The sequence below is a fragment of the Balaenoptera borealis genome (genome assembly GCF_965194805.1).
Source record: "Balaenoptera borealis genome assembly, chromosome: 7".
NCBI classification, from domain to species: Eukaryota; Metazoa; Chordata; class Mammalia; order Artiodactyla; family Balaenopteridae; genus Balaenoptera; species Balaenoptera borealis.
The window spans coordinates 38,664,975-38,737,063 of NC_138864.1; positions in this window are offsets into that span (position 1 = coordinate 38,664,975).

A 72,089-nucleotide genomic window follows, 5' to 3' on the forward strand; every position below is an offset into this window, starting at 1 on the left:
TTAAAGGCGATTCGAATCTACCTCCTGAAATCTGTTTCCTGCAATTCTGCCTTGCTTTCAAATCCTCTTCGTTGCCTTCCCTCAATATATTTGTGGACGAGAGCTATCATTTATAACTCTGCAGGTTTGTGAATTGCAGTGCCCCTGAGCTCCATTTTTCAACTCGCTTTCCTGGGACCTGGTCACAAAAGCGCAGGATTGCTTCAGGCCCTATTCTGGTTCCGGGCGGCAGGCTGAGCCTGTGGTTAATTCTTCTTCCTGATGGGAAAATAGAGTGACCTGTGCCTGTCCCAACACCTAGAGCTAGTGTCTCATTGGTTCCCCCTCTTCCCGTTCATCCTCAGGACAAATTGCAACCTGTACGGAACAGGAGGTTAAAGGTGCTGATTCTCCAAGGAGGGAGATTGCTAGTAAAGCAGCTGGAATGGCGAACCCGAGCCCAAGGAGATGAGAAATGAGGTCCCTTTTAGAAACCTTTCCCGATCACACGGTGTACCATCTTCTGGGTTTCTCATGCATGTTTTCGAAGTGGGAAGATGCCCTTGAACCTGGAGATTTGGGACCCATGGGATGGGAACCACGCAGTATTACTTTAAAGGGTCTACGTTTGCTCACCCAACCTCACGAAACCTCTCAGCCCCAAGAGTGTCCACCCTTATGTCTAAATCAGCTGTGGGTCTATATATGGTCAATCCAGGTGGCATCACAGCCCCTGAACGAATTTAGTAAGAATTTCTTTCTCTTTCCCTGTCTTTGTTTCACGGGTTTTTAAAAGTGATTGATTTTTATAAAGGGGTTTAGCTGCTTTTCACTGCTGTGTTTATGCCGCTTTACACCCACTTGACTCACTTTCAGAGAGATATCAATACATAGCTTTTAAGATGCTTACTAGTCAGATATATTCTTGGGCGGTTAATAGGGGGTGTTGAGTCCAGTTCACTGAGCAAGGAGTAGGTCGTTTCTATTACATATTGGGTTTATGGAACGGTATCTGAGCTAATTTGAAACCCTTCTTTTATGCATCACCCCACCTCACCTTTCCCGTTAAGCAGCCATAGTGTGTTTTCTAAACGTGTGACTCTGTTCTCTTTTGTAATTCAGTTCAAGGGTAGCGGTTTTCACATTCCCTCTATAAGTGATATCTTATGATAAGTGTCTTTTTCTGTGTGACTTATTTCACTTAGAATCGTCGTACCTAAATCCACTCATCATGCTGCTACTAGACTTATGACGTTGATTTCATGGCTGAGTGATATTCTATTATACATAAGGACTAATACTTCTTTATCCATTTTTTTCTTTCCTGGGATATTTACGTTGTAACAAAGTGGAGGTTCTTGTCAACAGAGCAGCCCTAAACTTTGGGGTGCCTGTGTCTTGCTGATTTTTAGTTTTCCCAATTTATACGCCCATGAGTGGAAGTGTCCTATGCTCTCTAAGCTGAGTTTTTTCGATGTTTCAGGACACACCGTACACTTCTACAGAGTGGCTGTTGGCAATTTACATCCCGCCCATCAGCGTAGCAAGGCTCCCGTTTCTCCATGGCCTGTCCTGCATTTCTGGTTTTGACACTTTATTCAGCATGGCCCTTTTGACCGACGGGAAACGAGCCTTCTTTGTAGCGCTGATTTGCCTTTCCAGGTTGCTTGGTTGGCCAAAAAGGGCGTATGCGTTTTTTCCTGAATATATTCAGGAAAAAACGCATACGCCCTTTTTGGCCAAGGGCATCATGGTCGAGGTGTTGCCGCTTTTCCTGTGCTTTAAAGGCGATTCGAATCTACCTCCTGAAATCTGTTTCCTGCAATTCTGCCTTGCTTTCAAATCCTCTTCGTTGCCTTCCCTCAATATATTTGTGGACGAGAGTTATCATTTATAACTCTGCAGGTTTGTGAATTGCAGTGCCCCTGAGCTCCATTTTTCAACTCGCTTTCTTGGGAGCTGCCTGCAAAAGCGCAGGATTGCTTCAGGCTCTATTCTGGTCCCGAGCGGCAGGCTGACCTTTGGTTAATTCTTCTTCCTGATGGGAAAATAGAGTGACCTGTGCCTGTCCCAACACCTAGAGCTAGTCTCTCATTGGTTCCCCCTCTTCCCGTTCATCCTCAGGACAAATTGCAACCTGTACGGAACAGGAGGTTAAAGGTGCTGATTCTCCAAGGAGGGAGATTGCTAGTAAAGCAGCTGGAATGGCGAACCCGAGCCCAAGGAGATGAGAAATGAGGTCCCTTTTAGAAACCTTTCCCGATCACACGGTGCACCATCTTCTGGGTTTCTCATGCATGTTTTCGAAGTGGGAAGATGCCCTTGAACCTGGAGATTTGGGACCCATGGGATGGGAACCACGCAGTATTACTTTAAAGGGTCTGCGTTTGCTCACCCAACCTCACGAAACCTCTCAGGCCCAAGAGTGTCCACCCTTATGTCTCAATCAGCTGTGGGTCTATATATGGTCAATCCAGGTGGCATCACAGCCCCTGAACGAATTTAGTAAGAATTTCTTTCTCTTTCACTGTCTTTGTTTCACGGGTTTTTAAAAGTGATTGATTTTTATAAAGGGGTTTAGCTGCTTTTCACTGCTGTGTTTATGCCGCTTTACACCCACTTGACTCACTTACAGAGAGATATCAATACATAGGTTTTGAGATTCTTACTAGTCAGATATATTCTTGGGCGGTTAATAGGGGGTGTTGAGTCCAGTTCACTGAGCAAGGAGTAGGTCGTGTCTATTACATATTGGGTTTATGGAACGGTATCTGAGCTAATTTGAAACCCTTCTTTTATGCATCACCCCACCTCACCTTTCCCGTTAAGCAGCCATAGTGTGTTTTCTAAACGTGTGCCTCTGTTCTGTTTTGTAATTCAGTTCAAGGTCGCAGTTTTTACATTCCCTCTATAAGTGATATCTTATGATAAGTGTCTTTTTCTGTGTGACTTATTTCACTTAGAATCGTCGTACCTAAATCCACTCATCATGCTGCTACTAGACTTATGACGTTGATTTCATGGCTGAGTGATATTCTATTATATATAAGGACTAATACTTCTTCATCCATTTTTTTCTTTCCTGGGATATTTACGTTGTAACAAAGTAGAGGTTCTTGTCAACAGAGCAGCCCTAAACTTTGGGGTGCCTGTGTCTTGCTGATTTTTAGTTTTCCCAATTTATACGCCCATGAGTGGAAGTGCCCTATGCTCTCTAAGCTGAGTTTTTTAGATGTTTCAGGACACACCGTACACTTCTCCAGAGTGGCTGTTGGCAATTTACATCCCGCCCATCAGCGTAGCAAGGCTCCCGTTTCTCCATGGCCTGTCCTGCATTTCTGGTTTTGACACTTTATTCAGCATGGCTCTTTTGACCGGTGGGAAGCGAGACTTCTTTGTAGCGCTGATTTGCCTTTCCAGGTTGCTTGGTTGGCCAAAAAGGGCGTATGCGTTTTTTTCCTGAATATATTCAGGAAAAAACGCAAACGCCCTTTTTGGCTAAGGGCATCATTGTCGAGGTTTTGCCGCTTTTCCCGTGCTTTAAAGGCGATTCGAATCTACCTCCTGAAATCTGTTTCCTGCAATTCTGCCTTGCTTCCAAATCCTCTTCGTTGCCTTCCCTCAATATATTTGTGGACGAGAGTTATCATTTATAACTCTGCAGGTTTGTGAATTGCAGTGCCCCTGAGCTCCATTTTTCAACTCGCTTTCTTGGGAGCTGCCTGCAAAAGCGCAGGATTGCTTCAGGCTCTATTCTGGTCCCGAGCGGCAGGCTGACCTTTGGTTAATTCTTCTTCCTGATGGGAAAATAGAGTGACCTGTGCCTGTCCCAACACCTAGAGCTAGTCTCTCATTGGTTCCCCCTCTTCCCGTTCATCCTCAGGACAAATTGCAACCTGTACGGAACAGGAGGTTAAAGGTGCTGATTCTCCAAGGAGGGAGATTGCTAGTAAAGCAGCTGGAATGGCGAACCCGAGCCCAAGGAGATGAGAAATGAGGTCCCTTTTAGAAACCTTTCCCGATCACACGGTGCACCATCTTCTGGGTTTCTCATGCATGTTTTCGAAGTGGGAAGATGCCCTTGAACCTGGAGATTTGGGACCCATGGGATGGGAACCACGCAGTATTACTTTAAAGGGTCTACGTTTGCTCACCCAACCTCACCAAACCTCTCAGCCCCAAGAGTGTCCACCCTTATGTCTCAATCAGCTGTGGGTCTATATATGGTCAATCCAGGTGGCATCACAGCCCCTGAACGAATTTAGTAAGAATTTCTTTCTCTTTCCCTGTCTTTGTTTCACGGGTTTTTAAAAGTGATTGATTTTTATAAAGGGGTTTAGCTGCTTTTCACTGCTGTGTTTATGCCGCTTTACACCCACTTGACTCACTTTCAGAGAGATATCAATACATAGGTTTTAAGATGCTTACTAGTCAGATATATTCTTGGGCGGTTAATAGGGGGTGTTGAGTCCAGTTCACTGAGCAAGGAGTAGGTCGTGTCTATTACATATTGGGTTTATGGAACGGTATCTGAGCTAATTTGAAACCCTTCTTTTATGCATCACCCCACCTCACCTTTCCCGTTAAGCAGCCATAGTGTGTTTTCTAAACGTGTGACTCTGTTCTCTTTTGTAATTCAGTTCAAGGGTAGCGGTTTTCACATTCCCTCTATAAGTGATATCTTATGATAAGTGTCTTTTTCTGTGTGACTTATTTCACTTAGAATCGTCGTACCTAAATCCACTCATCATGCTGCTACTAGACTTATGACGTTGATTTCATGGTTGAGTGATATTCTATTATACATAAGGACTAATACTTCTTTATCCATTTTTTTCTTTCCTGGGATATTTACGTTGTAACAAAGTGGAGGTTCTTGTCAACAGAGCAGCCCTAAACTTTGGGGTGCCTGTGTCTTGCTGATTTTTAGTTTTCCCAATTTATACGCCCATGAGTGGAAGTGTCCTATGCTCTCTAAGCTGAGTTTTTTAGATGTTTCAGGACACACCGTACACTTCTACAGAGTGGCTGTTGGCAATTTACATCCCGCCCATCAGCGTAGCAAGGCTCCCATTTCTCCATGGCCTGTCCTGCATTTCTGGTTTTGACACTTTATTCAGCATGGCCCTTTTGACCGACGGGAAACGAGCCTTCTTTGTAGCGCTGATTTGCCTTTCCAGGTTGCTTGGTTGGCCAAAAAGGGCGTATGCGTTTTTTCCTGAATATATTCAGGAAAAAACGCATACGCCCTTTTTGGCCAAGGGCATCATGGTCGAGGTGTTGCCGCTTTTCCTGTGCTTTCAAGGCGATTCGAATCTACCTCCTGAAATCTGTTTCCTGCAATTCTGCCTTGCTTTCAAATCCTCTTCGTTGCCTTCCCTCAATATATTTGTGGACGAGAGCTATCATTTATAACTCTGCAGGTTTGTGAATTGCAGTGCCCCTGAGCTCCATTTTTCAACTCGCTTTCCTGGGACCTGGTCACAAAAGCGCAGGATTGCTTCAGGCCCTATTCTGGTTCCGGGCGGCAGGCTGAGCCTGTGGTTAATTCTTCTTCCTGATGGGAAAATAGAGTGACCTGTGCCTGTCCCAACACCTAGAGCTAGTGTCTCATTGGTTCCCCCTCTTCCCGTTCATCCTCAGGACAAATTGCAACCTGTACGGAACAGGAGGTTAAAGGTGCTGATTCTCCAAGGAGGGAGATTGCTAGTAAAGCAGCTGGAATGGCGAACCCGAGCCCAAGGAGATGAGAAATGAGGTCCCTTTTAGAAACCTTTCCCGATCACACGGTGTACCATCTTCTGGGTTTCTCATGCATGTTTTCGAAGTGGGAAGATGCCCTTGAACCTGGAGATTTGGGACCCATGGGATGGGAACCACGCAGTATTACTTTAAAGGGTCTACGTTTGCTCACCCAACCTCACGAAACCTCTCAGCCCCAAGAGTGTCCACCCTTATGTCTAAATCAGCTGTGGGTCTATATATGGTCAATCCAGGTGGCATCACAGCCCCTGAACGAATTTAGTAAGAATTTCTTTCTCTTTCCCTGTCTTTGTTTCACGGGTTTTTAAAAGTGATTGATTTTTATAAAGGGGTTTAGCTGCTTTTCACTGCTGTGTTTATGCCGCTTTACACCCACTTGACTCACTTTCAGAGAGATATCAATACATAGCTTTTAAGATGCTTACTAGTCAGATATATTCTTGGGCGGTTAATAGGGGGTGTTGAGTCCAGTTCACTGAGCAAGGAGTAGGTCGTTTCTATTACATATTGGGTTTATGGAACGGTATCTGAGCTAATTTGAAACCCTTCTTTTATGCATCACCCCACCTCACCTTTCCCGTTAAGCAGCCATAGTGTGTTTTCTAAACGTGTGACTCTGTTCTCTTTTGTAATTCAGTTCAAGGGTAGCGGTTTTCACATTCCCTCTATAAGTGATATCTTATGATAAGTGTCTTTTTCTGTGTGACTTATTTCACTTAGAATCGTCGTACCTAAATCCACTCATCATGCTGCTACTAGACTTATGACGTTGATTTCATGGCTGAGTGATATTCTATTATACATAAGGACTAATACTTCTTTATCCATTTTTTTCTTTCCTGGGATATTTACGTTGTAACAAAGTGGAGGTTCTTGTCAACAGAGCAGCCCTAAACTTTGGGGTGCCTGTGTCTTGCTGATTTTTAGTTTTCCCAATTTATACGCCCATGAGTGGAAGTGTCCTATGCTCTCTAAGCTGAGTTTTTTCGATGTTTCAGGACACACCGTACACTTCTACAGAGTGGCTGTTGGCAATTTACATCCCGCCCATCAGCGTAGCAAGGCTCCCGTTTCTCCATGGCCTGTCCTGCATTTCTGGTTTTGACACTTTATTCAGCATGGCCCTTTTGACCGACGGGAAACGAGCCTTCTTTGTAGCGCTGATTTGCCTTTCCAGGTTGCTTGGTTGGCCAAAAAGGGCGTATGCGTTTTTTCCTGAATATATTCAGGAAAAAACGCATACGCCCTTTTTGGCCAAGGGCATCATGGTCGAGGTGTTGCCGCTTTTCCTGTGCTTTAAAGGCGATTCGAATCTACCTCCTGAAATCTGTTTCCTGCAATTCTGCCTTGCTTTCAAATCCTCTTCGTTGCCTTCCCTCAATATATTTGTGGACGAGAGTTATCATTTATAACTCTGCAGGTTTGTGAATTGCAGTGCCCCTGAGCTCCATTTTTCAACTCGCTTTCTTGGGAGCTGCCTGCAAAAGCGCAGGATTGCTTCAGGCTCTATTCTGGTCCCGAGCGGCAGGCTGACCTTTGGTTAATTCTTCTTCCTGATGGGAAAATAGAGTGACCTGTGCCTGTCCCAACACCTAGAGCTAGTCTCTCATTGGTTCCCCCTCTTCCCGTTCATCCTCAGGACAAATTGCAACCTGTACGGAACAGGAGGTTAAAGGTGCTGATTCTCCAAGGAGGGAGATTGCTAGTAAAGCAGCTGGAATGGCGAACCCGAGCCCAAGGAGATGAGAAATGAGGTCCCTTTTAGAAACCTTTCCCGATCACACGGTGCACCATCTTCTGGGTTTCTCATGCATGTTTTCGAAGTGGGAAGATGCCCTTGAACCTGGAGATTTGGGACCCATGGGATGGGAACCACGCAGTATTACTTTAAAGGGTCTGCGTTTGCTCACCCAACCTCACGAAACCTCTCAGGCCCAAGAGTGTCCACCCTTATGTCTCAATCAGCTGTGGGTCTATATATGGTCAATCCAGGTGGCATCACAGCCCCTGAACGAATTTAGTAAGAATTTCTTTCTCTTTCACTGTCTTTGTTTCACGGGTTTTTAAAAGTGATTGATTTTTATAAAGGGGTTTAGCTGCTTTTCACTGCTGTGTTTATGCCGCTTTACACCCACTTGACTCACTTACAGAGAGATATCAATACATAGGTTTTGAGATTCTTACTAGTCAGATATATTCTTGGGCGGTTAATAGGGGGTGTTGAGTCCAGTTCACTGAGCAAGGAGTAGGTCGTGTCTATTACATATTGGGTTTATGGAACGGTATCTGAGCTAATTTGAAACCCTTCTTTTATGCATCACCCCACCTCACCTTTCCCGTTAAGCAGCCATAGTGTGTTTTCTAAACGTGTGCCTCTGTTCTGTTTTGTAATTCAGTTCAAGGTCGCAGTTTTTACATTCCCTCTATAAGTGATATCTTATGATAAGTGTCTTTTTCTGTGTGACTTATTTCACTTAGAATCGTCGTACCTAAATCCACTCATCATGCTGCTACTAGACTTATGACGTTGATTTCATGGCTGAGTGATATTCTATTATATATAAGGACTAATACTTCTTCATCCATTTTTTTCTTTCCTGGGATATTTACGTTGTAACAAAGTAGAGGTTCTTGTCAACAGAGCAGCCCTAAACTTTGGGGTGCCTGTGTCTTGCTGATTTTTAGTTTTCCCAATTTATACGCCCATGAGTGGAAGTGCCCTATGCTCTCTAAGCTGAGTTTTTTAGATGTTTCAGGACACACCGTACACTTCTCCAGAGTGGCTGTTGGCAATTTACATCCCGCCCATCAGCGTAGCAAGGCTCCCGTTTCTCCATGGCCTGTCCTGCATTTCTGGTTTTGACACTTTATTCAGCATGGCTCTTTTGACCGGTGGGAAGCGAGACTTCTTTGTAGCGCTGATTTGCCTTTCCAGGTTGCTTGGTTGGCCAAAAAGGGCGTATGCGTTTTTTTCCTGAATATATTCAGGAAAAAACGCAAACGCCCTTTTTGGCTAAGGGCATCATTGTCGAGGTTTTGCCGCTTTTCCCGTGCTTTAAAGGCGATTCGAATCTACCTCCTGAAATCTGTTTCCTGCAATTCTGCCTTGCTTCCAAATCCTCTTCGTTGCCTTCCCTCAATATATTTGTGGACGAGAGTTATCATTTATAACTCTGCAGGTTTGTGAATTGCAGTGCCCCTGAGCTCCATTTTTCAACTCGCTTTCTTGGGAGCTGCCTGCAAAAGCGCAGGATTGCTTCAGGCTCTATTCTGGTCCCGAGCGGCAGGCTGACCTTTGGTTAATTCTTCTTCCTGATGGGAAAATAGAGTGACCTGTGCCTGTCCCAACACCTAGAGCTAGTCTCTCATTGGTTCCCCCTCTTCCCGTTCATCCTCAGGACAAATTGCAACCTGTACGGAACAGGAGGTTAAAGGTGCTGATTCTCCAAGGAGGGAGATTGCTAGTAAAGCAGCTGGAATGGCGAACCCGAGCCCAAGGAGATGAGAAATGAGGTCCCTTTTAGAAACCTTTCCCGATCACACGGTGCACCATCTTCTGGGTTTCTCATGCATGTTTTCGAAGTGGGAAGATGCCCTTGAACCTGGAGATTTGGGACCCATGGGATGGGAACCACGCAGTATTACTTTAAAGGGTCTACGTTTGCTCACCCAACCTCACCAAACCTCTCAGCCCCAAGAGTGTCCACCCTTATGTCTCAATCAGCTGTGGGTCTATATATGGTCAATCCAGGTGGCATCACAGCCCCTGAACGAATTTAGTAAGAATTTCTTTCTCTTTCCCTGTCTTTGTTTCACGGGTTTTTAAAAGTGATTGATTTTTATAAAGGGGTTTAGCTGCTTTTCACTGCTGTGTTTATGCCGCTTTACACCCACTTGACTCACTTTCAGAGAGATATCAATACATAGGTTTTAAGATGCTTACTAGTCAGATATATTCTTGGGCGGTTAATAGGGGGTGTTGAGTCCAGTTCACTGAGCAAGGAGTAGGTCGTGTCTATTACATATTGGGTTTATGGAACGGTATCTGAGCTAATTTGAAACCCTTCTTTTATGCATCACCCCACCTCACCTTTCCCGTTAAGCAGCCATAGTGTGTTTTCTAAACGTGTGACTCTGTTCTCTTTTGTAATTCAGTTCAAGGGTAGCGGTTTTCAGATTCCCTCTATAAGTGATATCTTATGATAAGTGTCTTTTTCTGTGTGACTTATTTCACTTAGAATCGTCGTACCTAAATCCACTCATCATGCTGCTACTAGACTTATGACGTTGATTTCATGGTTGAGTGATATTCTATTATACATAAGGACTAATACTTCTTTATCCATTTTTTTCTTTCCTGGGATATTTACGTTGTAACAAAGTGGAGGTTCTTGTCAACAGAGCAGCCCTAAACTTTGGGGTGCCTGTGTCTTGCTGATTTTTAGTTTTCCCAATTTATACGCCCATGAGTGGAAATGTCCTATGCTCTCTAAGCTGAGTTTTTTCGATGTTTCAGGACACACCGTACACTTCTACAGAGTGGCTGTTGGCAATTTACATCCCGCCCATCAGCGTAGCAAGGCTCCCATTTCTCCATGGCCTGTCCTGCATTTCTGGTTTTGACACTTTATTCAGCATGGCCCTTTTGACCGACGGGAAACGAGCCTTCTTTGTAGCGCTGATTTGCCTTTCCAGGTTGCTTGGTTGGCCAAAAAGGGCGTATGCGTTTTTTCCTGAATATATTCAGGAAAAAACGCATACGCCCTTTTTGGCCAAGGGCATCATGGTCGAGGTGTTGCCGCTTTTCCTGTGCTTTAAAGGCGATTCGAATCTACCTCCTGAAATCTGTTTCCTGCAATTCTGCCTTGCTTTCAAATCCTCTTCGTTGCCTTCCCTCAATATATTTGTGGACGAGAGCTATCATTTATAACTCTGCAGGTTTGTGAATTGCAGTGCCCCTGAGCTCCATTTTTCAACTCGCTTTCCTGGGACCTGGTCACAAAAGCGCAGGATTGCTTCAGGCCCTATTCTGGTTCCGGGCGGCAGGCTGAGCCTGTGGTTAATTCTTCTTCCTGATGGGAAAATAGAGTGACCTGTGCCTGTCCCAACACCTAGAGCTAGTGTCTCATTGGTTCCCCCTCTTCCCGTTCATCCTCAGGACAAATTGCAACCTGTACGGAACAGGAGGTTAAAGGTGCTGATTCTCCAAGGAGGGAGATTGCTAGTAAAGCAGCTGGAATGGCGAACCCGAGCCCAAGGAGATGAGAAATGAGGTCCCTTTTAGAAACCTTTCCCGATCACACGGTGTACCATCTTCTGGGTTTCTCATGCATGTTTTCGAAGTGGGAAGATGCCCTTGAACCTGGAGATTTGGGACCCATGGGATGGGAACCACGCAGTATTACTTTAAAGGGTCTACGTTTGCTCACCCAACCTCACGAAACCTCTCAGCCCCAAGAGTGTCCACCCTTATGTCTAAATCAGCTGTGGGTCTATATATGGTCAATCCAGGTGGCATCACAGCCCCTGAACGAATTTAGTAAGAATTTCTTTCTCTTTCCCTGTCTTTGTTTCACGGGTTTTTAAAAGTGATTGATTTTTATAAAGGGGTTTAGCTGCTTTTCACTGCTGTGTTTATGCCGCTTTACACCCACTTGACTCACTTTCAGAGAGATATCAATACATAGCTTTTAAGATGCTTACTAGTCAGATATATTCTTGGGCGGTTAATAGGGGGTGTTGAGTCCAGTTCACTGAGCAAGGAGTAGGTCGTTTCTATTACATATTGGGTTTATGGAACGGTATCTGAGCTAATTTGAAACCCTTCTTTTATGCATCACCCCACCTCACCTTTCCCGTTAAGCAGCCATAGTGTGTTTTCTAAACGTGTGACTCTGTTCTCTTTTGTAATTCAGTTCAAGGGTAGCGGTTTTCACATTCCCTCTATAAGTGATATCTTATGATAAGTGTCTTTTTCTGTGTGACTTATTTCACTTAGAATCGTCGTACCTAAATCCACTCATCATGCTGCTACTAGACTTATGACGTTGATTTCATGGCTGAGTGATATTCTATTATACATAAGGACTAATACTTCTTTATCCATTTTTTTCTTTCCTGGGATATTTACGTTGTAACAAAGTGGAGGTTCTTGTCAACAGAGCAGCCCTAAACTTTGGGGTGCCTGTGTCTTGCTGATTTTTAGTTTTCCCAATTTATACGCCCATGAGTGGAAGTGTCCTATGCTCTCTAAGCTGAGTTTTTTCGATGTTTCAGGACACACCGTACACTTCTACAGAGTGGCTGTTGGCAATTTACATCCCGCCCATCAGCGTAGCAAGGCTCCCGTTTCTCCATGGCCTGTCCTGCATTTCTGGTTTTGACACTTTATTCAGCATGGCCCTTTTGACCGACGGGAAACGAGCCTTCTTTGTAGCGCTGATTTGCCTTTCCAGGTTGCTTGGTTGGCCAAAAAGGGCGTATGCGTTTTTTCCTGAATATATTCAGGAAAAAACGCATACGCCCTTTTTGGCCAAGGGCATCATGGTCGAGGTGTTGCCGCTTTTCCTGTGCTTTAAAGGCGATTCGAATCTACCTCCTGAAATCTGTTTCCTGCAATTCTGCCTTGCTTTCAAATCCTCTTCGTTGCCTTCCCTCAATATATTTGTGGACGAGAGTTATCATTTATAACTCTGCAGGTTTGTGAATTGCAGTGCCCCTGAGCTCCATTTTTCAACTCGCTTTCTTGGGAGCTGCCTGCAAAAGCGCAGGATTGCTTCAGGCTCTATTCTGGTCCCGAGCGGCAGGCTGACCTTTGGTTAATTCTTCTTCCTGATGGGAAAATAGAGTGACCTGTGCCTGTCCCAACACCTAGAGCTAGTCTCTCATTGGTTCCCCCTCTTCCCGTTCATCCTCAGGACAAATTGCAACCTGTACGGAACAGGAGGTTAAAGGTGCTGATTCTCCAAGGAGGGAGATTGCTAGTAAAGCAGCTGGAATGGCGAACCCGAGCCCAAGGAGATGAGAAATGAGGTCCCTTTTAGAAACCTTTCCCGATCACACGGTGCACCATCTTCTGGGTTTCTCATGCATGTTTTCGAAGTGGGAAGATGCCCTTGAACCTGGAGATTTGGGACCCATGGGATGGGAACCACGCAGTATTACTTTAAAGGGTCTGCGTTTGCTCACCCAACCTCACGAAACCTCTCAGGCCCAAGAGTGTCCACCCTTATGTCTCAATCAGCTGTGGGTCTATATATGGTCAATCCAGGTGGCATCACAGCCCCTGAACGAATTTAGTAAGAATTTCTTTCTCTTTCACTGTCTTTGTTTCACGGGTTTTTAAAAGTGATTGATTTTTATAAAGGGGTTTAGCTGCTTTTCACTGCTGTGTTTATGCCGCTTTACACCCACTTGACTCACTTACAGAGAGATATCAATACATAGGTTTTGAGATTCTTACTAGTCAGATATATTCTTGGGCGGTTAATAGGGGGTGTTGAGTCCAGTTCACTGAGCAAGGAGTAGGTCGTGTCTATTACATATTGGGTTTATGGAACGGTATCTGAGCTAATTTGAAACCCTTCTTTTATGCATCACCCCACCTCACCTTTCCCGTTAAGCAGCCATAGTGTGTTTTCTAAACGTGTGCCTCTGTTCTGTTTTGTAATTCAGTTCAAGGTCGCAGTTTTTACATTCCCTCTATAAGTGATATCTTATGATAAGTGTCTTTTTCTGTGTGACTTATTTCACTTAGAATCGTCGTACCTAAATCCACTCATCATGCTGCTACTAGACTTATGACGTTGATTTCATGGCTGAGTGATATTCTATTATATATAAGGACTAATACTTCTTCATCCATTTTTTTCTTTCCTGGGATATTTACGTTGTAACAAAGTAGAGGTTCTTGTCAACAGAGCAGCCCTAAACTTTGGGGTGCCTGTGTCTTGCTGATTTTTAGTTTTCCCAATTTATACGCCCATGAGTGGAAGTGCCCTATGCTCTCTAAGCTGAGTTTTTTAGATGTTTCAGGACACACCGTACACTTCTCCAGAGTGGCTGTTGGCAATTTACATCCCGCCCATCAGCGTAGCAAGGCTCCCGTTTCTCCATGGCCTGTCCTGCATTTCTGGTTTTGACACTTTATTCAGCATGGCTCTTTTGACCGGTGGGAAGCGAGACTTCTTTGTAGCGCTGATTTGCCTTTCCAGGTTGCTTGGTTGGCCAAAAAGGGCGTATGCGTTTTTTTCCTGAATATATTCAGGAAAAAACGCAAACGCCCTTTTTGGCTAAGGGCATCATTGTCGAGGTTTTGCCGCTTTTCCCGTGCTTTAAAGGCGATTCGAATCTACCTCCTGAAATCTGTTTCCTGCAATTCTGCCTTGCTTCCAAATCCTCTTCGTTGCCTTCCCTCAATATATTTGTGGACGAGAGTTATCATTTATAACTCTGCAGGTTTGTGAATTGCAGTGCCCCTGAGCTCCATTTTTCAACTCGCTTTCTTGGGAGCTGCCTGCAAAAGCGCAGGATTGCTTCAGGCTCTATTCTGGTCCCGAGCGGCAGGCTGACCTTTGGTTAATTCTTCTTCCTGATGGGAAAATAGAGTGACCTGTGCCTGTCCCAACACCTAGAGCTAGTCTCTCATTGGTTCCCCCTCTTCCCGTTCATCCTCAGGACAAATTGCAACCTGTACGGAACAGGAGGTTAAAGGTGCTGATTCTCCAAGGAGGGAGATTGCTAGTAAAGCAGCTGGAATGGCGAACCCGAGCCCAAGGAGATGAGAAATGAGGTCCCTTTTAGAAACCTTTCCCGATCACACGGTGCACCATCTTCTGGGTTTCTCATGCATGTTTTCGAAGTGGGAAGATGCCCTTGAACCTGGAGATTTGGGACCCATGGGATGGGAACCACGCAGTATTACTTTAAAGGGTCTACGTTTGCTCACCCAACCTCACCAAACCTCTCAGCCCCAAGAGTGTCCACCCTTATGTCTCAATCAGCTGTGGGTCTATATATGGTCAATCCAGGTGGCATCACAGCCCCTGAACGAATTTAGTAAGAATTTCTTTCTCTTTCCCTGTCTTTGTTTCACGGGTTTTTAAAAGTGATTGATTTTTATAAAGGGGTTTAGCTGCTTTTCACTGCTGTGTTTATGCCGCTTTACACCCACTTGACTCACTTTCAGAGAGATATCAATACATAGGTTTTAAGATGCTTACTAGTCAGATATATTCTTGGGCGGTTAATAGGGGGTGTTGAGTCCAGTTCACTGAGCAAGGAGTAGGTCGTGTCTATTACATATTGGGTTTATGGAACGGTATCTGAGCTAATTTGAAACCCTTCTTTTATGCATCACCCCACCTCACCTTTCCCGTTAAGCAGCCATAGTGTGTTTTCTAAACGTGTGACTCTGTTCTCTTTTGTAATTCAGTTCAAGGGTAGCGGTTTTCAGATTCCCTCTATAAGTGATATCTTATGATAAGTGTCTTTTTCTGTGTGACTTATTTCACTTAGAATCGTCGTACCTAAATCCACTCATCATGCTGCTACTAGACTTATGACGTTGATTTCATGGTTGAGTGATATTCTATTATACATAAGGACTAATACTTCTTTATCCATTTTTTTCTTTCCTGGGATATTTACGTTGTAACAAAGTGGAGGTTCTTGTCAACAGAGCAGCCCTAAACTTTGGGGTGCCTGTGTCTTGCTGATTTTTAGTTTTCCCAATTTATACGCCCATGAGTGGAAGTGTCCTATGCTCTCTAAGCTGAGTTTTTTAGATGTTTCAGGACACACCGTACACTTCTACAGAGTGGCTGTTGGCAATTTACATCCCGCCCATCAGCGTAGCAAGGCTCCCATTTCTCCATGGCCTGTCCTGCATTTCTGGTTTTGACACTTTATTCAGCATGGCCCTTTTGACCGACGGGAAACGAGCCTTCTTTGTAGCGCTGATTTGCCTTTCCAGGTTGCTTGGTTGGCCAAAAAGGGCGTATGCGTTTTTTCCTGAATATATTCAGGAAAAAACGCATACGCCCTTTTTGGCCAAGGGCATCATGGTCGAGGTGTTGCCGCTTTTCCTGTGCTTTAAAGGCGATTCGAATCTACCTCCTGAAATCTGTTTCCTGCAATTCTGCCTTGCTTTCAAATCCTCTTCGTTGCCTTCCCTCAATATATTTGTGGACGAGAGCTATCATTTATAACTCTGCAGGTTTGTGAATTGCAGTGCCCCTGAGCTCCATTTTTCAACTCGCTTTCCTGGGACCTGGTCACAAAAGCGCAGGATTGCTTCAGGCCCTATTCTGGTTCCGGGCGGCAGGCTGAGCCTGTGGTTAATTCTTCTTCCTGATGGGAAAATAGAGTGACCTGTGCCTGTCCCAACACCTAGAGCTAGTGTCTCATTGGTTCCCCCTCTTCCCGTTCATCCTCAGGACAAATTGCAACCTGTACGGAACAGGAGGTTAAAGGTGCTGATTCTCCAAGGAGGGAGATTGCTAGTAAAGCAGCTGGAATGGCGAACCCGAGCCCAAGGAGATGAGAAATGAGGTCCCTTTTAGAAACCTTTCCCGATCACACGGTGTACCATCTTCTGGGTTTCTCATGCATGTTTTCGAAGTGGGAAGATGCCCTTGAACCTGGAGATTTGGGACCCATGGGATGGGAACCACGCAGTATTACTTTAAAGGGTCTACGTTTGCTCACCCAACCTCACGAAACCTCTCAGCCCCAAGAGTGTCCACCCTTATGTCTAAATCAGCTGTGGGTCTATATATGGTCAATCCAGGTGGCATCACAGCCCCTGAACGAATTTAGTAAGAATTTCTTTCTCTTTCCCTGTCTTTGTTTCACGGGTTTTTAAAAGTGATTGATTTTTATAAAGGGGTTTAGCTGCTTTTCACTGCTGTGTTTATGCCGCTTTACACCCACTTGACTCACTTTCAGAGAGATATCAATACATAGCTTTTAAGATGCTTACTAGTCAGATATATTCTTGGGCGGTTAATAGGGGGTGTTGAGTCCAGTTCACTGAGCAAGGAGTAGGTCGTTTCTATTACATATTGGGTTTATGGAACGGTATCTGAGCTAATTTGAAACCCTTCTTTTATGCATCACCCCACCTCACCTTTCCCGTTAAGCAGCCATAGTGTGTTTTCTAAACGTGTGACTCTGTTCTCTTTTGTAATTCAGTTCAAGGGTAGCGGTTTTCACATTCCCTCTATAAGTGATATCTTATGATAAGTGTCTTTTTCTGTGTGACTTATTTCACTTAGAATCGTCGTACCTAAATCCACTCATCATGCTGCTACTAGACTTATGACGTTGATTTCATGGCTGAGTGATATTCTATTATACATAAGGACTAATACTTCTTTATCCATTTTTTTCTTTCCTGGGATATTTACGTTGTAACAAAGTGGAGGTTCTTGTCAACAGAGCAGCCCTAAACTTTGGGGTGCCTGTGTCTTGCTGATTTTTAGTTTTCCCAATTTATACGCCCATGAGTGGAAGTGTCCTATGCTCTCTAAGCTGAGTTTTTTCGATGTTTCAGGACACACCGTACACTTCTACAGAGTGGCTGTTGGCAATTTACATCCCGCCCATCAGCGTAGCAAGGCTCCCGTTTCTCCATGGCCTGTCCTGCATTTCTGGTTTTGACACTTTATTCAGCATGGCCCTTTTGACCGACGGGAAACGAGCCTTCTTTGTAGCGCTGATTTGCCTTTCCAGGTTGCTTGGTTGGCCAAAAAGGGCGTATGCGTTTTTTCCTGAATATATTCAGGAAAAAACGCATACGCCCTTTTTGGCCAAGGGCATCATGGTCGAGGTGTTGCCGCTTTTCCTGTGCTTTAAAGGCGATTCGAATCTACCTCCTGAAATCTGTTTCCTGCAATTCTGCCTTGCTTTCAAATCCTCTTCGTTGCCTTCCCTCAATATATTTGTGGACGAGAGTTATCATTTATAACTCTGCAGGTTTGTGAATTGCAGTGCCCCTGAGCTCCATTTTTCAACTCGCTTTCTTGGGAGCTGCCTGCAAAAGCGCAGGATTGCTTCAGGCTCTATTCTGGTCCCGAGCGGCAGGCTGACCTTTGGTTAATTCTTCTTCCTGATGGGAAAATAGAGTGACCTGTGCCTGTCCCAACACCTAGAGCTAGTCTCTCATTGGTTCCCCCTCTTCCCGTTCATCCTCAGGACAAATTGCAACCTGTACGGAACAGGAGGTTAAAGGTGCTGATTCTCCAAGGAGGGAGATTGCTAGTAAAGCAGCTGGAATGGCGAACCCGAGCCCAAGGAGATGAGAAATGAGGTCCCTTTTAGAAACCTTTCCCGATCACACGGTGCACCATCTTCTGGGTTTCTCATGCATGTTTTCGAAGTGGGAAGATGCCCTTGAACCTGGAGATTTGGGACCCATGGGATGGGAACCACGCAGTATTACTTTAAAGGGTCTGCGTTTGCTCACCCAACCTCACGAAACCTCTCAGGCCCAAGAGTGTCCACCCTTATGTCTCAATCAGCTGTGGGTCTATATATGGTCAATCCAGGTGGCATCACAGCCCCTGAACGAATTTAGTAAGAATTTCTTTCTCTTTCACTGTCTTTGTTTCACGGGTTTTTAAAAGTGATTGATTTTTATAAAGGGGTTTAGCTGCTTTTCACTGCTGTGTTTATGCCGCTTTACACCCACTTGACTCACTTACAGAGAGATATCAATACATAGGTTTTGAGATTCTTACTAGTCAGATATATTCTTGGGCGGTTAATAGGGGGTGTTGAGTCCAGTTCACTGAGCAAGGAGTAGGTCGTGTCTATTACATATTGGGTTTATGGAACGGTATCTGAGCTAATTTGAAACCCTTCTTTTATGCATCACCCCACCTCACCTTTCCCGTTAAGCAGCCATAGTGTGTTTTCTAAACGTGTGCCTCTGTTCTGTTTTGTAATTCAGTTCAAGGTCGCAGTTTTTACATTCCCTCTATAAGTGATATCTTATGATAAGTGTCTTTTTCTGTGTGACTTATTTCACTTAGAATCGTCGTACCTAAATCCACTCATCATGCTGCTACTAGACTTATGACGTTGATTTCATGGCTGAGTGATATTCTATTATATATAAGGACTAATACTTCTTCATCCATTTTTTTCTTTCCTGGGATATTTACGTTGTAACAAAGTAGAGGTTCTTGTCAACAGAGCAGCCCTAAACTTTGGGGTGCCTGTGTCTTGCTGATTTTTAGTTTTCCCAATTTATACGCCCATGAGTGGAAGTGCCCTATGCTCTCTAAGCTGAGTTTTTTAGATGTTTCAGGACACACCGTACACTTCTCCAGAGTGGCTGTTGGCAATTTACATCCCGCCCATCAGCGTAGCAAGGCTCCCGTTTCTCCATGGCCTGTCCTGCATTTCTGGTTTTGACACTTTATTCAGCATGGCTCTTTTGACCGGTGGGAAGCGAGACTTCTTTGTAGCGCTGATTTGCCTTTCCAGGTTGCTTGGTTGGCCAAAAAGGGCGTATGCGTTTTTTTCCTGAATATATTCAGGAAAAAACGCAAACGCCCTTTTTGGCTAAGGGCATCATTGTCGAGGTTTTGCCGCTTTTCCCGTGCTTTAAAGGCGATTCGAATCTACCTCCTGAAATCTGTTTCCTGCAATTCTGCCTTGCTTCCAAATCCTCTTCGTTGCCTTCCCTCAATATATTTGTGGACGAGAGTTATCATTTATAACTCTGCAGGTTTGTGAATTGCAGTGCCCCTGAGCTCCATTTTTCAACTCGCTTTCTTGGGAGCTGCCTGCAAAAGCGCAGGATTGCTTCAGGCTCTATTCTGGTCCCGAGCGGCAGGCTGACCTTTGGTTAATTCTTCTTCCTGATGGGAAAATAGAGTGACCTGTGCCTGTCCCAACACCTAGAGCTAGTCTCTCATTGGTTCCCCCTCTTCCCGTTCATCCTCAGGACAAATTGCAACCTGTACGGAACAGGAGGTTAAAGGTGCTGATTCTCCAAGGAGGGAGATTGCTAGTAAAGCAGCTGGAATGGCGAACCCGAGCCCAAGGAGATGAGAAATGAGGTCCCTTTTAGAAACCTTTCCCGATCACACGGTGCACCATCTTCTGGGTTTCTCATGCATGTTTTCGAAGTGGGAAGATGCCCTTGAACCTGGAGATTTGGGACCCATGGGATGGGAACCACGCAGTATTACTTTAAAGGGTCTACGTTTGCTCACCCAACCTCACCAAACCTCTCAGCCCCAAGAGTGTCCACCCTTATGTCTCAATCAGCTGTGGGTCTATATATGGTCAATCCAGGTGGCATCACAGCCCCTGAACGAATTTAGTAAGAATTTCTTTCTCTTTCCCTGTCTTTGTTTCACGGGTTTTTAAAAGTGATTGATTTTTATAAAGGGGTTTAGCTGCTTTTCACTGCTGTGTTTATGCCGCTTTACACCCACTTGACTCACTTTCAGAGAGATATCAATACATAGGTTTTAAGATGCTTACTAGTCAGATATATTCTTGGGCGGTTAATAGGGGGTGTTGAGTCCAGTTCACTGAGCAAGGAGTAGGTCGTGTCTATTACATATTGGGTTTATGGAACGGTATCTGAGCTAATTTGAAACCCTTCTTTTATGCATCACCCCACCTCACCTTTCCCGTTAAGCAGCCATAGTGTGTTTTCTAAACGTGTGACTCTGTTCTCTTTTGTAATTCAGTTCAAGGGTAGCGGTTTTCAGATTCCCTCTATAAGTGATATCTTATGATAAGTGTCTTTTTCTGTGTGACTTATTTCACTTAGAATCGTCGTACCTAAATCCACTCATCATGCTGCTACTAGACTTATGACGTTGATTTCATGGTTGAGTGATATTCTATTATACATAAGGACTAATACTTCTTTATCCATTTTTTTCTTTCCTGGGATATTTACGTTGTAACAAAGTGGAGGTTCTTGTCAACAGAGCAGCCCTAAACTTTGGGGTGCCTGTGTCTTGCTGATTTTTAGTTTTCCCAATTTATACGCCCATGAGTGGAAATGTCCTATGCTCTCTAAGCTGAGTTTTTTCGATGTTTCAGGACACACCGTACACTTCTACAGAGTGGCTGTTGGCAATTTACATCCCGCCCATCAGCGTAGCAAGGCTCCCATTTCTCCATGGCCTGTCCTGCATTTCTGGTTTTGACACTTTATTCAGCATGGCCCTTTTGACCGACGGGAAACGAGCCTTCTTTGTAGCGCTGATTTGCCTTTCCAGGTTGCTTGGTTGGCCAAAAAGGGCGTATGCGTTTTTTCCTGAATATATTCAGGAAAAAACGCATACGCCCTTTTTGGCCAAGGGCATCATGGTCGAGGTGTTGCCGCTTTTCCTGTGCTTTAAAGGCGATTCGAATCTACCTCCTGAAATCTGTTTCCTGCAATTCTGCCTTGCTTTCAAATCCTCTTCGTTGCCTTCCCTCAATATATTTGTGGACGAGAGCTATCATTTATAACTCTGCAGGTTTGTGAATTGCAGTGCCCCTGAGCTCCATTTTTCAACTCGCTTTCCTGGGACCTGGTCACAAAAGCGCAGGATTGCTTCAGGCCCTATTCTGGTTCCGGGCGGCAGGCTGAGCCTGTGGTTAATTCTTCTTCCTGATGGGAAAATAGAGTGACCTGTGCCTGTCCCAACACCTAGAGCTAGTGTCTCATTGGTTCCCCCTCTTCCCGTTCATCCTCAGGACAAATTGCAACCTGTACGGAACAGGAGGTTAAAGGTGCTGATTCTCCAAGGAGGGAGATTGCTAGTAAAGCAGCTGGAATGGCGAACCCGAGCCCAAGGAGATGAGAAATGAGGTCCCTTTTAGAAACCTTTCCCGATCACACGGTGTACCATCTTCTGGGTTTCTCATGCATGTTTTCGAAGTGGGAAGATGCCCTTGAACCTGGAGATTTGGGACCCATGGGATGGGAACCACGCAGTATTACTTTAAAGGGTCTACGTTTGCTCACCCAACCTCACGAAACCTCTCAGCCCCAAGAGTGTCCACCCTTATGTCTAAATCAGCTGTGGGTCTATATATGGTCAATCCAGGTGGCATCACAGCCCCTGAACGAATTTAGTAAGAATTTCTTTCTCTTTCCCTGTCTTTGTTTCACGGGTTTTTAAAAGTGATTGATTTTTATAAAGGGGTTTAGCTGCTTTTCACTGCTGTGTTTATGCCGCTTTACACCCACTTGACTCACTTTCAGAGAGATATCAATACATAGCTTTTAAGATGCTTACTAGTCAGATATATTCTTGGGCGGTTAATAGGGGGTGTTGAGTCCAGTTCACTGAGCAAGGAGTAGGTCGTTTCTATTACATATTGGGTTTATGGAACGGTATCTGAGCTAATTTGAAACCCTTCTTTTATGCATCACCCCACCTCACCTTTCCCGTTAAGCAGCCATAGTGTGTTTTCTAAACGTGTGACTCTGTTCTCTTTTGTAATTCAGTTCAAGGGTAGCGGTTTTCAGATTCCCTCTATAAGTGATATCTTATGATAAGTGTCTTTTTCTGTGTGACTTATTTCACTTAGAATCGTCGTACCTAAATCCACTCATCATGCTGCTACTAGACTTATGACGTTGATTTCATGGCTGAGTGATATTCTATTATACATAAGGACTAATACTTCTTTATCCATTTTTTTCTTTCCTGGGATATTTACGTTGTAACAAAGTGGAGGTTCTTGTCAACAGAGCAGCCCTAAACTTTGGGGTGCCTGTGTCTTGCTGATTTTTAGTTTTCCCAATTTATACGCCCATGAGTGGAAGTGTCCTATGCTCTCTAAGCTGAGTTTTTTCGATGTTTCAGGACACACCGTACACTTCTACAGAGTGGCTGTTGGCAATTTACATCCCGCCCATCAGCGTAGCAAGGCTCCCGTTTCTCCATGGCCTGTCCTGCATTTCTGGTTTTGACACTTTATTCAGCATGGCCCTTTTGACCGACGGGAAACGAGCCTTCTTTGTAGCGCTGATTTGCCTTTCCAGGTTGCTTGGTTGGCCAAAAAGGGCGTATGCGTTTTTTCCTGAATATATTCAGGAAAAAACGCATACGCCCTTTTTGGCCAAGGGCATCATGGTCGAGGTGTTGCCGCTTTTCCTGTGCTTTAAAGGCGATTCGAATCTACCTCCTGAAATCTGTTTCCTGCAATTCTGCCTTGCTTTCAAATCCTCTTCGTTGCCTTCCCTCAATATATTTGTGGACGAGAGTTATCATTTATAACTCTGCAGGTTTGTGAATTGCAGTGCCCCTGAGCTCCATTTTTCAACTCGCTTTCTTGGGAGCTGCCTGCAAAAGCGCAGGATTGCTTCAGGCTCTATTCTGGTCCCGAGCGGCAGGCTGACCTTTGGTTAATTCTTCTTCCTGATGGGAAAATAGAGTGACCTGTGCCTGTCCCAACACCTAGAGCTAGTCTCTCATTGGTTCCCCCTCTTCCCGTTCATCCTCAGGACAAATTGCAACCTGTACGGAACAGGAGGTTAAAGGTGCTGATTCTCCAAGGAGGGAGATTGCTAGTAAAGCAGCTGGAATGGCGAACCCGAGCCCAAGGAGATGAGAAATGAGGTCCCTTTTAGAAACCTTTCCCGATCACACGGTGCACCATCTTCTGGGTTTCTCATGCATGTTTTCGAAGTGGGAAGATGCCCTTGAACCTGGAGATTTGGGACCCATGGGATGGGAACCACGCAGTATTACTTTAAAGGGTCTGCGTTTGCTCACCCAACCTCACGAAACCTCTCAGGCCCAAGAGTGTCCACCCTTATGTCTCAATCAGCTGTGGGTCTATATATGGTCAATCCAGGTGGCATCACAGCCCCTGAACGAATTTAGTAAGAATTTCTTTCTCTTTCACTGTCTTTGTTTCACGGGTTTTTAAAAGTGATTGATTTTTATAAAGGGGTTTAGCTGCTTTTCACTGCTGTGTTTATGCCGCTTTACACCCACTTGACTCACTTACAGAGAGATATCAATACATAGGTTTTGAGATTCTTACTAGTCAGATATATTCTTGGGCGGTTAATAGGGGGTGTTGAGTCCAGTTCACTGAGCAAGGAGTAGGTCGTGTCTATTACATATTGGGTTTATGGAACGGTATCTGAGCTAATTTGAAACCCTTCTTTTATGCATCACCCCACCTCACCTTTCCCGTTAAGCAGCCATAGTGTGTTTTCTAAACGTGTGCCTCTGTTCTGTTTTGTAATTCAGTTCAAGGTCGCAGTTTTTACATTCCCTCTATAAGTGATATCTTATGATAAGTGTCTTTTTCTGTGTGACTTATTTCACTTAGAATCGTCGTACCTAAATCCACTCATCATGCTGCTACTAGACTTATGACGTTGATTTCATGGCTGAGTGATATTCTATTATATATAAGGACTAATACTTCTTCATCCATTTTTTTCTTTCCTGGGATATTTACGTTGTAACAAAGTAGAGGTTCTTGTCAACAGAGCAGCCCTAAACTTTGGGGTGCCTGTGTCTTGCTGATTTTTAGTTTTCCCAATTTATACGCCCATGAGTGGAAGTGCCCTATGCTCTCTAAGCTGAGTTTTTTAGATGTTTCAGGACACACCGTACACTTCTCCAGAGTGGCTGTTGGCAATTTACATCCCGCCCATCAGCGTAGCAAGGCTCCCGTTTCTCCATGGCCTGTCCTGCATTTCTGGTTTTGACACTTTATTCAGCATGGCTCTTTTGACCGGTGGGAAGCGAGACTTCTTTGTAGCGCTGATTTGCCTTTCCAGGTTGCTTGGTTGGCCAAAAAGGGCGTATGCGTTTTTTTCCTGAATATATTCAGGAAAAAACGCAAACGCCCTTTTTGGCTAAGGGCATCATTGTCGAGGTTTTGCCGCTTTTCCCGTGCTTTAAAGGCGATTCGAATCTACCTCCTGAAATCTGTTTCCTGCAATTCTGCCTTGCTTCCAAATCCTCTTCGTTGCCTTCCCTCAATATATTTGTGGACGAGAGTTATCATTTATAACTCTGCAGGTTTGTGAATTGCAGTGCCCCTGAGCTCCATTTTTCAACTCGCTTTCTTGGGAGCTGCCTGCAAAAGCGCAGGATTGCTTCAGGCTCTATTCTGGTCCCGAGCGGCAGGCTGACCTTTGGTTAATTCTTCTTCCTGATGGGAAAATAGAGTGACCTGTGCCTGTCCCAACACCTAGAGCTAGTCTCTCATTGGTTCCCCCTCTTCCCGTTCATCCTCAGGACAAATTGCAACCTGTACGGAACAGGAGGTTAAAGGTGCTGATTCTCCAAGGAGGGAGATTGCTAGTAAAGCAGCTGGAATGGCGAACCCGAGCCCAAGGAGATGAGAAATGAGGTCCCTTTTAGAAACCTTTCCCGATCACACGGTGCACCATCTTCTGGGTTTCTCATGCATGTTTTCGAAGTGGGAAGATGCCCTTGAACCTGGAGATTTGGGACCCATGGGATGGGAACCACGCAGTATTACTTTAAAGGGTCTACGTTTGCTCACCCAACCTCACCAAACCTCTCAGCCCCAAGAGTGTCCACCCTTATGTCTCAATCAGCTGTGGGTCTATATATGGTCAATCCAGGTGGCATCACAGCCCCTGAACGAATTTAGTAAGAATTTCTTTCTCTTTCCCTGTCTTTGTTTCACGGGTTTTTAAAAGTGATTGATTTTTATAAAGGGGTTTAGCTGCTTTTCACTGCTGTGTTTATGCCGCTTTACACCCACTTGACTCACTTTCAGAGAGATATCAATACATAGGTTTTAAGATGCTTACTAGTCAGATATATTCTTGGGCGGTTAATAGGGGGTGTTGAGTCCAGTTCACTGAGCAAGGAGTAGGTCGTGTCTATTACATATTGGGTTTATGGAACGGTATCTGAGCTAATTTGAAACCCTTCTTTTATGCATCACCCCACCTCACCTTTCCCGTTAAGCAGCCATAGTGTGTTTTCTAAACGTGTGACTCTGTTCTCTTTTGTAATTCAGTTCAAGGGTAGCGGTTTTCAGATTCCCTCTATAAGTGATATCTTATGATAAGTGTCTTTTTCTGTGTGACTTATTTCACTTAGAATCGTCGTACCTAAATCCACTCATCATGCTGCTACTAGACTTATGACGTTGATTTCATGGTTGAGTGATATTCTATTATACATAAGGACTAATACTTCTTTATCCATTTTTTTCTTTCCTGGGATATTTACGTTGTAACAAAGTGGAGGTTCTTGTCAACAGAGCAGCCCTAAACTTTGGGGTGCCTGTGTCTTGCTGATTTTTAGTTTTCCCAATTTATACGCCCATGAGTGGAAATGTCCTATGCTCTCTAAGCTGAGTTTTTTCGATGTTTCAGGACACACCGTACACTTCTACAGAGTGGCTGTTGGCAATTTACATCCCGCCCATCAGCGTAGCAAGGCTCCCATTTCTCCATGGCCTGTCCTGCATTTCTGGTTTTGACACTTTATTCAGCATGGCCCTTTTGACCGACGGGAAACGAGCCTTCTTTGTAGCGCTGATTTGCCTTTCCAGGTTGCTTGGTTGGCCAAAAAGGGCGTATGCGTTTTTTCCTGAATATATTCAGGAAAAAACGCATACGCCCTTTTTGGCCAAGGGCATCATGGTCGAGGTGTTGCCGCTTTTCCTGTGCTTTAAAGGCGATTCGAATCTACCTCCTGAAATCTGTTTCCTGCAATTCTGCCTTGCTTTCAAATCCTCTTCGTTGCCTTCCCTCAATATATTTGTGGACGAGAGCTATCATTTATAACTCTGCAGGTTTGTGAATTGCAGTGCCCCTGAGCTCCATTTTTCAACTCGCTTTCCTGGGACCTGGTCACAAAAGCGCAGGATTGCTTCAGGCCCTATTCTGGTTCCGGGCGGCAGGCTGAGCCTGTGGTTAATTCTTCTTCCTGATGGGAAAATAGAGTGACCTGTGCCTGTCCCAACACCTAGAGCTAGTGTCTCATTGGTTCCCCCTCTTCCCGTTCATCCTCAGGACAAATTGCAACCTGTACGGAACAGGAGGTTAAAGGTGCTGATTCTCCAAGGAGGGAGATTGCTAGTAAAGCAGCTGGAATGGCGAACCCGAGCCCAAGGAGATGAGAAATGAGGTCCCTTTTAGAAACCTTTCCCGATCACACGGTGCACCATCTTCTGGGTTTCTCATGCATGTTTTCGAAGTGGGAAGATGCCCTTGAACCTGGAGATTTGGGACCCATGGGATGGGAACCACGCAGTATTACTTTAAAGGGTCTGCGTTTGCTCACCCAACCTCACGAAACCTCTCAGGCCCAAGAGTGTCCACCCTTATGTCTCAATCAGCTGTGGGTCTATATATGGTCAATCCAGGTGGCATCACAGCCCCTGAACGAATTTAGTAAGAATTTCTTTCTCTTTCACTGTCTTTGTTTCACGGGTTTTTAAAAGTGATTGATTTTTATAAAGGGGTTTAGCTGCTTTTCACTGCTGTGTTTATGCCGCTTTACACCCACTTGACTCACTTACAGAGAGATATCAATACATAGGTTTTGAGATTCTTACTAGTCAGATATATTCTTGGGCGGTTAATAGGGGGTGTTGAGTCCAGTTCACTGAGCAAGGAGTAGGTCGTGTCTATTACATATTGGGTTTATGGAACGGTATCTGAGCTAATTTGAAACCCTTCTTTTATGCATCACCCCACCTCACCTTTCCCGTTAAGCAGCCATAGTGTGTTTTCTAAACGTGTGCCTCTGTTCTGTTTTGTAATTCAGTTCAAGGTCGCAGTTTTTACATTCCCTCTATAAGTGATATCTTATGATAAGTGTCTTTTTCTGTGTGACTTATTTCACTTAGAATCGTCGTACCTAAATCCACTCATCATGCTGCTACTAGACTTATGACGTTGATTTCATGGCTGAGTGATATTCTATTATATATAAGGACTAATACTTCTTCATCCATTTTTTTCTTTCCTGGGATATTTACGTTGTAACAAAGTAGAGGTTCTTGTCAACAGAGCAGCCCTAAACTTTGGGGTGCCTGTGTCTTGCTGATTTTTAGTTTTCCCAATTTATACGCCCATGAGTGGAAGTGCCCTATGCTCTCTAAGCTGAGTTTTTTAGATGTTTCAGGACACACCGTACACTTCTCCAGAGTGGCTGTTGGCAATTTACATCCCGCCCATCAGCGTAGCAAGGCTCCCGTTTCTCCATGGCCTGTCCTGCATTTCTGGTTTTGACACTTTATTCAGCATGGCTCTTTTGACCGGTGGGAAGCGAGACTTCTTTGTAGCGCTGATTTGCCTTTCCAGGTTGCTTGGTTGGCCAAAAAGGGCGTATGCGTTTTTTTCCTGAATATATTCAGGAAAAAACGCAAACGCCCTTTTTGGCTAAGGGCATCATTGTCGAGGTTTTGCCGCTTTTCCCGTGCTTTAAAGGCGATTCGAATCTACCTCCTGAAATCTGTTTCCTGCAATTCTGCCTTGCTTCCAAATCCTCTTCGTTGCCTTCCCTCAATATATTTGTGGACGAGAGTTATCATTTATAACTCTGCAGGTTTGTGAATTGCAGTGCCCCTGAGCTCCATTTTTCAACTCGCTTTCTTGGGAGCTGCCTGCAAAAGCGCAGGATTGCTTCAGGCTCTATTCTGGTCCCGAGCGGCAGGCTGACCTTTGGTTAATTCTTCTTCCTGATGGGAAAATAGAGTGACCTGTGCCTGTCCCAACACCTAGAGCTAGTCTCTCATTGGTTCCCCCTCTTCCCGTTCATCCTCAGGACAAATTGCAACCTGTACGGAACAGGAGGTTAAAGGTGCTGATTCTCCAAGGAGGGAGATTGCTAGTAAAGCAGCTGGAATGGCGAACCCGAGCCCAAGGAGATGAGAAATGAGGTCCCTTTTAGAAACCTTTCCCGATCACACGGTGCACCATCTTCTGGGTTTCTCATGCATGTTTTCGAAGTGGGAAGATGCCCTTGAACCTGGAGATTTGGGACCCATGGGATGGGAACCACGCAGTATTACTTTAAAGGGTCTACGTTTGCTCACCCAACCTCACCAAACCTCTCAGCCCCAAGAGTGTCCACCCTTATGTCTCAATCAGCTGTGGGTCTATATATGGTCAATCCAGGTGGCATCACAGCCCCTGAACGAATTTAGTAAGAATTTCTTTCTCTTTCCCTGTCTTTGTTTCACGGGTTTTTAAAAGTGATTGATTTTTATAAAGGGGTTTAGCTGCTTTTCACTGCTGTGTTTATGCCGCTTTACACCCACTTGACTCACTTTCAGAGAGATATCAATACATAGGTTTTAAGATGCTTACTAGTCAGATATATTCTTGGGCGGTTAATAGGGGGTGTTGAGTCCAGTTCACTGAGCAAGGAGTAGGTCGTGTCTATTACATATTGGGTTTATGGAACGGTATCTGAGCTAATTTGAAACCCTTCTTTTATGCATCACCCCACCTCACCTTTCCCGTTAAGCAGCCATAGTGTGTTTTCTAAACGTGTGACTCTGTTCTCTTTTGTAATTCAGTTCAAGGGTAGCGGTTTTCAGATTCCCTCTATAAGTGATATCTTATGATAAGTGTCTTTTTCTGTGTGACTTATTTCACTTAGAATCGTCGTACCTAAATCCACTCATCATGCTGCTACTAGACTTATGACGTTGATTTCATGGTTGAGTGATATTCTATTATACATAAGGACTAATACTTCTTTATCCATTTTTTTCTTTCCTGGGATATTTACGTTGTAACAAAGTGGAGGTTCTTGTCAACAGAGCAGCCCTAAACTTTGGGGTGCCTGTGTCTTGCTGATTTTTAGTTTTCCCAATTTATACGCCCATGAGTGGAAATGTCCTATGCTCTCTAAGCTGAGTTTTTTCGATGTTTCAGGACACACCGTACACTTCTACAGAGTGGCTGTTGGCAATTTACATCCCGCCCATCAGCGTAGCAAGGCTCCCATTTCTCCATGGCCTGTCCTGCATTTCTGGTTTTGACACTTTATTCAGCATGGCCCTTTTGACCGACGGGAAACGAGCCTTCTTTGTAGCGCTGATTTGCCTTTCCAGGTTGCTTGGTTGGCCAAAAAGGGCGTATGCGTTTTTTCCTGAATATATTCAGGAAAAAACGCATACGCCCTTTTTGGCCAAGGGCATCATGGTCGAGGTGTTGCCGCTTTTCCTGTGCTTTAAAGGCGATTCGAATCTACCTCCTGAAATCTGTTTCCTGCAATTCTGCCTTGCTTTCAAATCCTCTTCGTTGCCTTCCCTCAATATATTTGTGGACGAGAGCTATCATTTATAACTCTGCAGGTTTGTGAATTGCAGTGCCCCTGAGCTCCATTTTTCAACTCGCTTTCCTGGGACCTGGTCACAAAAGCGCAGGATTGCTTCAGGCCCTATTCTGGTTCCGGGCGGCAGGCTGAGCCTGTGGTTAATTCTTCTTCCTGATGGGAAAATAGAGTGACCTGTGCCTGTCCCAACACCTAGAGCTAGTGTCTCATTGGTTCCCCCTCTTCCCGTTCATCCTCAGGACAAATTGCAACCTGTACGGAACAGGAGGTTAAAGGTGCTGATTCTCCAAGGAGGGAGATTGCTAGTAAAGCAGCTGGAATGGCGAACCCGAGCCCAAGGAGATGAGAAATGAGGTCCCTTTTAGAAACCTTTCCCGATCACACGGTGTACCATCTTCTGGGTTTCTCATGCATGTTTTCGAAGTGGGAAGATGCCCTTGAACCTGGAGATTTGGGACCCATGGGATGGGAACCACGCAGTATTACTTTAAAGGGTCTACGTTTGCTCACCCAACCTCACGAAACCTCTCAGCCCCAAGAGTGTCCACCCTTATGTCTAAATCAGCTGTGGGTCTATATATGGTCAATCCAGGTGGCATCACAGCCCCTGAACGAATTTAGTAAGAATTTCTTTCTCTTTCCCTGTCTTTGTTTCACGGGTTTTTAAAAGTGATTGATTTTTATAAAGGGGTTTAGCTGCTTTTCACTGCTGTGTTTATGCCGCTTTACACCCACTTGACTCACTTTCAGAGAGATATCAATACATAGCTTTTAAGATGCTTACTAGTCAGATATATTCTTGGGCGGTTAATAGGGGGTGTTGAGTCCAGTTCACTGAGCAAGGAGTAGGTCGTTTCTATTACATATTGGGTTTATGGAACGGTATCTGAGCTAATTTGAAACCCTTCTTTTATGCATCACCCCACCTCACCTTTCCCGTTAAGCAGCCATAGTGTGTTTTCTAAACGTGTGACTCTGTTCTCTTTTGTAATTCAGTTCAAGGGTAGCGGTTTTCAGATTCCCTCTATAAGTGATATCTTATGATAAGTGTCTTTTTCTGTGTGACTTATTTCACTTAGAATCGTCGTACCTAAATCCACTCATCATGCTGCTACTAGACTTATGACGTTGATTTCATGGCTGAGTGATATTCTATTATACATAAGGACTAATACTTCTTTATCCATTTTTTTCTTTCCTGGGATATTTACGTTGTAACAAAGTGGAGGTTCTTGTCAACAGAGCAGCCCTAAACTTTGGGGTGCCTGTGTCTTGCTGATTTTTAGTTTTCCCAATTTATACGCCCATGAGTGGAAGTGTCCTATGCTCTCTAAGCTGAGTTTTTTCGATGTTTCAGGACACACCGTACACTTCTACAGAGTGGCTGTTGGCAATTTACATCCCGCCCATCAGCGTAGCAAGGCTCCCGTTTCTCCATGGCCTGTCCTGCATTTCTGGTTTTGACACTTTATTCAGCATGGCCCTTTTGACCGACGGGAAACGAGCCTTCTTTGTAGCGCTGATTTGCCTTTCCAGGTTGCTTGGTTGGCCAAAAAGGGCGTATGCGTTTTTTCCTGAATATATTCAGGAAAAAACGCATACGCCCTTTTTGGCCAAGGGCATCATGGTCGAGGTGTTGCCGCTTTTCCTGTGCTTTAAAGGCGATTCGAATCTACCTCCTGAAATCTGTTTCCTGCAATTCTGCCTTGCTTTCAAATCCTCTTCGTTGCCTTCCCTCAATATATTTGTGGACGAGAGTTATCATTTATAACTCTGCAGGTTTGTGAATTGCAGTGCCCCTGAGCTCCATTTTTCAACTCGCTTTCTTGGGAGCTGCCTGCAAAAGCGCAGGATTGCTTCAGGCTCTATTCTGGTCCCGAGCGGCAGGCTGACCTTTGGTTAATTCTTCTTCCTGATGGGAAAATAGAGTGACCTGTGCCTGTCCCAACACCTAGAGCTAGTCTCTCATTGGTTCCCCCTCTTCCCGTTCATCCTCAGGACAAATTGCAACCTGTACGGAACAGGAGGTTAAAGGTGCTGATTCTCCAAGGAGGGAGATTGCTAGTAAAGCAGCTGGAATGGCGAACCCGAGCCCAAGGAGATGAGAAATGAGGTCCCTTTTAGAAACCTTTCCCGATCACACGGTGCACCATCTTCTGGGTTTCTCATGCATGTTTTCGAAGTGGGAAGATGCCCTTGAACCTGGAGATTTGGGACCCATGGGATGGGAACCACGCAGTATTACTTTAAAGGGTCTGCGTTTGCTCACCCAACCTCACGAAACCTCTCAGGCCCAAGAGTGTCCACCCTTATGTCTCAATCAGCTGTGGGTCTATATATGGTCAATCCAGGTGGCATCACAGCCCCTGAACGAATTTAGTAAGAATTTCTTTCTCTTTCACTGTCTTTGTTTCACGGGTTTTTAAAAGTGATTGATTTTTATAAAGGGGTTTAGCTGCTTTTCACTGCTGTGTTTATGCCGCTTTACACCCACTTGACTCACTTACAGAGAGATATCAATACATAGGTTTTGAGATTCTTACTAGTCAGATATATTCTTGGGCGGTTAATAGGGGGTGTTGAGTCCAGTTCACTGAGCAAGGAGTAGGTCGTGTCTATTACATATTGGGTTTATGGAACGGTATCTGAGCTAATTTGAAACCCTTCTTTTATGCATCACCCCACCTCACCTTTCCCGTTAAGCAGCCATAGTGTGTTTTCTAAACGTGTGCCTCTGTTCTGTTTTGTAATTCAGTTCAAGGTCGCAGTTTTTACATTCCCTCTATAAGTGATATCTTATGATAAGTGTCTTTTTCTGTGTGACTTATTTCACTTAGAATCGTCGTACCTAAATCCACTCATCATGCTGCTACTAGACTTATGACGTTGATTTCATGGCTGAGTGATATTCTATTATATATAAGGACTAATACTTCTTCATCCATTTTTTTCTTTCCTGGGATATTTACGTTGTAACAAAGTAGAGGTTCTTGTCAACAGAGCAGCCCTAAACTTTGGGGTGCCTGTGTCTTGCTGATTTTTAGTTTTCCCAATTTATACGCCCATGAGTGGAAGTGCCCTATGCTCTCTAAGCTGAGTTTTTTAGATGTTTCAGGACACACCGTACACTTCTCCAGAGTGGCTGTTGGCAATTTACATCCCGCCCATCAGCGTAGCAAGGCTCCCGTTTCTCCATGGCCTGTCCTGCATTTCTGGTTTTGACACTTTATTCAGCATGGCTCTTTTGACCGGTGGGAAGCGAGACTTCTTTGTAGCGCTGATTTGCCTTTCCAGGTTGCTTGGTTGGCCAAAAAGGGCGTATGCGTTTTTTTCCTGAATATATTCAGGAAAAAACGCAAACGCCCTTTTTGGCTAAGGGCATCATTGTCGAGGTTTTGCCGCTTTTCCCGTGCTTTAAAGGCGATTCGAATCTACCTCCTGAAATCTGTTTCCTGCAATTCTGCCTTGCTTCCAAATCCTCTTCGTTGCCTTCCCTCAATATATTTGTGGACGAGAGTTATCATTTATAACTCTGCAGGTTTGTGAATTGCAGTGCCCCTGAGCTCCATTTTTCAACTCGCTTTCTTGGGAGCTGCCTGCAAAAGCGCAGGATTGCTTCAGGCTCTATTCTGGTCCCGAGCGGCAGGCTGACCTTTGGTTAATTCTTCTTCCTGATGGGAAAATAGAGTGACCTGTGCCTGTCCCAACACCTAGAGCTAGTCTCTCATTGGTTCCCCCTCTTCCCGTTCATCCTCAGGACAAATTGCAACCTGTACGGAACAGGAGGTTAAAGGTGCTGATTCTCCAAGGAGGGAGATTGCTAGTAAAGCAGCTGGAATGGCGAACCCGAGCCCAAGGAGATGAGAAATGAGGTCCCTTTTAGAAACCTTTCCCGATCACACGGTGCACCATCTTCTGGGTTTCTCATGCATGTTTTCGAAGTGGGAAGATGCCCTTGAACCTGGAGATTTGGGACCCATGGGATGGGAACCACGCAGTATTACTTTAAAGGGTCTACGTTTGCTCACCCAACCTCACCAAACCTCTCAGCCCCAAGAGTGTCCACCCTTATGTCTCAATCAGCTGTGGGTCTATATATGGTCAATCCAGGTGGCATCACAGCCCCTGAACGAATTTAGTAAGAATTTCTTTCTCTTTCCCTGTCTTTGTTTCACGGGTTTTTAAAAGTGATTGATTTTTATAAAGGGGTTTAGCTGCTTTTCACTGCTGTGTTTATGCCGCTTTACACCCACTTGACTCACTTTCAGAGAGATATCAATACATAGGTTTTAAGATGCTTACTAGTCAGATATATTCTTGGGCGGTTAATAGGGGGTGTTGAGTCCAGTTCACTGAGCAAGGAGTAGGTCGTGTCTATTACATATTGGGTTTATGGAACGGTATCTGAGCTAATTTGAAACCCTTCTTTTATGCATCACCCCACCTCACCTTTCCCGTTAAGCAGCCATAGTGTGTTTTCTAAACGTGTGACTCTGTTCTCTTTTGTAATTCAGTTCAAGGGTAGCGGTTTTCAGATTCCCTCTATAAGTGATATCTTATGATAAGTGTCTTTTTCTGTGTGACTTATTTCACTTAGAATCGTCGTACCTAAATCCACTCATCATGCTGCTACTAGACTTATGACGTTGATTTCATGGTTGAGTGATATTCTATTATACATAAGGACTAATACTTCTTTATCCATTTTTTTCTTTCCTGGGATATTTACGTTGTAACAAAGTGGAGGTTCTTGTCAACAGAGCAGCCCTAAACTTTGGGGTGCCTGTGTCTTGCTGATTTTTAGTTTTCCCAATTTATACGCCCATGAGTGGAAATGTCCTATGCTCTCTAAGCTGAGTTTTTTCGATGTTTCAGGACACACCGTACACTTCTACAGAGTGGCTGTTGGCAATTTACATCCCGCCCATCAGCGTAGCAAGGCTCCCATTTCTCCATGGCCTGTCCTGCATTTCTGGTTTTGACACTTTATTCAGCATGGCCCTTTTGACCGACGGGAAACGAGCCTTCTTTGTAGCGCTGATTTGCCTTTCCAGGTTGCTTGGTTGGCCAAAAAGGGCGTATGCGTTTTTTCCTGAATATATTCAGGAAAAAACGCATACGCCCTTTTTGGCCAAGGGCATCATGGTCGAGGTGTTGCCGCTTTTCCTGTGCTTTAAAGGCGATTCGAATCTACCTCCTGAAATCTGTTTCCTGCAATTCTGCCTTGCTTTCAAATCCTCTTCGTTGCCTTCCCTCAATATATTTGTGGACGAGAGCTATCATTTATAACTCTGCAGGTTTGTGAATTGCAGTGCCCCTGAGCTCCATTTTTCAACTCGCTTTCCTGGGACCTGGTCACAAAAGCGCAGGATTGCTTCAGGCCCTATTCTGGTTCCGGGCGGCAGGCTGAGCCTGTGGTTAATTCTTCTTCCTGATGGGAAAATAGAGTGACCTGTGCCTGTCCCAACACCTAGAGCTAGTGTCTCATTGGTTCCCCCTCTTCCCGTTCATCCTCAGGACAAATTGCAACCTGTACGGAACAGGAGGTTAAAGGTGCTGATTCTCCAAGGAGGGAGATTGCTAGTAAAGCAGCTGGAATGGCGAACCCGAGCCCAAGGAGAAGAGAAATGAGGTCCCTTTTAGAAACCTTTCCCGATCACACGGTGTACCATCTTCTGGGTTTCTCATGCATGTTTTCGAAGTGGGAAGATGCCCTTGAACCTGGAGATTTGGGACCCATGGGATGGGAACCACGCAGTATTACTTTAAAGGGTCTACGTTTGCTCACCCAACCTCACGAAACCTCTCAGCCCCAAGAGTGTCCACCCTTATGTCTAAATCAGCTGTGGGTCTATATATGGTCAATCCAGGTGGCATCACAGCCCCTGAACGAATTTAGTAAGAATTTCTTTCTCTTTCCCTGTCTTTGTTTCACGGGTTTTTAAAAGTGATTGATTTTTATAAAGGGGTTTAGCTGCTTTTCACTGCTGTGTTTATGCCGCTTTACACCCACTTGACTCACTTTCAGAGAGATATCAATACATAGCTTTTAAGATGCTTACTAGTCAGATATATTCTTGGGCGGTTAATAGGGGGTGTTGAGTCCAGTTCACTGAGCAAGGAGTAGGTCGTTTCTATTACATATTGGGTTTATGGAACGGTATCTGAGCTAATTTGAAACCCTTCTTTTATGCATCACCCCACCTCACCTTTCCCGTTAAGCAGCCATAGTGTGTTTTCTAAACGTGTGACTCTGTTCTCTTTTGTAATTCAGTTCAAGGGTAGCGGTTTTCACATTCCCTCTATAAGTGATATCTTATGATAAGTGTCTTTTTCTGTGTGACTTATTTCACTTAGAATCGTCGTACCTAAATCCACTCATCATGCTGCTACTAGACTTATGACGTTGATTTCATGGCTGAGTGATATTCTATTATACATAAGGACTAATACTTCTTTATCCATTTTTTTCTTTCCTGGGATATTTACGTTGTAACAAAGTGGAGGTTCTTGTCAACAGAGCAGCCCTAAACTTTGGGGTGCCTGTGTCTTGCTGATTTTTAGTTTTCCCAATTTATACGCCCATGAGTGGAAGTGTCCTATGCTCTCTAAGCTGAGTTTTTTCGATGTTTCAGGACACACCGTACACTTCTACAGAGTGGCTGTTGGCAATTTACATCCCGCCCATCAGCGTAGCAAGGCTCCCGTTTCTCCATGGCCTGTCCTGCATTTCTGGTTTTGACACTTTATTCAGCATGGCCCTTTTGACCGACGGGAAACGAGCCTTCTTTGTAGCGCTGATTTGCCTTTCCAGGTTGCTTGGTTGGCCAAAAAGGGCGTATGCGTTTTTTCCTGAATATATTCAGGAAAAAACGCATACGCCCTTTTTGGCCAAGGGCATCATGGTCGAGGTGTTGCCGCTTTTCCTGTGCTTTAAAGGCGATTCGAATCTACCTCCTGAAATCTGTTTCCTGCAATTCTGCCTTGCTTTCAAATCCTCTTCGTTGCCTTCCCTCAATATATTTGTGGACGAGAGTTATCATTTATAACTCTGCAGGTTTGTGAATTGCAGTGCCCCTGAGCTCCATTTTTCAACTCGCTTTCTTGGGAGCTGCCTGCAAAAGCGCAGGATTGCTTCAGGCTCTATTCTGGTCCCGAGCGGCAGGCTGACCTTTGGTTAATTCTTCTTCCTGATGGGAAAATAGAGTGACCTGTGCCTGTCCCAACACCTAGAGCTAGTCTCTCATTGGTTCCCCCTCTTCCCGTTCATCCTCAGGACAAATTGCAACCTGTACGGAACAGGAGGTTAAAGGTGCTGATTCTCCAAGGAGGGAGATTGCTAGTAAAGCAGCTGGAATGGCGAACCCGAGCCCAAGGAGATGAGAAATGAGGTCCCTTTTAGAAACCTTTCCCGATCACACGGTGCACCATCTTCTGGGTTTCTCATGCATGTTTTCGAAGTGGGAAGATGCCCTTGAACCTGGAGATTTGGGACCCATGGGATGGGAACCACGCAGTATTACTTTAAAGGGTCTGCGTTTGCTCACCCAACCTCACGAAACCTCTCAGGCCCAAGAGTGTCCACCCTTATGTCTCAATCAGCTGTGGGTCTATATATGGTCAATCCAGGTGGCATCACAGCCCCTGAACGAATTTAGTAAGAATTTCTTTCTCTTTCACTGTCTTTGTTTCACGGGTTTTTAAAAGTGATTGATTTTTATAAAGGGGTTTAGCTGCTTTTCACTGCTGTGTTTATGCCGCTTTACACCCACTTGACTCACTTACAGAGAGATATCAATACATAGGTTTTGAGATTCTTACTAGTCAGATATATTCTTGGGCGGTTAATAGGGGGTGTTGAGTCCAGTTCACTGAGCAAGGAGTAGGTCGTGTCTATTACATATTGGGTTTATGGAACGGTATCTGAGCTAATTTGAAACCCTTCTTTTATGCATCACCCCACCTCACCTTTCCCGTTAAGCAGCCATAGTGTGTTTTCTAAACGTGTGCCTCTGTTCTGTTTTGTAATTCAGTTCAAGGTCGCAGTTTTTACATTCCCTCTATAAGTGATATCTTATGATAAGTGTCTTTTTCTGTGTGACTTATTTCACTTAGAATCGTCGTACCTAAATCCACTCATCATGCTGCTACTAGACTTATGACGTTGATTTCATGGCTGAGTGATATTCTATTATATATAAGGACTAATACTTCTTCATCCATTTTTTTCTTTCCTGGGATATTTACGTTGTAACAAAGTAGAGGTTCTTGTCAACAGAGCAGCCCTAAACTTTGGGGTGCCTGTGTCTTGCTGATTTTTAGTTTTCCCAATTTATACGCCCATGAGTGGAAGTGCCCTATGCTCTCTAAGCTGAGTTTTTTAGATGTTTCAGGACACACCGTACACTTCTCCAGAGTGGCTGTTGGCAATTTACATCCCGCCCATCAGCGTAGCAAGGCTCCCGTTTCTCCATGGCCTGTCCTGCATTTCTGGTTTTGACACTTTATTCAGCATGGCTCTTTTGACCGGTGGGAAGCGAGACTTCTTTGTAGCGCTGATTTGCCTTTCCAGGTTGCTTGGTTGGCCAAAAAGGGCGTATGCGTTTTTTTCCTGAATATATTCAGGAAAAAACGCAAACGCCCTTTTTGGCTAAGGGCATCATTGTCGAGGTTTTGCCGCTTTTCCCGTGCTTTAAAGGCGATTCGAATCTACCTCCTGAAATCTGTTTCCTGCAATTCTGCCTTGCTTCCAAATCCTCTTCGTTGCCTTCCCTCAATATATTTGTGGACGAGAGTTATCATTTATAACTCTGCAGGTTTGTGAATTGCAGTGCCCCTGAGCTCCATTTTTCAACTCGCTTTCTTGGGAGCTGCCTGCAAAAGCGCAGGATTGCTTCAGGCTCTATTCTGGTCCCGAGCGGCAGGCTGACCTTTGGTTAATTCTTCTTCCTGATGGGAAAATAGAGTGACCTGTGCCTGTCCCAACACCTAGAGCTAGTCTCTCATTGGTTCCCCCTCTTCCCGTTCATCCTCAGGACAAATTGCAACCTGTACGGAACAGGAGGTTAAAGGTGCTGATTCTCCAAGGAGGGAGATTGCTAGTAAAGCAGCTGGAATGGCGAACCCGAGCCCAAGGAGATGAGAAATGAGGTCCCTTTTAGAAACCTTTCCCGATCACACGGTGCACCATCTTCTGGGTTTCTCATGCATGTTTTCGAAGTGGGAAGATGCCCTTGAACCTGGAGATTTGGGACCCATGGGATGGGAACCACGCAGTATTACTTTAAAGGGTCTACGTTTGCTCACCCAACCTCACCAAACCTCTCAGCCCCAAGAGTGTCCACCCTTATGTCTCAATCAGCTGTGGGTCTATATATGGTCAATCCAGGTGGCATCACAGCCCCTGAACGAATTTAGTAAGAATTTCTTTCTCTTTCCCTGTCTTTGTTTCACGGGTTTTTAAAAGTGATTGATTTTTATAAAGGGGTTTAGCTGCTTTTCACTGCTGTGTTTATGCCGCTTTACACCCACTTGACTCACTTTCAGAGAGATATCAATACATAGGTTTTAAGATGCTTACTAGTCAGATATATTCTTGGGCGGTTAATAGGGGGTGTTGAGTCCAGTTCACTGAGCAAGGAGTAGGTCGTGTCTATTACATATTGGGTTTATGGAACGGTATCTGAGCTAATTTGAAACCCTTCTTTTATGCATCACCCCACCTCACCTTTCCCGTTAAGCAGCCATAGTGTGTTTTCTAAACGTGTGACTCTGTTCTCTTTTGTAATTCAGTTCAAGGGTAGCGGTTTTCAGATTCCCTCTATAAGTGATATCTTATGATAAGTGTCTTTTTCTGTGTGACTTATTTCACTTAGAATCGTCGTACCTAAATCCACTCATCATGCTGCTACTAGACTTATGACGTTGATTTCATGGTTGAGTGATATTCTATTATACATAAGGACTAATACTTCTTTATCCATTTTTTTCTTTCCTGGGATATTTACGTTGTAACAAAGTGGAGGTTCTTGTCAACAGAGCAGCCCTAAACTTTGGGGTGCCTGTGTCTTGCTGATTTTTAGTTTTCCCAATTTATACGCCCATGAGTGGAAGTGTCCTATGCTCTCTAAGCTGAGTTTTTTAGATGTTTCAGGACACACCGTACACTTCTACAGAGTGGCTGTTGGCAATTTACATCCCGCCCATCAGCGTAGCAAGGCTCCCATTTCTCCATGGCCTGTCCTGCATTTCTGGTTTTGACACTTTATTCAGCATGGCCCTTTTGACCGACGGGAAACGAGCCTTCTTTGTAGCGCTGATTTGCCTTTCCAGGTTGCTTGGTTGGCCAAAAAGGGCGTATGCGTTTTTTCCTGAATATATTCAGGAAAAAACGCATACGCCCTTTTTGGCCAAGGGCATCATGGTCGAGGTGTTGCCGCTTTTCCTGTGCTTTAAAGGCGATTCGAATCTACCTCCTGAAATCTGTTTCCTGCAATTCTGCCTTGCTTTCAAATCCTCTTCGTTGCCTTCCCTCAATATATTTGTGGACGAGAGCTATCATTTATAACTCTGCAGGTTTGTGAATTGCAGTGCCCCTGAGCTCCATTTTTCAACTCGCTTTCCTGGGACCTGGTCACAAAAGCGCAGGATTGCTTCAGGCCCTATTCTGGTTCCGGGCGGCAGGCTGAGCCTGTGGTTAATTCTTCTTCCTGATGGGAAAATAGAGTGACCTGTGCCTGTCCCAACACCTAGAGCTAGTGTCTCATTGGTTCCCCCTCTTCCCGTTCATCCTCAGGACAAATTGCAACCTGTACGGAACAGGAGGTTAAAGGTGCTGATTCTCCAAGGAGGGAGATTGCTAGTAAAGCAGCTGGAATGGCGAACCCGAGCCCAAGGAGATGAGAAATGAGGTCCCTTTTAGAAACCTTTCCCGATCACACGGTGTACCATCTTCTGGGTTTCTCATGCATGTTTTCGAAGTGGGAAGATGCCCTTGAACCTGGAGATTTGGGACCCATGGGATGGGAACCACGCAGTATTACTTTAAAGGGTCTACGTTTGCTCACCCAACCTCACGAAACCTCTCAGCCCCAAGAGTGTCCACCCTTATGTCTAAATCAGCTGTGGGTCTATATATGGTCAATCCAGGTGGCATCACAGCCCCTGAACGAATTTAGTAAGAATTTCTTTCTCTTTCCCTGTCTTTGTTTCACGGGTTTTTAAAAGTGATTGATTTTTATAAAGGGGTTTAGCTGCTTTTCACTGCTGTGTTTATGCCGCTTTACACCCACTTGACTCACTTTCAGAGAGATATCAATACATAGCTTTTAAGATGCTTACTAGTCAGATATATTCTTGGGCGGTTAATAGGGGGTGTTGAGTCCAGTTCACTGAGCAAGGAGTAGGTCGTTTCTATTACATATTGGGTTTATGGAACGGTATCTGAGCTAATTTGAAACCCTTCTTTTATGCATCACCCCACCTCACCTTTCCCGTTAAGCAGCCATAGTGTGTTTTCTAAACGTGTGACTCTGTTCTCTTTTGTAATTCAGTTCAAGGGTAGCGGTTTTCACATTCCCTCTATAAGTGATATCTTATGATAAGTGTCTTTTTCTGTGTGACTTATTTCACTTAGAATCGTCGTACCTAAATCCACTCATCATGCTGCTACTAGACTTATGACGTTGATTTCATGGCTGAGTGATATTCTATTATACATAAGGACTAATACTTCTTTATCCATTTTTTTCTTTCCTGGGATATTTACGTTGTAACAAAGTGGAGGTTCTTGTCAACAGAGCAGCCCTAAACTTTGGGGTGCCTGTGTCTTGCTGATTTTTAGTTTTCCCAATTTATACGCCCATGAGTGGAAGTGTCCTATGCTCTCTAAGCTGAGTTTTTTCGATGTTTCAGGACACACCGTACACTTCTACAGAGTGGCTGTTGGCAATTTACATCCCGCCCATCAGCGTAGCAAGGCTCCCGTTTCTCCATGGCCTGTCCTGCATTTCTGGTTTTGACACTTTATTCAGCATGGCCCTTTTGACCGACGGGAAACGAGCCTTCTTTGTAGCGCTGATTTGCCTTTCCAGGTTGCTTGGTTGGCCAAAAAGGGCGTATGCGTTTTTTCCTGAATATATTCAGGAAAAAACGCATACGCCCTTTTTGGCCAAGGGCATCATGGTCGAGGTGTTGCCGCTTTTCCTGTGCTTTAAAGGCGATTCGAATCTACCTCCTGAAATCTGTTTCCTGCAATTCTGCCTTGCTTTCAAATCCTCTTCGTTGCCTTCCCTCAATATATTTGTGGACGAGAGTTATCATTTATAACTCTGCAGGTTTGTGAATTGCAGTGCCCCTGAGCTCCATTTTTCAACTCGCTTTCTTGGGAGCTGCCTGCAAAAGCGCAGGATTGCTTCAGGCTCTATTCTGGTCCCGAGCGGCAGGCTGACCTTTGGTTAATTCTTCTTCCTGATGGGAAAATAGAGTGACCTGTGCCTGTCCCAACACCTAGAGCTAGTCTCTCATTGGTTCCCCCTCTTCCCGTTCATCCTCAGGACAAATTGCAACCTGTACGGAACAGGAGGTTAAAGGTGCTGATTCTCCAAGGAGGGAGATTGCTAGTAAAGCAGCTGGAATGGCGAACCCGAGCCCAAGGAGATGAGAAATGAGGTCCCTTTTAGAAACCTTTCCCGATCACACGGTGCACCATCTTCTGGGTTTCTCATGCATGTTTTCGAAGTGGGAAGATGCCCTTGAACCTGGAGATTTGGGACCCATGGGATGGGAACCACGCAGTATTACTTTAAAGGGTCTGCGTTTGCTCACCCAACCTCACGAAACCTCTCAGGCCCAAGAGTGTCCACCCTTATGTCTCAATCAGCTGTGGGTCTATATATGGTCAATCCAGGTGGCATCACAGCCCCTGAACGAATTTAGTAAGAATTTCTTTCTCTTTCACTGTCTTTGTTTCACGGGTTTTTAAAAGTGATTGATTTTTATAAAGGGGTTTAGCTGCTTTTCACTGCTGTGTTTATGCCGCTTTACACCCACTTGACTCACTTACAGAGAGATATCAATACATAGGTTTTGAGATTCTTACTAGTCAGATATATTCTTGGGCGGTTAATAGGGGGTGTTGAGTCCAGTTCACTGAGCAAGGAGTAGGTCGTGTCTATTACATATTGGGTTTATGGAACGGTATCTGAGCTAATTTGAAACCCTTCTTTTATGCATCACCCCACCTCACCTTTCCCGTTAAGCAGCCATAGTGTGTTTTCTAAACGTGTGCCTCTGTTCTGTTTTGTAATTCAGTTCAAGGTCGCAGTTTTTACATTCCCTCTATAAGTGATATCTTATGATAAGTGTCTTTTTCTGTGTGACTTATTTCACTTAGAATCGTCGTACCTAAATCCACTCATCATGCTGCTACTAGACTTATGACGTTGATTTCATGGCTGAGTGATATTCTATTATATATAAGGACTAATACTTCTTCATCCATTTTTTTCTTTCCTGGGATATTTACGTTGTAACAAAGTAGAGGTTCTTGTCAACAGAGCAGCCCTAAACTTTGGGGTGCCTGTGTCTTGCTGATTTTTAGTTTTCCCAATTTATACGCCCATGAGTGGAAGTGCCCTATGCTCTCTAAGCTGAGTTTTTTAGATGTTTCAGGACACACCGTACACTTCTCCAGAGTGGCTGTTGGCAATTTACATCCCGCCCATCAGCGTAGCAAGGCTCCCGTTTCTCCATGGCCTGTCCTGCATTTCTGGTTTTGACACTTTATTCAGCATGGCTCTTTTGACCGGTGGGAAGCGAGACTTCTTTGTAGCGCTGATTTGCCTTTCCAGGTTGCTTGGTTGGCCAAAAAGGGCGTATGCGTTTTTTTCCTGAATATATTCAGGAAAAAACGCAAACGCCCTTTTTGGCTAAGGGCATCATTGTCGAGGTTTTGCCGCTTTTCCCGTGCTTTAAAGGCGATTCGAATCTACCTCCTGAAATCTGTTTCCTGCAATTCTGCCTTGCTTCCAAATCCTCTTCGTTGCCTTCCCTCAATATATTTGTGGACGAGAGTTATCATTTATAACTCTGCAGGTTTGTGAATTGCAGTGCCCCTGAGCTCCATTTTTCAACTCGCTTTCTTGGGAGCTGCCTGCAAAAGCGCAGGATTGCTTCAGGCTCTATTCTGGTCCCGAGCGGCAGGCTGACCTTTGGTTAATTCTTCTTCCTGATGGGAAAATAGAGTGACCTGTGCCTGTCCCAACACCTAGAGCTAGTCTCTCATTGGTTCCCCCTCTTCCCGTTCATCCTCAGGACAAATTGCAACCTGTACGGAACAGGAGGTTAAAGGTGCTGATTCTCCAAGGAGGGAGATTGCTAGTAAAGCAGCTGGAATGGCGAACCCGAGCCCAAGGAGATGAGAAATGAGGTCCCTTTTAGAAACCTTTCCCGATCACACGGTGCACCATCTTCTGGGTTTCTCATGCATGTTTTCGAAGTGGGAAGATGCCCTTGAACCTGGAGATTTGGGACCCATGGGATGGGAACCACGCAGTATTACTTTAAAGGGTCTACGTTTGCTCACCCAACCTCACCAAACCTCTCAGCCCCAAGAGTGTCCACCCTTATGTCTCAATCAGCTGTGGGTCTATATATGGTCAATCCAGGTGGCATCACAGCCCCTGAACGAATTTAGTAAGAATTTCTTTCTCTTTCCCTGTCTTTGTTTCACGGGTTTTTAAAAGTGATTGATTTTTATAAAGGGGTTTAGCTGCTTTTCACTGCTGTGTTTATGCCGCTTTACACCCACTTGACTCACTTTCAGAGAGATATCAATACATAGCTTTTAAGATGCTTACTAGTCAGATATATTCTTGGGCGGTTAATAGGGGGTGTTGAGTCCAGTTCACTGAGCAAGGAGTAGGTCGTGTCTATTACATATTGGGTTTATGGAACGGTATCTGAGCTAATTTGAAACCCTTCTTTTATGCATCACCCCACCTCACCTTTCCCGTTAAGCAGCCATAGTGTGTTTTCTAAACGTGTGACTCTGTTCTCTTTTGTAATTCAGTTCAAGGGTAGCGGTTTTCAGATTCCCTCTATAAGTGATATCTTATGATAAGTGTCTTTTTCTGTGTGACTTATTTCACTTAGAATCGTCGTACCTAAATCCACTCATCATGCTGCTACTAGACTTATGACGTTGATTTCATGGTTGAGTGATATTCTATTATACATAAGGACTAATACTTCTTTATCCATTTTTTTCTTTCCTGGGATATTTACGTTGTAACAAAGTGGAGGTTCTTGTCAACAGAGCAGCCCTAAACTTTGGGGTGCCTGTGTCTTGCTGATTTTTAGTTTTCCCAATTTATACGCCCATGAGTGGAAGTGTCCTATGCTCTCTAAGCTGAGTTTTTTAGATGTTTCAGGACACACCGTACACTTCTACAGAGTGGCTGTTGGCAATTTACATCCCGCCCATCAGCGTAGCAAGGCTCCCATTTCTCCATGGCCTGTCCTGCATTTCTGGTTTTGACACTTTATTCAGCATGGCCCTTTTGACCGACGGGAAACGAGCCTTCTTTGTAGCGCTGATTTGCCTTTCCAGGTTGCTTGGTTGGCCAAAAAGGGCGTATGCGTTTTTTCCTGAATATATTCAGGAAAAAACGCATACGCCCTTTTTGGCCAAGGGCATCATGGTCGAGGTGTTGCCGCTTTTCCTGTGCTTTAAAGGCGATTCGAATCTACCTCCTGAAATCTGTTTCCTGCAATTCTGCCTTGCTTTCAAATCCTCTTCGTTGCCTTCCCTCAATATATTTGTGGACGAGAGCTATCATTTATAACTCTGCAGGTTTGTGAATTGCAGTGCCCCTGAGCTCCATTTTTCAACTCGCTTTCCTGGGACCTGGTCACAAAAGCGCAGGATTGCTTCAGGCCCTATTCTGGTTCCGGGCGGCAGGCTGAGCCTGTGGTTAATTCTTCTTCCTGATGGGAAAATAGAGTGACCTGTGCCTGTCCCAACACCTAGAGCTAGTGTCTCATTGGTTCCCCCTCTTCCCGTTCATCCTCAGGACAAATTGCAACCTGTACGGAACAGGAGGTTAAAGGTGCTGATTCTCCAAGGAGGGAGATTGCTAGTAAAGCAGCTGGAATGGCGAACCCGAGCCCAAGGAGATGAGAAATGAGGTCCCTTTTAGAAACCTTTCCCGATCACACGGTGTACCATCTTCTGGGTTTCTCATGCATGTTTTCGAAGTGGGAAGATGCCCTTGAACCTGGAGATTTGGGACCCATGGGATGGGAACCACGCAGTATTACTTTAAAGGGTCTACGTTTGCTCACCCAACCTCACGAAACCTCTCAGCCCCAAGAGTGTCCACCCTTATGTCTAAATCAGCTGTGGGTCTATATATGGTCAATCCAGGTGGCATCACAGCCCCTGAACGAATTTAGTAAGAATTTCTTTCTCTTTCCCTGTCTTTGTTTCACGGGTTTTTAAAAGTGATTGATTTTTATAAAGGGGTTTAGCTGCTTTTCACTGCTGTGTTTATGCCGCTTTACACCCACTTGACTCACTTTCAGAGAGATATCAATACATAGCTTTTAAGATGCTTACTAGTCAGATATATTCTTGGGCGGTTAATAGGGGGTGTTGAGTCCAGTTCACTGAGCAAGGAGTAGGTCGTTTCTATTACATATTGGGTTTATGGAACGGTATCTGAGCTAATTTGAAACCCTTCTTTTATGCATCACCCCACCTCACCTTTCCCGTTAAGCAGCCATAGTGTGTTTTCTAAACGTGTGACTCTGTTCTCTTTTGTAATTCAGTTCAAGGGTAGCGGTTTTCACATTCCCTCTATAAGTGATATCTTATGATAAGTGTCTTTTTCTGTGTGACTTATTTCACTTAGAATCGTCGTACCTAAATCCACTCATCATGCTGCTACTAGACTTATGACGTTGATTTCATGGCTGAGTGATATTCTATTATACATAAGGACTAATACTTCTTTATCCATTTTTTTCTTTCCTGGGATATTTACGTTGTAACAAAGTGGAGGTTCTTGTCAACAGAGCAGCCCTAAACTTTGGGGTGCCTGTGTCTTGCTGATTTTTAGTTTTCCCAATTTATACGCCCATGAGTGGAAGTGTCCTATGCTCTCTAAGCTGAGTTTTTTCGATGTTTCAGGACACACCGTACACTTCTACAGAGTGGCTGTTGGCAATTTACATCCCGCCCATCAGCGTAGCAAGGCTCCCGTTTCTCCATGGCCTGTCCTGCATTTCTGGTTTTGACACTTTATTCAGCATGGCCCTTTTGACCGACGGGAAACGAGCCTTCTTTGTAGCGCTGATTTGCCTTTCCAGGTTGCTTGGTTGGCCAAAAAGGGCGTATGCGTTTTTTCCTGAATATATTCAGGAAAAAACGCATACGCCCTTTTTGGCCAAGGGCATCATGGTCGAGGTGTTGCCGCTTTTCCTGTGCTTTAAAGGCGATTCGAATCTACCTCCTGAAATCTGTTTCCTGCAATTCTGCCTTGCTTTCAAATCCTCTTCGTTGCCTTCCCTCAATATATTTGTGGACGAGAGTTATCATTTATAACTCTGCAGGTTTGTGAATTGCAGTGCCCCTGAGCTCCATTTTTCAACTCGCTTTCTTGGGAGCTGCCTGCAAAAGCGCAGGATTGCTTCAGGCTCTATTCTGGTCCCGAGCGGCAGGCTGACCTTTGGTTAATTCTTCTTCCTGATGGGAAAATAGAGTGACCTGTGCCTGTCCCAACACCTAGAGCTAGTCTCTCATTGGTTCCCCCTCTTCCCGTTCATCCTCAGGACAAATTGCAACCTGTACGGAACAGGAGGTTAAAGGTGCTGATTCTCCAAGGAGGGAGATTGCTAGTAAAGCAGCTGGAATGGCGAACCCGAGCCCAAGGAGATGAGAAATGAGGTCCCTTTTAGAAACCTTTCCCGATCACACGGTGCACCATCTTCTGGGTTTCTCATGCATGTTTTCGAAGTGGGAAGATGCCCTTGAACCTGGAGATTTGGGACCCATGGGATGGGAACCACGCAGTATTACTTTAAAGGGTCTGCGTTTGCTCACCCAACCTCACGAAACCTCTCAGGCCCAAGAGTGTCCACCCTTATGTCTCAATCAGCTGTGGGTCTATATATGGTCAATCCAGGTGGCATCACAGCCCCTGAACGAATTTAGTAAGAATTTCTTTCTCTTTCACTGTCTTTGTTTCACGGGTTTTTAAAAGTGATTGATTTTTATAAAGGGGTTTAGCTGCTTTTCACTGCTGTGTTTATGCCGCTTTACACCCACTTGACTCACTTACAGAGAGATATCAATACATAGGTTTTGAGATTCTTACTAGTCAGATATATTCTTGGGCGGTTAATAGGGGGTGTTGAGTCCAGTTCACTGAGCAAGGAGTAGGTCGTGTCTATTACATATTGGGTTTATGGAACGGTATCTGAGCTAATTTGAAACCCTTCTTTTATGCATCACCCCACCTCACCTTTCCCGTTAAGCAGCCATAGTGTGTTTTCTAAACGTGTGCCTCTGTTCTGTTTTGTAATTCAGTTCAAGGTCGCAGTTTTTACATTCCCTCTATAAGTGATATCTTATGATAAGTGTCTTTTTCTGTGTGACTTATTTCACTTAGAATCGTCGTACCTAAATCCACTCATCATGCTGCTACTAGACTTATGACGTTGATTTCATGGCTGAGTGATATTCTATTATATATAAGGACTAATACTTCTTCATCCATTTTTTTCTTTCCTGGGATATTTACGTTGTAACAAAGTAGAGGTTCTTGTCAACAGAGCAGCCCTAAACTTTGGGGTGCCTGTGTCTTGCTGATTTTTAGTTTTCCCAATTTATACGCCCATGAGTGGAAGTGCCCTATGCTCTCTAAGCTGAGTTTTTTAGATGTTTCAGGACACACCGTACACTTCTCCAGAGTGGCTGTTGGCAATTTACATCCCGCCCATCAGCGTAGCAAGGCTCCCGTTTCTCCATGGCCTGTCCTGCATTTCTGGTTTTGACACTTTATTCAGCATGGCTCTTTTGACCGGTGGGAAGCGAGACTTCTTTGTAGCGCTGATTTGCCTTTCCAGGTTGCTTGGTTGGCCAAAAAGGGCGTATGCGTTTTTTTCCTGAATATATTCAGGAAAAAACGCAAACGCCCTTTTTGGCTAAGGGCATCATTGTCGAGGTTTTGCCGCTTTTCCCGTGCTTTAAAGGCGATTCGAATCTACCTCCTGAAATCTGTTTCCTGCAATTCTGCCTTGCTTCCAAATCCTCTTCGTTGCCTTCCCTCAATATATTTGTGGACGAGAGTTATCATTTATAACTCTGCAGGTTTGTGAATTGCAGTGCCCCTGAGCTCCATTTTTCAACTCGCTTTCTTGGGAGCTGCCTGCAAAAGCGCAGGATTGCTTCAGGCTCTATTCTGGTCCCGAGCGGCAGGCTGACCTTTGGTTAATTCTTCTTCCTGATGGGAAAATAGAGTGACCTGTGCCTGTCCCAACACCTAGAGCTAGTCTCTCATTGGTTCCCCCTCTTCCCGTTCATCCTCAGGACAAATTGCAACCTGTACGGAACAGGAGGTTAAAGGTGCTGATTCTCCAAGGAGGGAGATTGCTAGTAAAGCAGCTGGAATGGCGAACCCGAGCCCAAGGAGATGAGAAATGAGGTCCCTTTTAGAAACCTTTCCCGATCACACGGTGCACCATCTTCTGGGTTTCTCATGCATGTTTTCGAAGTGGGAAGATGCCCTTGAACCTGGAGATTTGGGACCCATGGGATGGGAACCACGCAGTATTACTTTAAAGGGTCTACGTTTGCTCACCCAACCTCACCAAACCTCTCAGCCCCAAGAGTGTCCACCCTTATGTCTCAATCAGCTGTGGGTCTATATATGGTCAATCCAGGTGGCATCACAGCCCCTGAACGAATTTAGTAAGAATTTCTTTCTCTTTCCCTGTCTTTGTTTCACGGGTTTTTAAAAGTGATTGATTTTTATAAAGGGGTTTAGCTGCTTTTCACTGCTGTGTTTATGCCGCTTTACACCCACTTGACTCACTTTCAGAGAGATATCAATACATAGGTTTTAAGATGCTTACTAGTCAGATATATTCTTGGGCGGTTAATAGGGGGTGTTGAGTCCAGTTCACTGAGCAAGGAGTAGGTCGTGTCTATTACATATTGGGTTTATGGAACGGTATCTGAGCTAATTTGAAACCCTTCTTTTATGCATCACCCCACCTCACCTTTCCCGTTAAGCAGCCATAGTGTGTTTTCTAAACGTGTGACTCTGTTCTCTTTTGTAATTCAGTTCAAGGGTAGCGGTTTTCAGATTCCCTCTATAAGTGATATCTTATGATAAGTGTCTTTTTCTGTGTGACTTATTTCACTTAGAATCGTCGTACCTAAATCCACTCATCATGCTGCTACTAGACTTATGACGTTGATTTCATGGTTGAGTGATATTCTATTATACATAAGGACTAATACTTCTTTATCCATTTTTTTCTTTCCTGGGATATTTACGTTGTAACAAAGTGGAGGTTCTTGTCAACAGAGCAGCCCTAAACTTTGGGGTGCCTGTGTCTTGCTGATTTTTAGTTTTCCCAATTTATACGCCCATGAGTGGAAGTGTCCTATGCTCTCTAAGCTGAGTTTTTTAGATGTTTCAGGACACACCGTACACTTCTACAGAGTGGCTGTTGGCAATTTACATCCCGCCCATCAGCGTAGCAAGGCTCCCATTTCTCCATGGCCTGTCCTGCATTTCTGGTTTTGACACTTTATTCAGCATGGCCCTTTTGACCGACGGGAAACGAGCCTTCTTTGTAGCGCTGATTTGCCTTTCCAGGTTGCTTGGTTGGCCAAAAAGGGCGTATGCGTTTTTTCCTGAATATATTCAGGAAAAAACGCATACGCCCTTTTTGGCCAAGGGCATCATGGTCGAGGTGTTGCCGCTTTTCCTGTGCTTTAAAGGCGATTCGAATCTACCTCCTGAAATCTGTTTCCTGCAATTCTGCCTTGCTTTCAAATCCTCTTCGTTGCCTTCCCTCAATATATTTGTGGACGAGAGCTATCATTTATAACTCTGCAGGTTTGTGAATTGCAGTGCCCCTGAGCTCCATTTTTCAACTCGCTTTCCTGGGACCTGGTCACAAAAGCGCAGGATTGCTTCAGGCCCTATTCTGGTTCCGGGCGGCAGGCTGAGCCTGTGGTTAATTCTTCTTCCTGATGGGAAAATAGAGTGACCTGTGCCTGTCCCAACACCTAGAGCTAGTGTCTCATTGGTTCCCCCTCTTCCCGTTCATCCTCAGGACAAATTGCAACCTGTACGGAACAGGAGGTTAAAGGTGCTGATTCTCCAAGGAGGGAGATTGCTAGTAAAGCAGCTGGAATGGCGAACCCGAGCCCAAGGAGATGAGAAATGAGGTCCCTTTTAGAAACCTTTCCCGATCACACGGTGTACCATCTTCTGGGTTTCTCATGCATGTTTTCGAAGTGGGAAGATGCCCTTGAACCTGGAGATTTGGGACCCATGGGATGGGAACCACGCAGTATTACTTTAAAGGGTCTACGTTTGCTCACCCAACCTCACGAAACCTCTCAGCCCCAAGAGTGTCCACCCTTATGTCTAAATCAGCTGTGGGTCTATATATGGTCAATCCAGGTGGCATCACAGCCCCTGAACGAATTTAGTAAGAATTTCTTTCTCTTTCCCTGTCTTTGTTTCACGGGTTTTTAAAAGTGATTGATTTTTATAAAGGGGTTTAGCTGCTTTTCACTGCTGTGTTTATGCCGCTTTACACCCACTTGACTCACTTTCAGAGAGATATCAATACATAGCTTTTAAGATGCTTACTAGTCAGATATATTCTTGGGCGGTTAATAGGGGGTGTTGAGTCCAGTTCACTGAGCAAGGAGTAGGTCGTTTCTATTACATATTGGGTTTATGGAACGGTATCTGAGCTAATTTGAAACCCTTCTTTTATGCATCACCCCACCTCACCTTTCCCGTTAAGCAGCCATAGTGTGTTTTCTAAACGTGTGACTCTGTTCTCTTTTGTAATTCAGTTCAAGGGTAGCGGTTTTCACATTCCCTCTATAAGTGATATCTTATGATAAGTGTCTTTTTCTGTGTGACTTATTTCACTTAGAATCGTCGTACCTAAATCCACTCATCATGCTGCTACTAGACTTATGACGTTGATTTCATGGCTGAGTGATATTCTATTATACATAAGGACTAATACTTCTTTATCCATTTTTTTCTTTCCTGGGATATTTACGTTGTAACAAAGTGGAGGTTCTTGTCAACAGAGCAGCCCTAAACTTTGGGGTGCCTGTGTCTTGCTGATTTTTAGTTTTCCCAATTTATACGCCCATGAGTGGAAGTGTCCTATGCTCTCTAAGCTGAGTTTTTTCGATGTTTCAGGACACACCGTACACTTCTACAGAGTGGCTGTTGGCAATTTACATCCCGCCCATCAGCGTAGCAAGGCTCCCGTTTCTCCATGGCCTGTCCTGCATTTCTGGTTTTGACACTTTATTCAGCATGGCCCTTTTGACCGACGGGAAACGAGCCTTCTTTGTAGCGCTGATTTGCCTTTCCAGGTTGCTTGGTTGGCCAAAAAGGGCGTATGCGTTTTTTCCTGAATATATTCAGGAAAAAACGCATACGCCCTTTTTGGCCAAGGGCATCATGGTCGAGGTGTTGCCGCTTTTCCTGTGCTTTAAAGGCGATTCGAATCTACCTCCTGAAATCTGTTTCCTGCAATTCTGCCTTGCTTTCAAATCCTCTTCGTTGCCTTCCCTCAATATATTTGTGGACGAGAGTTATCATTTATAACTCTGCAGGTTTGTGAATTGCAGTGCCCCTGAGCTCCATTTTTCAACTCGCTTTCTTGGGAGCTGCCTGCAAAAGCGCAGGATTGCTTCAGGCTCTATTCTGGTCCCGAGCGGCAGGCTGACCTTTGGTTAATTCTTCTTCCTGATGGGAAAATAGAGTGACCTGTGCCTGTCCCAACACCTAGAGCTAGTCTCTCATTGGTTCCCCCTCTTCCCGTTCATCCTCAGGACAAATTGCAACCTGTACGGAACAGGAGGTTAAAGGTGCTGATTCTCCAAGGAGGGAGATTGCTAGTAAAGCAGCTGGAATGGCGAACCCGAGCCCAAGGAGATGAGAAATGAGGTCCCTTTTAGAAACCTTTCCCGATCACACGGTGCACCATCTTCTGGGTTTCTCATGCATGTTTTCGAAGTGGGAAGATGCCCTTGAACCTGGAGATTTGGGACCCATGGGATGGGAACCACGCAGTATTACTTTAAAGGGTCTGCGTTTGCTCACCCAACCTCACGAAACCTCTCAGGCCCAAGAGTGTCCACCCTTATGTCTCAATCAGCTGTGGGTCTATATATGGTCAATCCAGGTGGCATCACAGCCCCTGAACGAATTTAGTAAGAATTTCTTTCTCTTTCACTGTCTTTGTTTCACGGGTTTTTAAAAGTGATTGATTTTTATAAAGGGGTTTAGCTGCTTTTCACTGCTGTGTTTATGCCGCTTTACACCCACTTGACTCACTTACAGAGAGATATCAATACATAGGTTTTGAGATTCTTACTAGTCAGATATATTCTTGGGCGGTTAATAGGGGGTGTTGAGTCCAGTTCACTGAGCAAGGAGTAGGTCGTGTCTATTACATATTGGGTTTATGGAACGGTATCTGAGCTAATTTGAAACCCTTCTTTTATGCATCACCCCACCTCACCTTTCCCGTTAAGCAGCCATAGTGTGTTTTCTAAACGTGTGCCTCTGTTCTGTTTTGTAATTCAGTTCAAGGTCGCAGTTTTTACATTCCCTCTATAAGTGATATCTTATGATAAGTGTCTTTTTCTGTGTGACTTATTTCACTTAGAATCGTCGTACCTAAATCCACTCATCATGCTGCTACTAGACTTATGACGTTGATTTCATGGCTGAGTGATATTCTATTATATATAAGGACTAATACTTCTTCATCCATTTTTTTCTTTCCTGGGATATTTACGTTGTAACAAAGTAGAGGTTCTTGTCAACAGAGCAGCCCTAAACTTTGGGGTGCCTGTGTCTTGCTGATTTTTAGTTTTCCCAATTTATACGCCCATGAGTGGAAGTGCCCTATGCTCTCTAAGCTGAGTTTTTTAGATGTTTCAGGACACACCGTACACTTCTCCAGAGTGGCTGTTGGCAATTTACATCCCGCCCATCAGCGTAGCAAGGCTCCCGTTTCTCCATGGCCTGTCCTGCATTTCTGGTTTTGACACTTTATTCAGCATGGCTCTTTTGACCGGTGGGAAGCGAGACTTCTTTGTAGCGCTGATTTGCCTTTCCAGGTTGCTTGGTTGGCCAAAAAGGGCGTATGCGTTTTTTTCCTGAATATATTCAGGAAAAAACGCAAACGCCCTTTTTGGCTAAGGGCATCATTGTCGAGGTTTTGCCGCTTTTCCCGTGCTTTAAAGGCGATTCGAATCTACCTCCTGAAATCTGTTTCCTGCAATTCTGCCTTGCTTCCAAATCCTCTTCGTTGCCTTCCCTCAATATATTTGTGGACGAGAGTTATCATTTATAACTCTGCAGGTTTGTGAATTGCAGTGCCCCTGAGCTCCATTTTTCAACTCGCTTTCTTGGGAGCTGCCTGCAAAAGCGCAGGATTGCTTCAGGCTCTATTCTGGTCCCGAGCGGCAGGCTGACCTTTGGTTAATTCTTCTTCCTGATGGGAAAATAGAGTGACCTGTGCCTGTCCCAACACCTAGAGCTAGTCTCTCATTGGTTCCCCCTCTTCCCGTTCATCCTCAGGACAAATTGCAACCTGTACGGAACAGGAGGTTAAAGGTGCTGATTCTCCAAGGAGGGAGATTGCTAGTAAAGCAGCTGGAATGGCGAACCCGAGCCCAAGGAGATGAGAAATGAGGTCCCTTTTAGAAACCTTTCCCGATCACACGGTGCACCATCTTCTGGGTTTCTCATGCATGTTTTCGAAGTGGGAAGATGCCCTTGAACCTGGAGATTTGGGACCCATGGGATGGGAACCACGCAGTATTACTTTAAAGGGTCTACGTTTGCTCACCCAACCTCACCAAACCTCTCAGCCCCAAGAGTGTCCACCCTTATGTCTCAATCAGCTGTGGGTCTATATATGGTCAATCCAGGTGGCATCACAGCCCCTGAACGAATTTAGTAAGAATTTCTTTCTCTTTCCCTGTCTTTGTTTCACGGGTTTTTAAAAGTGATTGATTTTTATAAAGGGGTTTAGCTGCTTTTCACTGCTGTGTTTATGCCGCTTTACACCCACTTGACTCACTTTCAGAGAGATATCAATACATAGCTTTTAAGATGCTTACTAGTCAGATATATTCTTGGGCGGTTAATAGGGGGTGTTGAGTCCAGTTCACTGAGCAAGGAGTAGGTCGTGTCTATTACATATTGGGTTTATGGAACGGTATCTGAGCTAATTTGAAACCCTTCTTTTATGCATCACCCCACCTCACCTTTCCCGTTAAGCAGCCATAGTGTGTTTTCTAAACGTGTGACTCTGTTCTCTTTTGTAATTCAGTTCAAGGGTAGCGGTTTTCAGATTCCCTCTATAAGTGATATCTTATGATAAGTGTCTTTTTCTGTGTGACTTATTTCACTTAGAATCGTCGTACCTAAATCCACTCATCATGCTGCTACTAGACTTATGACGTTGATTTCATGGTTGAGTGATATTCTATTATACATAAGGACTAATACTTCTTTATCCATTTTTTTCTTTCCTGGGATATTTACGTTGTAACAAAGTGGAGGTTCTTGTCAACAGAGCAGCCCTAAACTTTGGGGTGCCTGTGTCTTGCTGATTTTTAGTTTTCCCAATTTATACGCCCATGAGTGGAAGTGTCCTATGCTCTCTAAGCTGAGTTTTTTAGATGTTTCAGGACACACCGTACACTTCTACAGAGTGGCTGTTGGCAATTTACATCCCGCCCATCAGCGTAGCAAGGCTCCCATTTCTCCATGGCCTGTCCTGCATTTCTGGTTTTGACACTTTATTCAGCATGGCCCTTTTGACCGACGGGAAACGAGCCTTCTTTGTAGCGCTGATTTGCCTTTCCAGGTTGCTTGGTTGGCCAAAAAGGGCGTATGCGTTTTTTCCTGAATATATTCAGGAAAAAACGCATACGCCCTTTTTGGCCAAGGGCATCATGGTCGAGGTGTTGCCGCTTTTCCTGTGCTTTAAAGGCGATTCGAATCTACCTCCTGAAATCTGTTTCCTGCAATTCTGCCTTGCTTTCAAATCCTCTTCGTTGCCTTCCCTCAATATATTTGTGGACGAGAGCTATCATTTATAACTCTGCAGGTTTGTGAATTGCAGTGCCCCTGAGCTCCATTTTTCAACTCGCTTTCCTGGGACCTGGTCACAAAAGCGCAGGATTGCTTCAGGCCCTATTCTGGTTCCGGGCGGCAGGCTGAGCCTGTGGTTAATTCTTCTTCCTGATGGGAAAATAGAGTGACCTGTGCCTGTCCCAACACCTAGAGCTAGTGTCTCATTGGTTCCCCCTCTTCCCGTTCATCCTCAGGACAAATTGCAACCTGTACGGAACAGGAGGTTAAAGGTGCTGATTCTCCAAGGAGGGAGATTGCTAGTAAAGCAGCTGGAATGGCGAACCCGAGCCCAAGGAGATGAGAAATGAGGTCCCTTTTAGAAACCTTTCCCGATCACACGGTGTACCATCTTCTGGGTTTCTCATGCATGTTTTCGAAGTGGGAAGATGCCCTTGAACCTGGAGATTTGGGACCCATGGGATGGGAACCACGCAGTATTACTTTAAAGGGTCTACGTTTGCTCACCCAACCTCACGAAACCTCTCAGCCCCAAGAGTGTCCACCCTTATGTCTAAATCAGCTGTGGGTCTATATATGGTCAATCCAGGTGGCATCACAGCCCCTGAACGAATTTAGTAAGAATTTCTTTCTCTTTCCCTGTCTTTGTTTCACGGGTTTTTAAAAGTGATTGATTTTTATAAAGGGGTTTAGCTGCTTTTCACTGCTGTGTTTATGCCGCTTTACACCCACTTGACTCACTTTCAGAGAGATATCAATACATAGCTTTTAAGATGCTTACTAGTCAGATATATTCTTGGGCGGTTAATAGGGGGTGTTGAGTCCAGTTCACTGAGCAAGGAGTAGGTCGTTTCTATTACATATTGGGTTTATGGAACGGTATCTGAGCTAATTTGAAACCCTTCTTTTATGCATCACCCCACCTCACCTTTCCCGTTAAGCAGCCATAGTGTGTTTTCTAAACGTGTGACTCTGTTCTCTTTTGTAATTCAGTTCAAGGGTAGCGGTTTTCACATTCCCTCTATAAGTGATATCTTATGATAAGTGTCTTTTTCTGTGTGACTTATTTCACTTAGAATCGTCGTACCTAAATCCACTCATCATGCTGCTACTAGACTTATGACGTTGATTTCATGGCTGAGTGATATTCTATTATACATAAGGACTAATACTTCTTTATCCATTTTTTTCTTTCCTGGGATATTTACGTTGTAACAAAGTGGAGGTTCTTGTCAACAGAGCAGCCCTAAACTTTGGGGTGCCTGTGTCTTGCTGATTTTTAGTTTTCCCAATTTATACGCCCATGAGTGGAAGTGTCCTATGCTCTCTAAGCTGAGTTTTTTCGATGTTTCAGGACACACCGTACACTTCTACAGAGTGGCTGTTGGCAATTTACATCCCGCCCATCAGCGTAGCAAGGCTCCCGTTTCTCCATGGCCTGTCCTGCATTTCTGGTTTTGACACTTTATTCAGCATGGCCCTTTTGACCGACGGGAAACGAGCCTTCTTTGTAGCGCTGATTTGCCTTTCCAGGTTGCTTGGTTGGCCAAAAAGGGCGTATGCGTTTTTTCCTGAATATATTCAGGAAAAAACGCATACGCCCTTTTTGGCCAAGGGCATCATGGTCGAGGTGTTGCCGCTTTTCCTGTGCTTTAAAGGCGATTCGAATCTACCTCCTGAAATCTGTTTCCTGCAATTCTGCCTTGCTTTCAAATCCTCTTCGTTGCCTTCCCTCAATATATTTGTGGACGAGAGTTATCATTTATAACTCTGCAGGTTTGTGAATTGCAGTGCCCCTGAGCTCCATTTTTCAACTCGCTTTCTTGGGAGCTGCCTGCAAAAGCGCAGGATTGCTTCAGGCTCTATTCTGGTCCCGAGCGGCAGGCTGACCTTTGGTTAATTCTTCTTCCTGATGGGAAAATAGAGTGACCTGTGCCTGTCCCAACACCTAGAGCTAGTCTCTCATTGGTTCCCCCTCTTCCCGTTCATCCTCAGGACAAATTGCAACCTGTACGGAACAGGAGGTTAAAGGTGCTGATTCTCCAAGGAGGGAGATTGCTAGTAAAGCAGCTGGAATGGCGAACCCGAGCCCAAGGAGATGAGAAATGAGGTCCCTTTTAGAAACCTTTCCCGATCACACGGTGCACCATCTTCTGGGTTTCTCATGCATGTTTTCGAAGTGGGAAGATGCCCTTGAACCTGGAGATTTGGGACCCATGGGATGGGAACCACGCAGTATTACTTTAAAGGGTCTGCGTTTGCTCACCCAACCTCACGAAACCTCTCAGGCCCAAGAGTGTCCACCCTTATGTCTCAATCAGCTGTGGGTCTATATATGGTCAATCCAGGTGGCATCACAGCCCCTGAACGAATTTAGTAAGAATTTCTTTCTCTTTCACTGTCTTTGTTTCACGGGTTTTTAAAAGTGATTGATTTTTATAAAGGGGTTTAGCTGCTTTTCACTGCTGTGTTTATGCCGCTTTACACCCACTTGACTCACTTACAGAGAGATATCAATACATAGGTTTTGAGATTCTTACTAGTCAGATATATTCTTGGGCGGTTAATAGGGGGTGTTGAGTCCAGTTCACTGAGCAAGGAGTAGGTCGTGTCTATTACATATTGGGTTTATGGAACGGTATCTGAGCTAATTTGAAACCCTTCTTTTATGCATCACCCCACCTCACCTTTCCCGTTAAGCAGCCATAGTGTGTTTTCTAAACGTGTGCCTCTGTTCTGTTTTGTAATTCAGTTCAAGGTCGCAGTTTTTACATTCCCTCTATAAGTGATATCTTATGATAAGTGTCTTTTTCTGTGTGACTTATTTCACTTAGAATCGTCGTACCTAAATCCACTCATCATGCTGCTACTAGACTTATGACGTTGATTTCATGGCTGAGTGATATTCTATTATATATAAGGACTAATACTTCTTCATCCATTTTTTTCTTTCCTGGGATATTTACGTTGTAACAAAGTAGAGGTTCTTGTCAACAGAGCAGCCCTAAACTTTGGGGTGCCTGTGTCTTGCTGATTTTTAGTTTTCCCAATTTATACGCCCATGAGTGGAAGTGCCCTATGCTCTCTAAGCTGAGTTTTTTAGATGTTTCAGGACACACCGTACACTTCTCCAGAGTGGCTGTTGGCAATTTACATCCCGCCCATCAGCGTAGCAAGGCTCCCGTTTCTCCATGGCCTGTCCTGCATTTCTGGTTTTGACACTTTATTCAGCATGGCTCTTTTGACCGGTGGGAAGCGAGACTTCTTTGTAGCGCTGATTTGCCTTTCCAGGTTGCTTGGTTGGCCAAAAAGGGCGTATGCGTTTTTTTCCTGAATATATTCAGGAAAAAACGCAAACGCCCTTTTTGGCTAAGGGCATCATTGTCGAGGTTTTGCCGCTTTTCCCGTGCTTTAAAGGCGATTCGAATCTACCTCCTGAAATCTGTTTCCTGCAATTCTGCCTTGCTTCCAAATCCTCTTCGTTGCCTTCCCTCAATATATTTGTGGACGAGAGTTATCATTTATAACTCTGCAGGTTTGTGAATTGCAGTGCCCCTGAGCTCCATTTTTCAACTCGCTTTCTTGGGAGCTGCCTGCAAAAGCGCAGGATTGCTTCAGGCTCTATTCTGGTCCCGAGCGGCAGGCTGACCTTTGGTTAATTCTTCTTCCTGATGGGAAAATAGAGTGACCTGTGCCTGTCCCAACACCTAGAGCTAGTCTCTCATTGGTTCCCCCTCTTCCCGTTCATCCTCAGGACAAATTGCAACCTGTACGGAACAGGAGGTTAAAGGTGCTGATTCTCCAAGGAGGGAGATTGCTAGTAAAGCAGCTGGAATGGCGAACCCGAGCCCAAGGAGATGAGAAATGAGGTCCCTTTTAGAAACCTTTCCCGATCACACGGTGCACCATCTTCTGGGTTTCTCATGCATGTTTTCGAAGTGGGAAGATGCCCTTGAACCTGGAGATTTGGGACCCATGGGATGGGAACCACGCAGTATTACTTTAAAGGGTCTACGTTTGCTCACCCAACCTCACCAAACCTCTCAGCCCCAAGAGTGTCCACCCTTATGTCTCAATCAGCTGTGGGTCTATATATGGTCAATCCAGGTGGCATCACAGCCCCTGAACGAATTTAGTAAGAATTTCTTTCTCTTTCCCTGTCTTTGTTTCACGGGTTTTTAAAAGTGATTGATTTTTATAAAGGGGTTTAGCTGCTTTTCACTGCTGTGTTTATGCCGCTTTACACCCACTTGACTCACTTTCAGAGAGATATCAATACATAGCTTTTAAGATGCTTACTAGTCAGATATATTCTTGGGCGGTTAATAGGGGGTGTTGAGTCCAGTTCACTGAGCAAGGAGTAGGTCGTGTCTATTACATATTGGGTTTATGGAACGGTATCTGAGCTAATTTGAAACCCTTCTTTTATGCATCACCCCACCTCACCTTTCCCGTTAAGCAGCCATAGTGTGTTTTCTAAACGTGTGACTCTGTTCTCTTTTGTAATTCAGTTCAAGGGTAGCGGTTTTCAGATTCCCTCTATAAGTGATATCTTATGATAAGTGTCTTTTTCTGTGTGACTTATTTCACTTAGAATCGTCGTACCTAAATCCACTCATCATGCTGCTACTAGACTTATGACGTTGATTTCATGGTTGAGTGATATTCTATTATACATAAGGACTAATACTTCTTTATCCATTTTTTTCTTTCCTGGGATATTTACGTTGTAACAAAGTGGAGGTTCTTGTCAACAGAGCAGCCCTAAACTTTGGGGTGCCTGTGTCTTGCTGATTTTTAGTTTTCCCAATTTATACGCCCATGAGTGGAAGTGTCCTATGCTCTCTAAGCTGAGTTTTTTAGATGTTTCAGGACACACCGTACACTTCTACAGAGTGGCTGTTGGCAATTTACATCCCGCCCATCAGCGTAGCAAGGCTCCCATTTCTCCATGGCCTGTCCTGCATTTCTGGTTTTGACACTTTATTCAGCATGGCCCTTTTGACCGACGGGAAACGAGCCTTCTTTGTAGCGCTGATTTGCCTTTCCAGGTTGCTTGGTTGGCCAAAAAGGGCGTATGCGTTTTTTCCTGAATATATTCAGGAAAAAACGCATACGCCCTTTTTGGCCAAGGGCATCATGGTCGAGGTGTTGCCGCTTTTCCTGTGCTTTAAAGGCGATTCGAATCTACCTCCTGAAATCTGTTTCCTGCAATTCTGCCTTGCTTTCAAATCCTCTTCGTTGCCTTCCCTCAATATATTTGTGGACGAGAGCTATCATTTATAACTCTGCAGGTTTGTGAATTGCAGTGCCCCTGAGCTCCATTTTTCAACTCGCTTTCCTGGGACCTGGTCACAAAAGCGCAGGATTGCTTCAGGCCCTATTCTGGTTCCGGGCGGCAGGCTGAGCCTGTGGTTAATTCTTCTTCCTGATGGGAAAATAGAGTGACCTGTGCCTGTCCCAACACCTAGAGCTAGTGTCTCATTGGTTCCCCCTCTTCCCGTTCATCCTCAGGACAAATTGCAACCTGTACGGAACAGGAGGTTAAAGGTGCTGATTCTCCAAGGAGGGAGATTGCTAGTAAAGCAGCTGGAATGGCGAACCCGAGCCCAAGGAGATGAGAAATGAGGTCCCTTTTAGAAACCTTTCCCGATCACACGGTGTACCATCTTCTGGGTTTCTCATGCATGTTTTCGAAGTGGGAAGATGCCCTTGAACCTGGAGATTTGGGACCCATGGGATGGGAACCACGCAGTATTACTTTAAAGGGTCTACGTTTGCTCACCCAACCTCACGAAACCTCTCAGCCCCAAGAGTGTCCACCCTTATGTCTAAATCAGCTGTGGGTCTATATATGGTCAATCCAGGTGGCATCACAGCCCCTGAACGAATTTAGTAAGAATTTCTTTCTCTTTCCCTGTCTTTGTTTCACGGGTTTTTAAAAGTGATTGATTTTTATAAAGGGGTTTAGCTGCTTTTCACTGCTGTGTTTATGCCGCTTTACACCCACTTGACTCACTTTCAGAGAGATATCAATACATAGCTTTTAAGATGCTTACTAGTCAGATATATTCTTGGGCGGTTAATAGGGGGTGTTGAGTCCAGTTCACTGAGCAAGGAGTAGGTCGTTTCTATTACATATTGGGTTTATGGAACGGTATCTGAGCTAATTTGAAACCCTTCTTTTATGCATCACCCCACCTCACCTTTCCCGTTAAGCAGCCATAGTGTGTTTTCTAAACGTGTGACTCTGTTCTCTTTTGTAATTCAGTTCAAGGGTAGCGGTTTTCACATTCCCTCTATAAGTGATATCTTATGATAAGTGTCTTTTTCTGTGTGACTTATTTCACTTAGAATCGTCGTACCTAAATCCACTCATCATGCTGCTACTAGACTTATGACGTTGATTTCATGGCTGAGTGATATTCTATTATACATAAGGACTAATACTTCTTTATCCATTTTTTTCTTTCCTGGGATATTTACGTTGTAACAAAGTGGAGGTTCTTGTCAACAGAGCAGCCCTAAACTTTGGGGTGCCTGTGTCTTGCTGATTTTTAGTTTTCCCAATTTATACGCCCATGAGTGGAAGTGTCCTATGCTCTCTAAGCTGAGTTTTTTCGATGTTTCAGGACACACCGTACACTTCTACAGAGTGGCTGTTGGCAATTTACATCCCGCCCATCAGCGTAGCAAGGCTCCCGTTTCTCCATGGCCTGTCCTGCATTTCTGGTTTTGACACTTTATTCAGCATGGCCCTTTTGACCGACGGGAAACGAGCCTTCTTTGTAGCGCTGATTTGCCTTTCCAGGTTGCTTGGTTGGCCAAAAAGGGCGTATGCGTTTTTTCCTGAATATATTCAGGAAAAAACGCATACGCCCTTTTTGGCCAAGGGCATCATGGTCGAGGTGTTGCCGCTTTTCCTGTGCTTTAAAGGCGATTCGAATCTACCTCCTGAAATCTGTTTCCTGCAATTCTGCCTTGCTTTCAAATCCTCTTCGTTGCCTTCCCTCAATATATTTGTGGACGAGAGTTATCATTTATAACTCTGCAGGTTTGTGAATTGCAGTGCCCCTGAGCTCCATTTTTCAACTCGCTTTCTTGGGAGCTGCCTGCAAAAGCGCAGGATTGCTTCAGGCTCTATTCTGGTCCCGAGCGGCAGGCTGACCTTTGGTTAATTCTTCTTCCTGATGGGAAAATAGAGTGACCTGTGCCTGTCCCAACACCTAGAGCTAGTCTCTCATTGGTTCCCCCTCTTCCCGTTCATCCTCAGGACAAATTGCAACCTGTACGGAACAGGAGGTTAAAGGTGCTGATTCTCCAAGGAGGGAGATTGCTAGTAAAGCAGCTGGAATGGCGAACCCGAGCCCAAGGAGATGAGAAATGAGGTCCCTTTTAGAAACCTTTCCCGATCACACGGTGCACCATCTTCTGGGTTTCTCATGCATGTTTTCGAAGTGGGAAGATGCCCTTGAACCTGGAGATTTGGGACCCATGGGATGGGAACCACGCAGTATTACTTTAAAGGGTCTGCGTTTGCTCACCCAACCTCACGAAACCTCTCAGGCCCAAGAGTGTCCACCCTTATGTCTCAATCAGCTGTGGGTCTATATATGGTCAATCCAGGTGGCATCACAGCCCCTGAACGAATTTAGTAAGAATTTCTTTCTCTTTCACTGTCTTTGTTTCACGGGTTTTTAAAAGTGATTGATTTTTATAAAGGGGTTTAGCTGCTTTTCACTGCTGTGTTTATGCCGCTTTACACCCACTTGACTCACTTACAGAGAGATATCAATACATAGGTTTTGAGATTCTTACTAGTCAGATATATTCTTGGGCGGTTAATAGGGGGTGTTGAGTCCAGTTCACTGAGCAAGGAGTAGGTCGTGTCTATTACATATTGGGTTTATGGAACGGTATCTGAGCTAATTTGAAACCCTTCTTTTATGCATCACCCCACCTCACCTTTCCCGTTAAGCAGCCATAGTGTGTTTTCTAAACGTGTGCCTCTGTTCTGTTTTGTAATTCAGTTCAAGGTCGCAGTTTTTACATTCCCTCTATAAGTGATATCTTATGATAAGTGTCTTTTTCTGTGTGACTTATTTCACTTAGAATCGTCGTACCTAAATCCACTCATCATGCTGCTACTAGACTTATGACGTTGATTTCATGGCTGAGTGATATTCTATTATATATAAGGACTAATACTTCTTCATCCATTTTTTTCTTTCCTGGGATATTTACGTTGTAACAAAGTAGAGGTTCTTGTCAACAGAGCAGCCCTAAACTTTGGGGTGCCTGTGTCTTGCTGATTTTTAGTTTTCCCAATTTATACGCCCATGAGTGGAAGTGCCCTATGCTCTCTAAGCTGAGTTTTTTAGATGTTTCAGGACACACCGTACACTTCTCCAGAGTGGCTGTTGGCAATTTACATCCCGCCCATCAGCGTAGCAAGGCTCCCGTTTCTCCATGGCCTGTCCTGCATTTCTGGTTTTGACACTTTATTCAGCATGGCTCTTTTGACCGGTGGGAAGCGAGACTTCTTTGTAGCGCTGATTTGCCTTTCCAGGTTGCTTGGTTGGCCAAAAAGGGCGTATGCGTTTTTTTCCTGAATATATTCAGGAAAAAACGCAAACGCCCTTTTTGGCTAAGGGCATCATTGTCGAGGTTTTGCCGCTTTTCCCGTGCTTTAAAGGCGATTCGAATCTACCTCCTGAAATCTGTTTCCTGCAATTCTGCCTTGCTTCCAAATCCTCTTCGTTGCCTTCCCTCAATATATTTGTGGACGAGAGTTATCATTTATAACTCTGCAGGTTTGTGAATTGCAGTGCCCCTGAGCTCCATTTTTCAACTCGCTTTCTTGGGAGCTGCCTGCAAAAGCGCAGGATTGCTTCAGGCTCTATTCTGGTCCCGAGCGGCAGGCTGACCTTTGGTTAATTCTTCTTCCTGATGGGAAAATAGAGTGACCTGTGCCTGTCCCAACACCTAGAGCTAGTCTCTCATTGGTTCCCCCTCTTCCCGTTCATCCTCAGGACAAATTGCAACCTGTACGGAACAGGAGGTTAAAGGTGCTGATTCTCCAAGGAGGGAGATTGCTAGTAAAGCAGCTGGAATGGCGAACCCGAGCCCAAGGAGATGAGAAATGAGGTCCCTTTTAGAAACCTTTCCCGATCACACGGTGCACCATCTTCTGGGTTTCTCATGCATGTTTTCGAAGTGGGAAGATGCCCTTGAACCTGGAGATTTGGGACCCATGGGATGGGAACCACGCAGTATTACTTTAAAGGGTCTACGTTTGCTCACCCAACCTCACGAAACCTCTCAGCCCCAAGAGTGTCCACCCTTATGTCTAAATCAGCTGTGGGTCTATATATGGTCAATCCAGGTGGCATCACAGCCCCTGAACGAATTTAGTAAGAATTTCTTTCTCTTTCCCTGTCTTTGTTTCACGGGTTTTTAAAAGTGATTGATTTTTATAAAGGGGTTTAGCTGCTTTTCACTGCTGTGTTTATGCCGCTTTACACCCACTTGACTCACTTTCAGAGAGATATCAATACATAGCTTTTAAGATGCTTACTAGTCAGATATATTCTTGGGCGGTTAATAGGGGGTGTTGAGTCCAGTTCACTGAGCAAGGAGTAGGTCGTTTCTATTACATATTGGGTTTATGGAACGGTATCTGAGCTAATTTGAAACCCTTCTTTTATGCATCACCCCACCTCACCTTTCCCGTTAAGCAGCCATAGTGTGTTTTCTAAACGTGTGACTCTGTTCTCTTTTGTAATTCAGTTCAAGGGTAGCGGTTTTCACATTCCCTCTATAAGTGATATCTTATGATAAGTGTCTTTTTCTGTGTGACTTATTTCACTTAGAATCGTCGTACCTAAATCCACTCATCATGCTGCTACTAGACTTATGACGTTGATTTCATGGCTGAGTGATATTCTATTATACATAAGGACTAATACTTCTTTATCCATTTTTTTCTTTCCTGGGATATTTACGTTGTAACAAAGTGGAGGTTCTTGTCAACAGAGCAGCCCTAAACTTTGGGGTGCCTGTGTCTTGCTGATTTTTAGTTTTCCCAATTTATACGCCCATGAGTGGAAGTGTCCTATGCTCTCTAAGCTGAGTTTTTTCGATGTTTCAGGACACACCGTACACTTCTACAGAGTGGCTGTTGGCAATTTACATCCCGCCCATCAGCGTAGCAAGGCTCCCGTTTCTCCATGGCCTGTCCTGCATTTCTGGTTTTGACACTTTATTCAGCATGGCCCTTTTGACCGACGGGAAACGAGCCTTCTTTGTAGCGCTGATTTGCCTTTCCAGGTTGCTTGGTTGGCCAAAAAGGGCGTATGCGTTTTTTCCTGAATATATTCAGGAAAAAACGCATACGCCCTTTTTGGCCAAGGGCATCATGGTCGAGGTGTTGCCGCTTTTCCTGTGCTTTAAAGGCGATTCGAATCTACCTCCTGAAATCTGTTTCCTGCAATTCTGCCTTGCTTTCAAATCCTCTTCGTTGCCTTCCCTCAATATATTTGTGGACGAGAGTTATCATTTATAACTCTGCAGGTTTGTGAATTGCAGTGCCCCTGAGCTCCATTTTTCAACTCGCTTTCTTGGGAGCTGCCTGCAAAAGCGCAGGATTGCTTCAGGCTCTATTCTGGTCCCGAGCGGCAGGCTGACCTTTGGTTAATTCTTCTTCCTGATGGGAAAATAGAGTGACCTGTGCCTGTCCCAACACCTAGAGCTAGTCTCTCATTGGTTCCCCCTCTTCCCGTTCATCCTCAGGACAAATTGCAACCTGTACGGAACAGGAGGTTAAAGGTGCTGATTCTCCAAGGAGGGAGATTGCTAGTAAAGCAGCTGGAATGGCGAACCCGAGCCCAAGGAGATGAGAAATGAGGTCCCTTTTAGAAACCTTTCCCGATCACACGGTGCACCATCTTCTGGGTTTCTCATGCATGTTTTCGAAGTGGGAAGATGCCCTTGAACCTGGAGATTTGGGACCCATGGGATGGGAACCACGCAGTATTACTTTAAAGGGTCTGCGTTTGCTCACCCAACCTCACGAAACCTCTCAGGCCCAAGAGTGTCCACCCTTATGTCTCAATCAGCTGTGGGTCTATATATGGTCAATCCAGGTGGCATCACAGCCCCTGAACGAATTTAGTAAGAATTTCTTTCTCTTTCACTGTCTTTGTTTCACGGGTTTTTAAAAGTGATTGATTTTTATAAAGGGGTTTAGCTGCTTTTCACTGCTGTGTTTATGCCGCTTTACACCCACTTGACTCACTTACAGAGAGATATCAATACATAGGTTTTGAGATTCTTACTAGTCAGATATATTCTTGGGCGGTTAATAGGGGGTGTTGAGTCCAGTTCACTGAGCAAGGAGTAGGTCGTGTCTATTACATATTGGGTTTATGGAACGGTATCTGAGCTAATTTGAAACCCTTCTTTTATGCATCACCCCACCTCACCTTTCCCGTTAAGCAGCCATAGTGTGTTTTCTAAACGTGTGCCTCTGTTCTGTTTTGTAATTCAGTTCAAGGTCGCAGTTTTTACATTCCCTCTATAAGTGATATCTTATGATAAGTGTCTTTTTCTGTGTGACTTATTTCACTTAGAATCGTCGTACCTAAATCCACTCATCATGCTGCTACTAGACTTATGACGTTGATTTCATGGCTGAGTGATATTCTATTATATATAAGGACTAATACTTCTTCATCCATTTTTTTCTTTCCTGGGATATTTACGTTGTAACAAAGTAGAGGTTCTTGTCAACAGAGCAGCCCTAAACTTTGGGGTGCCTGTGTCTTGCTGATTTTTAGTTTTCCCAATTTATACGCCCATGAGTGGAAGTGCCCTATGCTCTCTAAGCTGAGTTTTTTAGATGTTTCAGGACACACCGTACACTTCTCCAGAGTGGCTGTTGGCAATTTACATCCCGCCCATCAGCGTAGCAAGGCTCCCGTTTCTCCATGGCCTGTCCTGCATTTCTGGTTTTGACACTTTATTCAGCATGGCTCTTTTGACCGGTGGGAAGCGAGACTTCTTTGTAGCGCTGATTTGCCTTTCCAGGTTGCTTGGTTGGCCAAAAAGGGCGTATGCGTTTTTTTCCTGAATATATTCAGGAAAAAACGCAAACGCCCTTTTTGGCTAAGGGCATCATTGTCGAGGTTTTGCCGCTTTTCCCGTGCTTTAAAGGCGATTCGAATCTACCTCCTGAAATCTGTTTCCTGCAATTCTGCCTTGCTTCCAAATCCTCTTCGTTGCCTTCCCTCAATATATTTGTGGACGAGAGTTATCATTTATAACTCTGCAGGTTTGTGAATTGCAGTGCCCCTGAGCTCCATTTTTCAACTCGCTTTCTTGGGAGCTGCCTGCAAAAGCGCAGGATTGCTTCAGGCTCTATTCTGGTCCCGAGCGGCAGGCTGACCTTTGGTTAATTCTTCTTCCTGATGGGAAAATAGAGTGACCTGTGCCTGTCCCAACACCTAGAGCTAGTCTCTCATTGGTTCCCCCTCTTCCCGTTCATCCTCAGGACAAATTGCAACCTGTACGGAACAGGAGGTTAAAGGTGCTGATTCTCCAAGGAGGGAGATTGCTAGTAAAGCAGCTGGAATGGCGAACCCGAGCCCAAGGAGATGAGAAATGAGGTCCCTTTTAGAAACCTTTCCCGATCACACGGTGCACCATCTTCTGGGTTTCTCATGCATGTTTTCGAAGTGGGAAGATGCCCTTGAACCTGGAGATTTGGGACCCATGGGATGGGAACCACGCAGTATTACTTTAAAGGGTCTACGTTTGCTCACCCAACCTCACGAAACCTCTCAGCCCCAAGAGTGTCCACCCTTATGTCTAAATCAGCTGTGGGTCTATATATGGTCAATCCAGGTGGCATCACAGCCCCTGAACGAATTTAGTAAGAATTTCTTTCTCTTTCCCTGTCTTTGTTTCACGGGTTTTTAAAAGTGATTGATTTTTATAAAGGGGTTTAGCTGCTTTTCACTGCTGTGTTTATGCCGCTTTACACCCACTTGACTCACTTTCAGAGAGATATCAATACATAGCTTTTAAGATGCTTACTAGTCAGATATATTCTTGGGCGGTTAATAGGGGGTGTTGAGTCCAGTTCACTGAGCAAGGAGTAGGTCGTTTCTATTACATATTGGGTTTATGGAACGGTATCTGAGCTAATTTGAAACCCTTCTTTTATGCATCACCCCACCTCACCTTTCCCGTTAAGCAGCCATAGTGTGTTTTCTAAACGTGTGACTCTGTTCTCTTTTGTAATTCAGTTCAAGGGTAGCGGTTTTCACATTCCCTCTATAAGTGATATCTTATGATAAGTGTCTTTTTCTGTGTGACTTATTTCACTTAGAATCGTCGTACCTAAATCCACTCATCATGCTGCTACTAGACTTATGACGTTGATTTCATGGCTGAGTGATATTCTATTATACATAAGGACTAATACTTCTTTATCCATTTTTTTCTTTCCTGGGATATTTACGTTGTAACAAAGTGGAGGTTCTTGTCAACAGAGCAGCCCTAAACTTTGGGGTGCCTGTGTCTTGCTGATTTTTAGTTTTCCCAATTTATACGCCCATGAGTGGAAGTGTCCTATGCTCTCTAAGCTGAGTTTTTTCGATGTTTCAGGACACACCGTACACTTCTACAGAGTGGCTGTTGGCAATTTACATCCCGCCCATCAGCGTAGCAAGGCTCCCGTTTCTCCATGGCCTGTCCTGCATTTCTGGTTTTGACACTTTATTCAGCATGGCCCTTTTGACCGACGGGAAACGAGCCTTCTTTGTAGCGCTGATTTGCCTTTCCAGGTTGCTTGGTTGGCCAAAAAGGGCGTATGCGTTTTTTCCTGAATATATTCAGGAAAAAACGCATACGCCCTTTTTGGCCAAGGGCATCATGGTCGAGGTGTTGCCGCTTTTCCTGTGCTTTAAAGGCGATTCGAATCTACCTCCTGAAATCTGTTTCCTGCAATTCTGCCTTGCTTTCAAATCCTCTTCGTTGCCTTCCCTCAATATATTTGTGGACGAGAGTTATCATTTATAACTCTGCAGGTTTGTGAATTGCAGTGCCCCTGAGCTCCATTTTTCAACTCGCTTTCTTGGGAGCTGCCTGCAAAAGCGCAGGATTGCTTCAGGCTCTATTCTGGTCCCGAGCGGCAGGCTGACCTTTGGTTAATTCTTCTTCCTGATGGGAAAATAGAGTGACCTGTGCCTGTCCCAACACCTAGAGCTAGTCTCTCATTGGTTCCCCCTCTTCCCGTTCATCCTCAGGACAAATTGCAACCTGTACGGAACAGGAGGTTAAAGGTGCTGATTCTCCAAGGAGGGAGATTGCTAGTAAAGCAGCTGGAATGGCGAACCCGAGCCCAAGGAGATGAGAAATGAGGTCCCTTTTAGAAACCTTTCCCGATCACACGGTGCACCATCTTCTGGGTTTCTCATGCATGTTTTCGAAGTGGGAAGATGCCCTTGAACCTGGAGATTTGGGACCCATGGGATGGGAACCACGCAGTATTACTTTAAAGGGTCTGCGTTTGCTCACCCAACCTCACGAAACCTCTCAGGCCCAAGAGTGTCCACCCTTATGTCTCAATCAGCTGTGGGTCTATATATGGTCAATCCAGGTGGCATCACAGCCCCTGAACGAATTTAGTAAGAATTTCTTTCTCTTTCCCTGTCTTTGTTTCACGGGTTTTTAAAAGTGATTGATTTTTATAAAGGGGTTTAGCTGCTTTTCACTGCTGTGTTTATGCCGCTTTACACCCACTTGACTCACTTACAGAGAGATATCAATACATAGGTTTTGAGATTCTTACTAGTCAGATATATTCTTGGGCGGTTAATAGGGGGTGTTGAGTCCAGTTCACTGAGCAAGGAGTAGGTCGTGTCTATTACATATTGGGTTTATGGAACGGTATCTGAGCTAATTTGAAACCCTTCTTTTATGCATCACCCCACCTCACCTTTCCCGTTAAGCAGCCATAGTGTGTTTTCTAAACGTGTGCCTCTGTTCTGTTTTGTAATTCAGTTCAAGGTCGCAGTTTTTACATTCCCTCTATAAGTGATATCTTATGATAAGTGTCTTTTTCTGTGTGACTTATTTCACTTAGAATCGTCGTACCTAAATCCACTCATCATGCTGCTACTAGACTTATGACGTTGATTTCATGGCTGAGTGATATTCTATTATATATAAGGACTAATACTTCTTCATCCATTTTTTTCTTTCCTGGGATATTTACGTTGTAACAAAGTAGAGGTTCTTGTCAACAGAGCAGCCCTAAACTTTGGGGTGCCTGTGTCTTGCTGATTTTTAGTTTTCCCAATTTATACGCCCATGAGTGGAAGTGCCCTATGCTCTCTAAGCTGAGTTTTTTAGATGTTTCAGGACACACCGTACACTTCTCCAGAGTGGCTGTTGGCAATTTACATCCCGCCCATCAGCGTAGCAAGGCTCCCGTTTCTCCATGGCCTGTCCTGCATTTCTGGTTTTGACACTTTATTCAGCATGGCTCTTTTGACCGGTGGGAAGCGAGACTTCTTTGTAGCGCTGATTTGCCTTTCCAGGTTGCTTGGTTGGCCAAAAAGGGCGTATGCGTTTTTTTCCTGAATATATTCAGGAAAAAACGCAAACGCCCTTTTTG